At 33.8% G+C, this 72,089-nt stretch overlaps 2 protein-coding genes and 1 pseudogene across 9 annotated transcripts in view; 2 read left to right on the plus strand and 1 right to left on the minus strand.

Annotated features, from left to right (window-relative positions):
- Nucleotides 1-8,167, plus strand: part of LOC100792725 (solanesyl diphosphate synthase 3, chloroplastic/mitochondrial) — a 16,948-nt gene extending 8,781 nt beyond the window's left edge. For both annotated transcript variants that reach the window (XM_006579849.4, XM_006579850.4), the window contains 7 exons: nucleotides 3,810-3,896; nucleotides 4,026-4,097; nucleotides 4,223-4,308; nucleotides 4,549-4,681; nucleotides 4,977-5,066; nucleotides 6,668-6,766; nucleotides 7,685-8,167. In XM_006579849.4, coding sequence (XP_006579912.1) covers nucleotides 3,810-3,896; nucleotides 4,026-4,097; nucleotides 4,223-4,308; nucleotides 4,549-4,681; nucleotides 4,977-5,066; nucleotides 6,668-6,766; nucleotides 7,685-7,864 — 747 coding nt within the window. In that variant the 3' untranslated portion in view covers nucleotides 7,865-8,167. The remainder of the gene's footprint in view (nucleotides 1-3,809; nucleotides 3,897-4,025; nucleotides 4,098-4,222; nucleotides 4,309-4,548; nucleotides 4,682-4,976; nucleotides 5,067-6,667; nucleotides 6,767-7,684) is intronic.
- An 18,672-nt stretch (nucleotides 8,168-26,839) lies between these two features.
- Nucleotides 26,840-44,542, plus strand: LOC100810406 (WD40 repeat-containing protein HOS15). Of its 7 annotated transcripts, none has more exons than XR_005891446.1 (14): nucleotides 26,840-27,177; nucleotides 29,316-29,461; nucleotides 29,589-30,120; nucleotides 30,639-30,733; nucleotides 30,837-30,883; nucleotides 32,580-32,730; nucleotides 33,133-33,196; nucleotides 35,387-35,545; nucleotides 35,657-35,778; nucleotides 36,465-36,539; nucleotides 42,751-42,779; nucleotides 43,081-43,134; nucleotides 43,240-43,313; nucleotides 43,480-43,548. XR_005891446.1 is itself a non-coding variant. In XM_006579852.4 (14 exons), the coding sequence occupies exons 1-14, from the start codon at nucleotides 27,117-27,119 to the stop codon at nucleotides 44,268-44,270; spliced, it is 1,875 nt and encodes a 624-aa protein (XP_006579915.1). In that variant the 5' UTR covers nucleotides 26,840-27,116; the 3' UTR covers nucleotides 44,271-44,542. The 7 variants fall into 7 exon arrangements, 5 of the variants coding, with proteins under 5 accessions (XP_006579915.1, XP_006579914.1, XP_040871290.1 ...); XM_006579852.4 differs by lacking the exon at nucleotides 42,751-42,779 and adding an exon at nucleotides 44,051-44,542 and having other exon boundaries at nucleotides 43,480-43,554; XR_005891445.1 differs by lacking the exons at nucleotides 42,751-42,779; nucleotides 43,081-43,134; nucleotides 43,240-43,313; nucleotides 43,480-43,548 and adding exons at nucleotides 39,356-41,744; nucleotides 41,847-42,687.
- A 23,696-nt stretch (nucleotides 44,543-68,238) lies between these two features.
- The window catches only part of LOC100793787 (subtilisin-like protease 4), a 15,871-nt pseudogene continuing 12,020 nt past the window's right edge, over nucleotides 68,239-72,089 (minus strand).

A 72,089-nucleotide genomic window follows, 5' to 3' on the forward strand; every position in this document is an offset into this window, starting at 1 on the left:
TTGATTTTCAACGAGAGCGATAAAATTTTGAACATTCGAATGAACTTCCGCTTTTGATTTTAATAGAACAACCCAAGTGTATCTACTATAATCATCAACAATAGTTAGAAAATATTTGTGACCATGAATGGAAGCTTTAGAAAAGGGTCTCCAAATGTCCATGTGAATTAAATCAAATATTTTGGAGGCTCTACTATTACTAGGAGAGTAAGACAATTTTCTTTGTTTAGCCAAATGACAAACATCACAAGTTTCATTGAAATTTTTGGAAATAAAAGGAAATTGTTCATGTAAAACATGAAGACGTTTTCCAGATAAATGTCCTAATCTAAAATGCCAAATGTTGTTCATGGTTATAGGACTAGTGGTGGAGGAGTTGACAAAGGATGGAACAGTGGGTAGGGTTGAAGGTTCCTTGCTGATTACCAAGTGGTAGAGACCTTGTTGTAGTTTAGCCAAACCAATCCTCAAGGAGTTCATATCCTGTATTAGGCAAGAATCATGAGAAAAAATGAGTTTATAACAAAGACTAGAAAGCAATTTGGAAATAGATAAAAGGTTGAAATTAAATTCTGGGACATAAAGAGCATTATGTATGACAAAGGAAGGAGAAAATTGTATGGTTCCAGAAAAATTTGCCGTGACAGAGGCACCATTGGGTAAATTTATTTTAATGGGTTTGATTTTGGTATAGACTTGAAATAAAGCAAGAGAAGATGCAATATGGTCTGTAGCCCCTGAATCTACAATCCAGGGGGTGGAGTGTGAAGAAAAAGACATTGCATGTGTGTGAGAAAGGACGTGTGTGGTGGCGCAAAAAATAAAAGGATACCCAAATTGGAACCAGGTGAAGGGATTGGGCTTTTTAGAGAGAGATTGACACTTTTGGGCTGGTTGTTGTCTACTGAGCTCGAACTACCAGAAGGAGGAGTGTGCTGGAGAAGACTAATTAAATGTTGAAATTGGACTTTAGTGAGATTAAGCCCAGAATCTTGAGTGAAGCCCTCATTGGTCTCCTTCTCCTTAGCGTAAGAAGCATCACTGACGGCGCTGTTAGCTAAGGAACCAGTGTGAGGATTAAATTTTGGCCTTCCGGGGTAACAAGCATGACCCGGTGGATAACCATGCTTGCTATAGCAAACGTCCATTGTGTGGCCGAGACGATGACAATAGCCACACTTTTTGGAGGAGTTGGCTTTGTTCGTGGTACTTCGAGCTCTATCCATGGCAGCATTGGCAAATGAGTTAGGCTCATTAGTGGAAAAAACAGCATCAGGTTGTTGACATTCGTGTTGAATGACCATGGAGAAAATCCGATTCACGGAGGGTAAGGGGTCCATATGGAGCACTTGAGACCGAACCACTGAAAAATGATCATCAAGACCTTTAAGGAACCTGATGATGAAGTCTTGTGTATGATATGTTTTGGCAGAACATCCACAAGCAGTCATGGGTCGAAAATTATCCAGTTCTTCGCATAAGGCTTTTAAGCCAGTGATGTAATCGGTGACATTTCGAGTGCCTTGTTTGAAGGCATAGACTTCTTCTTGAAGTTCTGCGATACGGAGCAAATCGCTTTGGGAAAAATGTTCACGAAGATTAGTCCAGATGTCGATAGCTCTGTCAAGGTAGATCACACTTTGAGCTATGGAAGATGATAGAGAGTTTAATAACTAGGACATGATGATTGTGTTGCATCGTTCCCATTGAGGGAATAACGGGTCTGTGGCAGCAGGGGCTGGAATGGAACCATTGAGGAACCCCATTTTGTTTTCGGAGACAAGGGCCATGTGAAATGACCGCGACCATGAATGATAATTGTTGCCAACGAGGGCTGGAGCAATAATGACTGATGAGGGACTTTCACTAGGGTGGATGTGATATGGACTGGAAGGATTTTGGGTAGGGTCTGGTGGGGGATTTGAAGAATTTTCATCGGACCCTGGATTGGACGTATTAGAAGCTGAGCCTGACATCTCAGAGAAAAGCTCTGATACCATAAAAGGGAAAGACAGAAAGGAAAGAAAGAGAGGATATTGGAATGAATTTTCTTGTCTATTGATAAAAGAAATGTACATTATATATATACTGCTACAGCATGTGGATAAGAATGAATAAAAGTCAGAAAATAGTACAAGAGAATAACCACTACACAGCTCAACATATTCTAGAAGAATGCTAGCTATTTACAGCTATTATTCAGTTATTTCTGTAATGCAAAAATGAGGTAGCAGAGTGTGCATTGTGGCCCATTTCTACTGCTGCACAATGTTGTTTTTGGGATGGATTGGGCTCTTTATCTGTTAAAAATAAAATGAGTTTCTCCGTAAACTAAAATTAGTTATGCATAAGTTAAAAATCAACCTTTAAAGAAGCTGTATGAGAGAACTTCAAAAATTAACTTATACATAAGCTAAAATTAGCTTATTTTTAAGTTAATTTTAGCTTGTGGTATTAGCTTATGCAGAGGCCCATTTCATTTTTTCTTCTTATTTTCTTCTCTTAGAAGTGCTTCTAGAGAAGGTTTTGTCCAAATAGTGAAACAAGCACTTACTCAGTTTATTAACTGGTAGTCAGAGTTTGAAGAAAGGACTTTTACTAATCATAAATCTGAAGAAAGCGTGGGATGGTGATTGTGGTCTCTATCTATTTGTGATTATGCTTGCTGCAGTAGATGAGTGAGAGCAAGTGAATCATATGATAAAAAGAAAAGTCAAGAATGAATGTATTTGGAATAAAGTTGGAGTGACACCTGTTGAGAAGATGACAAAAACTTGCTTAGAGTGGCTCGGCCATGTGAGAAGAGCAACAGAGGCTCCAATGAGAAAATCAACAGAGGAAGACTGGAGAAGACTTAAGGAGAAACTGTTAAAAAAATCTTGCTCTTAATGTGTTTATTGTAAATTTGGTTTTCATAGAACCTAGTGGCGTTGTTTGACTTTGATCAATGTATTTTGGGGATAAGGCTTAGTTGTTTCTCTGGAAAGTGAATATCAATTTCAGACAGGCAAAAAGACTACTAAACAACTTTGTTGCAAATTTTAGCCTCTTTCTCTCTGTTTACTTTTTTTTTGCCTAATATCTTGTGCCTCCTTGTTTTATTTTCCTTTTATCCATTTGAAAAATATCACTTTGATAAACCCCTGGAGCCACTGTGCCTGACCTTTCGGATTGTTGGAAAATGATTTTACGACCAAATTTGTGTTTCCCTGTTCCTGATGCCTATGAGAAAGATTCTCTGAAGCAGAGATTGAACTATAGATATCTTAGTCTTTACCCTCCAGTTTTATGATATTAATATCTTCCAATTTACATTTAAATGTATAAAACTTGTAGTTGATCACTGAAGAGACAGTTATTTATTATTTATATTTAGTCATGTTAACAAACTGAAAAATACTGTACATGATAAATGAGAATCATGCTGGTGTAATCTTAAATTCAGTGTTCCATTTGTTCTGTCAATTAAGATTATCATTATTGTACACTTTTTAAGATTCCACATCAGAGTAGCATATGGGCAATGACTTGAACAATCTTTCTCTCTTGAGCTAGTTTTTGGGGTTGAGTTAGATCAAGTTTGTTCTCAGTTACAATATGGTAATAGAGCCTATCTCAGTCATTATTTTGGGTAACCGGCAAATGTCCAATCCTGAAAACTTCACACTTCAAATTTTTAGTCTTAGGCATGAGATTTGTGTATTAATATCCAATTGATGGGTATATGGTGAAAGTGCCTCTTTATACAATTTAAGAAAAAAAAATATTTATCACTATTACAAAATAATGTTGGCATAATGTTGTCACAGGTGGCAAGCCTTCTTCACGATGATGTACTGGATGATGCAGATTCTAGACGTGGTATTGGTTCATTGAATTTTGTAATGGGCAATAAGGTATATCTGAAGTTGTGTTTCGTTTGCCTATATGTCATCTGTTCATTTTTGTTTGGTTATATTTACTTAATACATACTGTCACATGGTGGGTGCACCTTGCTTGAGGTTTTTTTTATTCAAAAATGCAGTTGGCAGTGTTGGCTGGAGATTTTTTGCTTTCTCGGGCTTGTGTTGCTCTTGCCTCTTTGAAAAACACAGAGGTAAGGTAAATGGGTAATATGCTGTGTATACATATAAAATTGTAAAGATGTATAATGTATCTAGTTTCCTTGATGGTGCACACAATTTTGTTTCTGGCATCTGCCTAAGGACTTCATCTCTGTAGGTTGTATCTTTATTGGCAAAAGTTGTAGAGCATCTTGTAACTGGGGAGACCATGCAAATGACTACAACATCTGATCAACGGTGTAGGTATGCTCGAGTCTGTTTCTGTCATATATGTATGTGTTTACTTTGCTAGGAAATTAGTGTTTGCTTTATACAATTTGTATCGTATCAGTAATCGGTAATTAATGTTTTCTTTATAAAGATTCATTGATTTTCCTTTGCACAAACGCACAATTATAGATCAGTCCTAATTCTTAAAAATGTGGACATATAAGGCACCTATCTATGGTTAGATTGATTTCTCACAATTGTTTATATTTTCAGCATGGAATATTATATGCAAAAGACCTACTACAAGACTGCATCTTTAATATCAAATAGTTGCAAGGCAATAGCCATCCTTGCAGGGCAAACAGCAGAAGTTGCAATGCTTGCTTTTGAGTATGGAAAAAATCTGGTTTGTATATTCAATTATTCATAGATTTACTCTTTAAAGTATGATGTTTTCTATTGTAGATAGTGTGTTTAATGCTTAATAGTTGAATGCTTTGCATAAAGAGAATTAATGGAAAATGAAGTTAATATTTTTTTTCTTACTTTGTTTGCCCTCTTGCTAAGTGTTACGGATGTATCCACCATTTCATCTGGCAACATATAGTTAATATCTATTTTCCTGTCTGTACATGTTATGTACAGTATGTTTCTGTTTATGAATTTCCTTGAAATTTATTTCCCTCTCCACTGTTTTGCAGGGTTTGGCATTTCAATTGATAGATGATGTGCTTGATTTCACAGGCACATCAGCTTCCCTTGGAAAGGGTTCTTTATCAGACATTCGTCATGTAATTTCATAATTTATTCTTATTTTAAATTTCATCCACTCTTGATTTTGATGTTCAGTTATGATTTAAATATTTTGATGAAAGCCTATGAAACATGAATCCTTGTTGATGGTGAAATTTGTAAAAATGGTACACTGTATGTATAGAACCACAATCCCTCATTTTTTTAGGTTTGTCCACGCTTACATGATGCATATATGATTTTTGATGGACATTGTTTATGGTTAGGTTTGTCCATCCTTAGCCCCTACCTTTTTACCTTAATTCTGGATGTCCTCACGGAACAAATCCAAGAGATAGCGCCGAGATGCATGCTTTTTGCAGATGACATAGTCCTCCTTGGAGAGTCGAGGGAGGAGTTGAATGAGAGGTTGGAAACTTGGAGACGAGCTCTAGAAACACATGGCTTTCGCCTAAGCAGAAGCAAATCGGAGTATATGGAATGTAAGTTCAACAAAAGTAGGAGGGTATCTAACTCAGAGGTGAAAATAGGAGACCATATTATCCCTCAAGTCACACGGTTTAAATATCTTGGGTCGGTAATACAGGATGATGGAGAAATTGAAGGGGATGTGAATCATCGCATTCAAGCAGGATGGATGAAATGGAGAAAAGCATCGGGGGTGTTATGTGATGCAAAGGTACCGATCAAGCTAAAGGGAAAGTTTTATCAGACTGCGGTAAGACCGGCGATTTTGTACGGAACAGAATGTTGGGCGGTCAAGAGCCAACATGAGACTAAAGTAGGTGTAGCGGAGATGAGGATGTTGCGGTGGATGTGTGGTAAGACTCGACAGGATAAAATTAGAAACGGAGTTATTAGAGAGAGGGTTGGAGTAGCGCCTATTGTAGAGAAGATGGTGGAAAATAGACTTAGGTGGTTTGGGCATGTAGAGAGAAGACCGGTAGACTCTGTAGTGAGGAGAGTAGACCAGATGGAGAGAAGGCAAACAATTCGAGGCAGAGGAAGACCCAAAAAGACTATAAGAGAGGTTATCAAGAAGGATCTCGAACTTAATGATTTGGATAGAAGTATGGTACTTGATAGAACATTATGGCGGAAGTTGATCCATGTAGCCGACCCCACCTAGTGGGATAAGGCGTTGTTGTTGTTGTTGTTGTTGTTGTTGTATTGTTTATGGTTAGGTTTGAATAAATAACAATCTTTCTTGTAATTTACAATTTTGTAATTCAGTAATAAAAAAATATGTATTAACCTACAATTAAGTTAAATTCTATTACAAATAAGAATCTTCCAAAAAATCCTACCAAATTAGGGAAAATTAAAAAATAATAATAAAAGTCCAGTATAGTTCTGTCAGTTTTCATGTAATATCTGTAAATAAATGTGTAATTTATTTTGCTTCTTTCTTGATCCTGTTTTGGACAGCGTTTAGGAATTTATTTTTACCCTGATTAAATTTCTATCCTAACAGTTACAATCCTTTTTTGGGTTGGTTCCATTTGAAAGAAATTCTTTTCTTTTTAAATAAAAATTATGATTATATGGTTTGCCTTGCCTTTAATTCTTCATGAGATCTGTTGTTGTGCTTTGTATATACTATCCTGTGACTTGGGGTTGGTCCAAAAAATTATTGCAGGGAATTGTTACAGCTCCAATATTGTTTGCCATGGAGGAGTTCCCTCAGTTGCGTACAATTGTTGATGAGGGCTTCGAAAACCCTGCAAATGTTGATCTTGTAAGTTAATTTATGTTGCTTGGCTGCACTTATTCTACATAATTTGTTCTTATGCCTCTGAACAAAAGCAATAACTACGTTTAGATCTCTGATAGTGCTGAATCTATCACTTAAGGGGGTTGGAATTGGTTTTTGGTACATATCAACTTAAGATTTTAGTTCAAAAAGATCATTGATGGCCTCTCTATAAAGTGGTTCAGAATACTATCCCTGTAAAGTGAGGTCAATTTTTCCCTGATTTTCTTAAGGTGCATCTTTGATAATAAATTTAAAGCTTTACTCCACATGAATGCCGTTCTTCATGTATGTAGGATAACGAAACAAATAGAATTCAGATATGTTGCTTGAGCAGCTAAACGTCTAATTTGGCAATTAGGGTGTATAACATGATTGGTTGCAGTTGATTTTATATGTGTAAGTATGATGAGTTTTGTATTTATTTCATCTATATTTTTTTGAAGTCATATATACACTTTTAGTTCGTACCATAATCACTTCTAAGTTCAGGAATGCAAATATCAGGATCTTTCGCGGGGACCTACACTACTATTAAACCTGTATGATCTATTATTTAAATTAAACGTGTGCTGTACAAAAAGCCACATCATACGAACTTATATTTATTTGTTAGAATACATGTTTCAACCCTAAGGTATGGTTTGGTTGAGTGGAGTGGAGTGTAATGGAATGGATTAGAGAACAAATATTTGAATTAAAATAGAGTGAAGGAGGTGTGAGATTCACACTAAATAGTGAAATTTCCCTTCAATTTCTCTCCCCTTCTTAGTATAGACTATAGACAACAAACTAAGAACTCTCTACCTAACAAACTTCCTAACCAATTATCACTTTAATACTTTTGCTTATTACTTGTTAGCAAGATCACATATTTTTGTATTTGTAATTTTGCTTGTGTAGGCTCTGGAGTATCTAGGAAAAAGCCGAGGTATACAGAGGACACGGGAGCTAGCCGTGGAGCATGCTAACCTTGCAGCAGCAGCAATTGATTCCTTACCGGAGAGTGACGACGAGGATGTAAGAAAATCAAGGAAAGCCCTGATAGATCTAACTCACAGAGTCATTACACGAACAAAGTGAAAGGAAGACTCTCCCCTCCCTTTTTTTGTTTTTGTGGGTAGCTAAAGGATAAAAGATCTTAGTAAAATCAAGACTAAAAATTGTTTTGTTACCATCAATTTTTCTATAATGGTCCCCCCAAGCCCGAATGTGTGGGGGAAAATAAGCTGTTTCTAGGATTAATGTCGTCATTCGCTTTTCTTATTTATTTAGATTAAATCTCCTTCCCTCTGTTTGTTCTCCATTGTTGTAATAATGACTTTGGGCTAGTTTTGCCTCCCTTGATTTTCTTACTAGTTTATCTTGCTGCTGCTTGTATTTGGATTTTTGGAGCATTGAACAACTGTGGAGTTTTTATTCATAAATTTATCTTGTAAAACGTATGGTTATAATCAATTAATCCGTGAAACTAAAAGGATTTCTCAATTTTATGTGAGAAAAGCAATTTTATTCATTTAGTTCACAAACTACTCAAACAATAATTACGTATAAATTATACAGATGGAAGAAAAACAAAATAATTTTAATTCATTTTGCTATATTAGAACACTTTTTCTTTAATATAAAACATATAATTTGCAGTAGGTCTTATTTGTTTATATATAGCATCATTATATTCTTCCTGATACCTTATAATGTTTTATACTCGTTCTGATTTTTTAAATTATTATTTTTATACAGCGGTCAGATTGAGGCTTGAAGCTATAATCTTATGCATCTTATTTTAACTCCTACCACTAGATCAACTTTAGTAGGTTACTTCTGAATTTGAATATAAGAAAAAACACTAAGCATAAATATTTTTTAGTCTTATAATCAAATAAAAGGAATAGGGTGTTTTGATTACACATTTTTATATTTATTTTATCTCTATAAATATTTTTTTCAAACCATCCACTAATTTCTATTATTTTTTATTTTAAAACAAAAACATGGAAAGATAGTTAGGCAGTACCTATTTTTCCCTACTAAAGTAACGTGAAAATTCAACTGAGCTAGACTTATATGCATAAGTTCAAATAAATTTTATTTTTAATAATATTATAAATATAAATTTAGATATCTTTATTTTATGAAATTAAAAATTTAACGTGTTGTAATATTATTAATTTCAAAATTAAATGTTTGATTATACATTTTTATGCTTATTTTATCTCTATAATTATTATAAATTTGTGTTCATATTTTTCCTTATCTTTTATAATATATTTTTATTTATATTTATCTTTTATAACTTTTTCAATTATCTTTTATACCTATAAATAAGTTATTTCTATTGAAAATAATATACATAATTTTTGTACTCTCTAAATTCTTATATTCCTTCTTTTTTGTTTTGAGTTATATTTTATCAAAGACGCTATCAACACAATTATTTTTGTTCAATTGAACATATATATTTGCAATTGGTATTTCAACCCCAAGAAAAGGCATAGAAGAGAATTTCATCAAAGAAAGTCATGTTTTTTGAATTCACGTTTTAAAGTAAGATCCTTCCAATCTTCCTAACCACAATACTCATATTATGAGTTTAATTTGGTTTTTACATGTGTACAGTCATATTCTTTACATAATGCGGAATTTATTTAGATGTAATTTGTTTCAAAAATACTATCAAATAAAAAAATTCTAATAATATTTGAATGAGGTTCTGAAGATCTTATCAATCAAAAAACTTTTTAAGAATTTTTTTTTTTGTTTCTCATGAGAAGTAACAAAATTCTAAAAAAAATTATATAAGGTCCCAAAAATCTTATCAAAGAAAACAAAAAATGAAGATTTTTTTCCTCGTGGAAAAACAATACAAAGAAAAGATTGTTTCTTTCTCACTAAAAGTGAGCAAATAAGTAAAAGTGAGAAGAAAGAAATAATTTTTTGAACAGAATTGAGAAAATTATGTGAAAAATGAAAATAAAAGAATAGAGTATGAATACTTTATAAATATATGAGAAAAGAATAATTTTTTCATCAAAAGTGAAAAGTGAATTTAAAAAAAAAGAATAAAATGCATACCAGAAGTTAGAATAATTATGTGTTTTTTTTGTTTTTAAAAAGATTTTGTAAAAAAGTCCCGAAGACCGATTGATCAAAGAAAGAATTTAAAAAAAAAAATCAGTGAGAAAAATAAAACAAATTCAAAAATAAACAAATTTTCATTCTTAAAGAATGAGAATAGAAAAGATTAGTTTTTTCTCACAGTGAAAAAATAGTGTTGTAATGATTGAGGTCGTATGAGTTTTATAATAATTCGATCAAGCGCATATGATTATCTTGTTTTTCTATTTCAATTTGATTTATCTATTGCGGGTTATAAGTCAATATGGCATATGATTGAGTTTCGTGTACATATATATTACGAGACTTTCGATTTTATTTTGAAAACAATCAATTTCAGCTATTCACAATGGTTCGACGCTTTTTGTGTGGTTAATTTCTCAATAGCATTATATTTAACTTTAAAATCCTGTGGTCGATGTTTATAGTGAACATGTATTTTATAAAAGGATTATAAAAGCTACAAGACATATTTCTATTCTTTGGGTTCCAAATATACATGATAATAATCATCAAAAGCAAACCATATGCGTTCTAATTTTGTGTTGCAGCAACCATACTCTCTTTCACCTAAAGTGTTATTTCCTAATTGATATTATTAGTAGAGACTTTATATACCACACTCTAGTATTGTTACGTCTTTGGCTATATTTTTTTTTTCTTAATTTCAGAGTGTGATACACATATTAGCCAATTTTATGATTGATTATTGATTTTTATTTATATTCCTTCTATTTCTTTTTATTATAGCATCTTGATCTTTATCATAATTTAAAAAGATAATATATATATTATTGAAAATTGAATTGTGTAATAGATTATCTCTATATATATTATTTTGGTTACCTTTTCCCTGGAATATGAATAAGTACATTATCATTAGATATGGATATTATGATTGTTAATTTATATTGATTTGATATGTGAATAGGCATATTTTGAAATTAAATTCTTGTCTTTTATGGTTGAACAAAATAATGACTTTTTGATAAAATATCATGAGGATCACTCGATTGGTTATGTTTTATTTTCAAAAGTGAATACAACAATATCTAATTATTATGCTTATGGACAATCTCATAGCTGAGGTTGTGGTCGTAACACGATTGGGAAAGGAGGTTTAAGGATTTTTTCACCAAAAATGAAAAAGTAATATAAAAAAAATGATTATCTCATTGTAGATGAGAGTGTCAAGAAATAAATTCTCTCATACTATGTTCATGAATCTATGATTTGTTGAATGTTTTGTGTTACTTATGTTTTGATGTTATTGAATCTTATGTGAGTTTTTATAAGACAATAAATATTTTAATTATAAGATTGATACCCTTTAAATATATTTTTCTAACCAATTGTCACATTGATTATTTAAATGCATTGGTTATTCGTACTCCTCATTTCTTTGAAGAATAATAAAAAATTTCTCTTGTTTAGTAAACAATAAGTCCATGTTAGTATTGTTTTTTGTATTATAAATATAATTGAAGAGCTAATTATGTATTGTACCTAGAGAAACAAAGTTGCACATTATAATTAAATACAAATGTGTATTGAAAAAATTATGAGTTTTTTCTTATGGTTTGTACTACACATTAGTATAATAGAACCACATAATGTCGTAAACCAAAAGTTTATTAAGAAAAATATTGTTTGACATGACCAGTTAGGCCATCTCGTGTCAATTATGATACAAAAAATATTTGAAAATTCATGTGAACACCCATGGAAGAGTCAGAGGATTCTTTGGTCCAACGATTTTTCATGTATTATGTATTCCCAAGGGAAGTTGGTAATTAGACTATCACCAGAAAAAATTAGGAATGAGGCCATTTTAATTTTAGAACGAATACAATGTGATATTTGTGGATCAATACACCCACCATTTGGATCATTTAAATATTTCATGATGCATCAACTAAATGGTCTCATGTTTATTGTTGATAACTCGCAACCTGACATTTGAGAGATTGTTAGATCAATTAATCCAACTAAGAATTCATATCATAAACAATCCAATTAAGAAAATTTGTCTTGATAATGCTAGTGAATTTACATCTCATGTGTTTAATGAGTATTGTATATATATTAGAATTACTATTGAACATCTTGTGGTATATGCTCATGCACAAAGTGGACTTGCGAAATCACCTATTAAACATCTAAAGTTGATTGCAAGAACATTCTTCATGATAGATCAAAACTTCCATTGTTTTATTGGGGACATGCAATCATGCATACTGTAATATTAATTTGCATCACGCTAATAAGTTATAATTAGTTTTCCTCTTTGAAATTGATTTTTGGTGAGCAACCTAATATTTCCCATTTGAGAATTTGCGGATGTGTTATATATTCCATTTATTTCACCATAACACACTAAGATGAGTCCTGAACAAAGGTTGGGAGTATATATTAAGAATGAATATTTATCTATATGACTTAGTTTGTCAATTGTTATTTTGAATTAGTTGTCCAAACATTAGGAAGAGAGAATAAATAGTTGGAAAGGGGTATTAATTGAATGAATTATCATCTTGATCCTCGAACAAGACAATATGAACCAAAAGTTTAAAAACATAATTCATTTATAAAGTTTAGTCAAAAAAATGGTTAAATCATACGTATCAACCGCTAAGACTCCAATAAATTTTGATAACCATGTTGGACATAATATTGCAAAACGAGTCTTAGACAAGCATAAAGCGTGATAGACCTATTGGTTCCAAAGATAAAAATTCTCAATTAAGTAAAGGAGCTAGAAGTTTAATGGCCAAATTGAGGTTATGAAAATCTGAAAAGATTCCTTGGCATAATTAATGATTTAGTTCCAGAAGAACTCAGACACCTGAAGTTGTTGAAAATGAAGAGATCTCAATAAATTATGTCATGAATGGAATACAATGGAACCAAAATAAAGTCAATGTTGACAAAGTGTATTCATGTAATATAAACGATAAATGTTATCAATTATATTGAGGATCAAGAACTAAAGTTCATTAGTGATTGTCGACAAAAAAAATGATTGATCAAAATGGAAAGATGATATTGAAGCAAAATTAGACTCACTTGTTAAGCGAAGTTTTTTGGACCTGTAGTCCATACACGTGAAGGTGTAAAACCAATTAGATACAAATGGTTTTTTGTGCTAAAGCAAATGAAAATGGTGAAATTGTGAAATACAAAATATGACTAATTGCTCAAGGATTTTCATAAATACCCAATATTGATGTTAAGGAGACATGTTCACCTATAGTGGATGCATGAAGTTGTTGAAAATTAAGAGATCTCAATAAATTATGTCATGAATGGAATACAATGGAACCAAAATGAAGTCAACGCTGACAAAGTGTATGCATATAATATAAACGTTAAATGTTATTAATTATATTGAGGATCAAGAACCAAAGTTTATTAATGATTGTCGACAAAGAAATGATTGATCAAAATGGAAAGATGTTATTGAAGCAGAATTAGACTCACTTGTTAAGCGAAGTTTTTTGGACCTGTAGTCCATACACGTGAAGGTGTAAAACCAATTAGATACAAATGGTTTTTTGTGCTAAAGCAAATGAAAATGGTGAAATTGTGAAATACAAAATATGACTAGTTGCTCAAGGATTTTCATAAAGACCCAATATTGATGTTAAGGAGACATGTTCACCTGTAGCGGATGCAAGTATTTTTCAATATTTAGTTATTATGGTTGTTCATGAAGGACTCAATTTACATATAATAGATGTTGTTACAACCAATTTGTATGACTTTATGGAAAAATACATTTATATGAAAACTCGTCAAAGAATTTAATTTGCCCAATAGTGCAAGTTCTAGAGAAGATTACTCAACCAAATTGAATAAGTCTTTTTTATTGATTAAACCACCAGGATGCATGTAGCATAATAATTTTAATGAGTATTTCTTAAAAAAATGGTACAGAAAGGATATCACTTGTCCTTGAAAAATTCTGAAAATGGATTTTTCATAAATATCATTGGAACTCCTGAAGAGCTTCCAAAAAATTTATAGATTGCTTAGAGAAAAAAGTTTGAGATGAAATATCTATGAAGGACAAAATTTTGTTGAGGATTACAAAGATGCTTAAAAGGTTCTATATATAGAGAGAGGTTTATTTCCTCTTCTAAGATTATGATGCTAGGTTTATATATTGAGGTTCTTAAGATGAGAAGAATTACCCAACCTGAAGAGGGAGGTCACCACCCTAGGTGAGAAAGAGGGGTCATGTTGAGGAAAGGTTTACCAATTTGTCCAGCTTGTCCTAAAAATTTGTTGTGAAAAAATCGTGGATGTAAGAGTGAGGGCCCAAACCATGTTAAACAAACTTATGATTTTTTTTCTATTTCGTTTATGGTGTTATCTCTTGTTCTTGATTGTGTAATTTTTTAGTAAAAAAAATAAAAATCTGCCCCCCCCCCCCCCCCCCAACAATTGGTATCAGAGCTGAATAATCTTATGCCCCGATGACCAAGGAGAGAAGAGTATTGAAGAAGCTCAAAGCTGATGGTGAATCTATGTGGGTCCTTGTGTCGCAAGTTTATTTGACGATGTGATACTCAAGTGGCGTGTTCTAATGGAGCTAGTTGGCAAAGTCCAGAAGTGTCACCATTTAGTACTCATAGAGCATATTTGGAAACTTATCAGATTTTGTGCAAGCAAAGTGAAAGCGTGATGAGCATCCAAAAATATTGAAGATGAAATTAAATTTTAATTAAGGAAAGAATTGTTAGGAAACAATTCAAATTTGTAATTTCAAATCTCTAGGATATTGTTTAGATTTAAACAATAATATTATTTTATTTCTAGGATGTTGTTTAGAATTAAAGATATCTTATGTAAATTAGAGATTTGTTTCCTCTTCTAAGATTATGATGTTAAGTTTATATATAAAGGTTCTTAAGATGAGAAGAATTACTCAATTTGAAGAGGAGGTCACCACCCTAGGTGAGATAAGGGGGTCATGTTGAAGGAAGATTTATAAGTTTGTTCAACTTATCATGAAAAGTAGTTGTGTGGAGATTTTGGATGTAGGGGTGAGGGCTCAACCCACGTTAAACAAATTTTTGATTTTTTTTTTTATTTCGTTTACGATGCTATCTCTTGTTCTTTATTGTGTGATTTTTGAATATTAAAGATATGAATGCGTTTTTCTTCCAACACTTTTCTTATTTATATTTATCTTTTGTAACTTTTCCAATTATTTTTTGTACCTATAAATAGGTTACTCGTATTAGAAAGATTACACACATTTTTTATTCTCTCTAAACTCTTGTATTCTTTTTTTACTTATATATATATATATATATATATATATATATATATATATATATATATATATATATATATATATAACTTCAATTTTCCTGCTCTTTTAAGAATAAGAGATTAATTTTATATAGTTTGCCATCCTAAAAAGAAAATATTTTCCTGCTCATAATTTTAAGGCTAAAATAGTCATTTTAATTTTCCTATTCTTTTTAAAGATAAAAATGTAATTTAAGAAGTATTTTATATTTAAAAATGTTATATTTTGTATTTAAAAACATTTTATTTTTTTATTTAAAATGTCATATTAAATTGAAATAAATAATAAATTAAATAAATAAACATGATATGTAAAATTTATATTTTATATTTTACATTTCCGGTCTGTAATTAAATAGATAATAATTTATACTAAAAAACATTTTTTAAAATAAAAGTTTAATGCTTATTGTATTATTTTTTACAAATATCAGAAATTTTTTGTATTTAAAAATTGCATACCTTTGTTTTATCTTTCTATCAAAAAAATTAATTTAAAAACCAGACCAATCTTTATTTATATTAATAATTGATAATTAAATACTACTTTTATTTTTTATAAAAATGATATACTAATAATTTTAAATATCAGAGTTTAATAAAGGAAAGTAATAAATATATTTTCAATTATCAGTCATGCATAATTAATTAATAATATAAAAGGAAATTAAAAGCAAATATATTTTCAATTGTGTTTCTTAATCAAAATAAACAAATTAGCATTTATGTATTCAATCATAAATTTTAAAAACAAATTAAAAGCAAATTAATAAATATAATATTAATATATTATTTGAATCGGTGAATAATTTATTATGAATTACCCACCACTCATTTCAAGTTAGTTTTTCCCATTTATCATTTTCTCTCTAAATTTCAATATCTTCTACCTCCTTTCTCTTTGAACTTTCTTCATCTAAATCTGCACCTTCTTTTTTATCTCACTAAAGCATACTAATTTTATTTTCTTCTATGTGCATATACATATTTGAGTTGGGAAAGTGGATTCTAGGAAATTTAATGATATTTTTTTCTCCTTTCTCTTGATGGGTTTTCCTTACATGAATTTACTTTTATTTATCTCACAAAAGGATACTTTTTTTTGTGTGCGTAGATACATATTTAAATTGAGAAAGAAGATTCTTAGATGGTGAAAGAAATTGAATAACCACCTTTATTTTTGAAATTAAGTAACTACCCTTATATCTTAGATGTATTTTTTTCTTTTTCAGATAATCAATGTTACATATCCTTCTCCAGGGGAAGCAAGTTGGTTCCATGGTTCCCCCTTGAAAGTTGAATATTGTTTACTAACTTCAAAAAAGAAAAAGAAAGTGAAGAGAATATTTTGATGCTTTGATCTAAATAGAGAAGGAAAAAGGTAGACAAAGAGAAAAAACCTTTTTTTTTAAAATATGTTTCTTTTTCTTCTTCATGTTTTTTTAGATATTTTTATATATTTCTTCTTATGTGTTCTTGTATTGGTAAAAAAAGAGAAAACTTTCTTTTTTCTTACATGCTTTAAGTCTTTTAAAATTATTTTTTTATGTGTTTGTTTTGATGATAAGTGATAACCTGATTACAATATTGATAGTTACATGCACGTTCATGTTGTAATAATATTATACTCAAAATTATCTTATTTTTTACGTTTTTTTTTCTTCAGCTATTTTTTTATCTCATCAACACTCTATTTCTTTTTCTTCATATTAATCAAAGTTATTTTTTAATGTATTTTGTTATTATAAATCATAAAAATTGAATTTGATTTTCAATATGAAATTCCTTTATCATTTTTGTGTGTCAAAATCCCTTAATCTACACTCTTTGTGCTAATTTCAATTTGAAATCATTTTTTTTCACAAAAAATACATATGTCTTTTTCTATCTTTATTTTGCTTATTGAAGTACCTGAAATACGCTAGAAAATGGTTGAATAGTGTGAAAGATAAAAACTTAGTCTTTCAAAAATTATTAAAAGTTTTTTTGAAACACGTATCAATGAATGAATGATTTTGTCTAAAGGGTTTGAAATTACTTTGTGCTTAAAAAATCAATTCACAAAACTTGGATATGATAGTGTAGAAGTGAATTATAGAAAAGAATCAATTATATAGAAGTAGTAATGAAAATACAAAGGTTTTTTAATGGTTCACCCAAATTCTCGTTCAAACCTTAAAGGGTTCCACTCATCAAATCTTTGATTACAACTAAGTATTCTCTATGTTACTTCTAGTTATAGTGAGTACTCTCTAAGCCACTCCTAACACTATACTTAATCTCTCCCTGAGATTAATACCCAAGTATTCTTTGTCACTAAGTCACTCATGTTTTTCACAAACAATATATGTTTGATAGAAAATATATTTTAATCACTCAAAAAGTGTTTACCCGATAAGCTTAAATACAATGAAACTCATTTACTTAGCAAAGCTAAAATTCACTCAAATCGCTCAAGTTTCTTTTGCCAATATAGACTTCAAAGCTTTGATCCATTAAGAGATCCCAGCTAGCCGTTGTCTAATAGCTTTAGCACTTTACACAAGGTCACTACTGTGCAGGGAGAGTGGGGACCACAAATGCTTTTTGTAGTATATCTCCAAAGAAGTACAGCTTGTCATGCTTAGAGCTGACTTTCATTTTAAGAATTGAAGGAAACGTCAATACCATAAAACAAAATAAATTAAGAATGTTAAGACAAAATAATTCAAATCTTCCCTTCTGTGCGCTATGACATGAGTTTCTTGTTGAGCCTATAATCGTTACTTTCTTGTGATTGTTTTCCGTTGAGTAATTATTCCATTGTTTTTGTATTACAAGCCAAGTGCAAAAGCATTTGTCTTTTTAGGGATGGACGTAGAAGTAGTATAGTCCGTTGACTGATACTTTGTTTATTATCCAGAGTCTTTCTGTTTATATTTTTATATTTGTATTTCATAGATATAAATATGAACATGTAGCTTAAACATGGAAGGTTAATACATAAAATTTATATTTTATTAACATCACAACCTTAAGGATTTAATTATTTGGTATAATCTAATGTGATTTGGATGTAGTTAGTCTTAACAGTTATATTTTCAATGAAAAAGTTCTAGCAATTTTTGAATTAGTGGTAAATTAAAATTTAAAAGATCTTTCATGTAGTTATTTTTATTTTATTTTTTTAATGAGTCAGTTGGTTGAATAATTGACTTTTTTTTAATAATAATTGAATTTCCTTGAAGTAAAGTAATAATAGATATTTTTTATATTTTTAATGATAATTGAATTTTCTTGAAGTTGTTAAGTATACAGAGAAATCAATTAGAGGGACAATAGTGAATTTGAGATCATGAATAATTGATTTTGTTTATGAAATGAATAATGAAATCTATAGATTATTAAACTTGATTTATATATTTTAATTAATTTGTTTTTGAGAGACTAGGTAAGTATATATAAGGTGAAAAGGGAGAGCCAAGTAAAACTAACTTTGTTAGATGCAGATGTACCTTTTTTATAACATGAATTCCTCAATAAAATGTATTTTTAAAATTATTTTACAAAAGTTGAAATATCAATTGACAATTTACATTAAATTATTAATATTAATTGACAATATATATTTGAATGATTCTTTAACATGATTATATGTTTTTCTTTTATAAATTTCAATAAATTTAGTTTTTTAGTAATACATGTCCTTAGTTTTCTCCAAATTAATTTAAAATTAAAATTTTTCATTAATATGTACAAACAAAATCGTCATTTGTTTTCATAAATTGCAAGGAAATTAAGAATCAGCCTAAAATATAATTATTGTTTGATCTTACACTGTAGGATGATTTTTATGATTACAAAGTGATTATAACGGTAGGTAAATAGTATATTTTTTTTAACTTTTGTCAATTTATGTATGTTTACACTTGCATAATGTTTTTAACATATTTTTTTTAAGTGTATATAATAATCAGAGTTTTTTATATTATTGCAATACGACATTGTGTAATGTACAAAATTAATCATATTGAATTATCATATTACCATACATATGAACTAACCTTAATGACCTACTTTTTAATTTACAGATCCAATTAAAGAATATAGTTTACAAATTCATTTATAAATTTTCAAATGGTTGAAAAACTTACAAAAAGGAATTTAATTCATTTTTTTCTATATAAATTAAAAAAAATCTAACTTCGTCAATATATTTAAAGGAATTAAATTTCAATTTTTGTGCAAGTGAATTACATATTAATGATGAAAATTATGAAAAATAAATTGAGTAAGTTATGAGATATATTAATGATAAAGTAAAGTGTAACATAATGAAACCAAAAGAAACAAGTTATCAAGTGTAAAATATGAAAAGTCAATTATTATGATTGACAAAATAAAACGTAATTTAGCTTCTTGAGATATGAAATTATATAAACATTTTCTTAATAGGTGTGTCATATTTATATAAACAAGTTATCAAGCAAAAAGAACAATAATTAACTTTATATATATATATATATATATATATATATATATATATATATATATATATATATTTTGCTGCTTTGTTTTTATAATTACAGTTAATTATTTACTTTGATTTAAAATTAAAAATGGTTATAAAAAAAATCGAACGACTATTTTAACTGATTTTATAGCATATAAGTTGATTACTGTTTTTTTTTTTCAAAAAATAAGTTAAATTAAGAATTTATTAAAGATTATTATTGACTCTCTCTAATATTAGAAATCCTTTGAAAAATCAACATAAAAAATTTGTAATAACTCTTTTTTTTTTTTGGCAATGACAACACATAAGAGTATTATTCTCTTGAACATGATTTTTTAAGGGTATTCTCTTTAATATGTTTTTGACTATGACAAACTAAAGATTTATGTCTTCATGTCATATTATTTTTATTAAAATATATTCATTTCTTTTTATTCTTTTAAAGTTTTATTTTTTTAATATAATAAAAATATTACTCTCCTTAGTTTGTTCCGTGCATATCACAAGAACATGCACTAGATATTTATATTTAAGTTTAACATGTACACTTTTATATGAGTAATGTTTGTATTTTTTATACAAAAACATCCTTCGATTTATTTAATTTGAAAGTATAAAAAATATTTTTTTAAACATTATATAATGTATTTATGTTATGATGACTCATATTTGTATTTATGTATCAGATGAGTAATTATACTTTAACAAATCCGTTGAGATTATTACTTTTTTTATAATCATTTGTTTTTTTTATGTCAAGAGACTCTAAGATATTTAAATTTAATGTATACTACTTTTATATAAATGATATTTACATTTCTTTTTATATCAAAACATACTTCATTTTTTAAATTTGAAAGTATAAAAAATTATAGGTTAAATTACTCATTTGGTCCTTATAGTTTCACTATTTTTTACCTTTTTGGTGCTTATAGTTTGAAAGTGATTTTTTGAGTTCCTATAGTTTATATTTTAATTCTCTTTTAGTCCTTATAGTTTTGAAAGTGATTTTTTTAGTCTTATAATTTGTATTTTAATTTTCTTTTATTCCCTATCATTTGAAAGTGGTCTTTTTAGTCTTTATACTTTATATTTTAATTCTTTTTTAGTCATTACCATCAAAATATGAGTAATATTATCAATTACAATTAACTACAAAAATATTAGCAAATAATTCATAACTAATTTATCGTAAGATAATTTGTAATAAAAAATAATTGATAATTTATAACTAATTTGTAGCTAATTATTTTTATATATATTTTTTCTAATAAGGACTAAAAGGTAATTAAACTACAAATTATATGGACTAAAAATATCACTTTCAAACTATAAGGACTAAAAGAGAATTAAAATACAAACTATAAGGACTAAAAAGAACACTTTTAAACTACTAGGACTATAAGAGAATTAAAATGTAAATTATAAGGACTAAAAAATCATTTTTAAACTATAATGACTAAAAATATAAGAATTATGAAACTATAAGAACCAAATGAATAATTTAACCAAAAATATATATTTTAAACAATTATATAATCTATTTATGTTGCACTAATCTGTATTTATATCTATCTTTTACACAAGTAATCATACTAGAGTAAATCCTTTGGGATGATTAATTTTTAATTTATAATCATCGATTTTTTATGTTTAGAAACTCTTGGATATTTATATTTAAATTTAATGCATATAACTTTTATATTAATGATGTTTACATTTCTTTTATATCAAAATATCCTTCACTTTTTTAATTTGAATATATAAAAATATATTTTAAACTATTATATATTCTATTTATGTTGTGTTAACAAATATTTATATTTATTTTTTGTACGGGTATTCATACAAGAGAAAATTCATTTGGGTGATTTTTTTATAATCATGAATTTTTTTTATATCAAGAGACTCTTAAATATTTATATTTAATTTTAGTCCATACAACTTTTATATTGATGATGTTTAAATTTGTTTTTATATCAAAACATTCTTTATTTTTTAAAATTTGAAAGTATAAAAAAACTCTACATTTTAAACAATTATATATTCCATTTATGTTTCACTAATCCATATTTATATTCGTGCACGGGTAATCATACTAGAGCAAATTTATTGAGATGATTATTTTTTTTATGATTATCATTTTTCTATGTTAAGAGACTCTTAAATATTTATATTTAAATTTAATGTATATAAATTTTATATTAATGATGTTTAATTTTATTTTATATGAAAATATCATTCATTTTAAAATTTGAAAGGATAAAACTTATAATGTTTAAACTATTATATATTCTATTTATGCTACGTTAATCCATATTTATATTTATTTAATTTACAAGTATTTATACTAGAGAAAATTCATTTAGGTAATCTTCTTTTATAATCATTGATTTTTTTTATGCCAATAGACTCTTAGATATTTATATTTATTTTAATGTATACAACTTTTATATAATGATGTTTAAATTTATTTTTATATCAAATATTTTTTTTTAATTTGATAGTATAAAAATTATATTTTTTAAATTATTCTAGATTCTATTTATATCACACTAATCCCCATTTATATTCATGCATTGCACACTAACCATATTAGAGCTAATTGATTGATTTGGGTGATCATTCTTTTCTTATAATCCTAAGTTTTTTGAAGTCAAGAAAGTATTATATTATATCCATGGATAGAAAAATCCTAAAAAATGTGGCAAAATTTTAGGTGTGCTCATGAAGTTTTGCTTTCAAGCATATAAATTTAAACATTAAATCATAGTGATAAAAACAAGTAAAAATTGTTATAGTTTTTAGCATATGTCTAAGCTCGGTCTTATAATTAAATAATTAATTAAAATTTAAATAAAAACACTCAAATTCTATTTTTAATCCGTGCGGGTAAAAGAAACTAGTTTTATTTAACAATAATTATCTTTTCAAATCAATTACTAACTTTTAATATCTTTTTTTTTATTTAAAAAAAACATCGAAAGATAGTTAATGTGTGTTTTTCCCTAGTAAATACTATGAAAGTAACGTGAAAATCCAACTGAGTTAGACTTATATGTATAAGTTTAAATAAATTTTTGTTTTTAATAATATATTTTAAAAAATTAAATATCTTTATTTTAAAATATATTTAAAGTGGCAATACATATCATAACACAATACAAGAATAAAATTGAAATTTAATAGAGTAGTATTTGTTCTACTCATATTTTCTATCTTCTTTCTACTCTTCGTCATCTTCTTGTTTTCTAGCCACTCTCTTGTCACTCTCCTCTTCTTTCTTCTATCCATGTTTCTCACCATGTCCTTGCTTTCTCGTTATTCTCTTCTCTTTACAAGTGATATTTCCTTATTCTTTCTTAATTATTTTTTTAGCTAAAGAAATAAAACTTGTTATTTTTAGCAAAGGTGATTGAACATGGTAGAGAGTTATGGTAGAGACTATTTTTAAGCGAAAAAAAATGTTGTATCCAATACATCCTTAATTTACCAACTATATCTATCTCAGTTTATTGAACATGGTAGAAAGCTATGGTAAACTCTTAGTACTTATCTCCGATTCCAAATATAATAGATAAAAAATATATATCTTAATTTTATAATAAGATAAAATAATAAAAAAACTCAATAACTTGTTTTTTAAAAATTAAAAAAGAAATTAATCTTCATCTAACTAGAAAATTGAGGAGGTGGTGTGATTAGTGTCAATGAAAAAAAGGAGGGTAAATACCCAAATTCATCTCTAAAGTATAATTCACTAACATGAGTCCTTGAAAGATGAAAAATTAATTTTTTATTCCTAAATGTGTAAAAATATCGACATATTAGTCCTACCGTTACTTTGGTATGTGAAGTCTAACATCTTTGTTGATGTGGCTACTGAGGACTAAATTGTAATAAGAAAAGAGTGTCACATGGGATGTTGACTTAATAAGAATAATTCTTCATCAAATTTTCGATGGGCTAATTTGTCATTTTCAAGCCACAAATCATATTCAAGTAAAATTCCTAAAATTTAGCACATTAGGTTGATTTTATCGTCTTCTTCAACTCACCCCACCATCTTCTTCAAATAGAACACCATCATGGACACCACTGTCCATTGTTGTTGGAGACATTTCTGATGACAACATTTCATTATTTTTTTTCTTCCTTGCCACCTCCACTCTCTTTGATGTTTGTCCCCTTTCAACGCCATTATTTTCTCCCTCTCTTGCATTGCCACCAGGTCCACCACCACCACCTCTCTCTCTCTCTTTCTCTTTTTCTCTCTCTCTTCTTTCTTCACCAACAATAAAAGCATAAACAAAAACAAACAAATACAAACATGAAATGCCCAAAAACATAAAACATAAAACACATCGCTTAGTTCTAGAGTTACAAATTACAAATCCAGGATCAAGGAGAATCGGAAAACCTAGATCTATTGCAAATCAACATAAAAACATAAAATCAAATATGTTTCAAATCAACATAAAAATCTAAAAAAACAAAACTCTTATATGTTGCAATAGTGGCACTTTGTAAATTGCCGCACCAGAGCTCCACCACTGTTGGAGTCATAGATCCATACTCAACACACATTTTCTCACCAATCTCAGATCTAAAAGAAACTCAGATCTATGGAAAAAAACTCAGCTCTGGAACCATGCAAGCATTGACGAACCCAAAATCCGACGAAGGCTTTGGCGCTAGAAGCAACATGTTGTAATTCTACACCGACAATGCCCTCAGCCTCAAGATCCCGCCTACGACTTGGTCCAGTGCTCTAAAAGAATAGGGATCAAAGCAAGTTCGGAAGAGCATGTGTAGAGGAACCTCATTGTCGTATGTGCTCATGAAGTCGAGATGCGAAGAGAGCTCGCTCTAGAACTTATGCTTTCCCTAGAACTCAAGCTCGCCTTACAGGGAGGCGGAGTCCATGAGCTTCACCACCATGGGCTCGCGCGACGAGGGTGCTGGAAAAAAAGTGTCATTGTATTCGATGATAGGGATAAGGAATAGGACAATAGTGTCATTGTATTCGACGACTTAGGAGAAGAGGTTTGAGGTTTATGAGAGGTGGGGTTGGTCCTATAGTTGAAAAACCTGGTTCACACTCGACCGATCGGGTCAGTCCAATCGGGACTTGGTGGCATAATCAGGCCAATTTGGCTATTGGACCGGCCATGCATTTGGCCCGAGATGACCTGATCAAACCTGACCATTTTTTAGTAAACCCAACGACCCAACTGGTTTTTAAAACCCATACTAGGCTTTTCATGTTAAAAAAAGCTCAAAAACAACATTGTTTTGAATCAACCCTAAAAAAAAACCTTAGTCTCAATCACTTCTCTTCTTCACACTCGACCCTTCTCTTCATCTTCATGCTCGTTGTCATGCCACCGCACCTCAAGTTGTCACGCCATCCACCACAAGCTCATCGCACGAAGCTCGTTGCGCCACTGCACCAGGTCTACGACTTGCCAGCTGCCGTCACACCTGAGTCCCATTTCTGGTGAGTTTTTTTTGCTTATGCACTTGGAATTTTAGGAAATTGAATTTAGGGAAGATCGTCGTGCCACTGCATTCAGGATTTTTTTTATTGCATCTTAGAGGCCGATTCTTTTGCCGCTTCTCTCTTTCCTTGTGGTTAGCTTCTCTTCTTCCTATTCTTTCAAATCTATCATCTTTCAACCATGCTCCATCTCGTACTACATGCATTAACCATCGTGCCTATCCCATTCTTCTTTTTGTAATTCTGGATTTTGCTGCATTTCATTGCTTAGGTCACGATTCTTTGATTTTGTATATTTTATGCATATGCATGTGATTCATATATGTCGTGATTCTGTGAATGCATAACATATCGCAAAAGCGCATTGATATTTTTTCAATATGCTTGAGGAATGAATACTCATTGCTATGGTTTTGGAAGTTGAGCATTTTAAGCTTGATCTTTGTTCTATATAATTTATTTTTTTTAAAATATGGATTTCAATGAAAATTAAATAGATCTATGAATAAAGTGTTGTTTTTGGTCAAGGTGTTGTTTCCTTTTCCACAGTCTTGCTTGCATACCAAGTATTTGATTTAAAGTGGAAAATAATTTCTTGTGTATTGTGCTTCTTAAATTTACTAGGAAAGGAATTGAGAGGGTGGCTTGGTTTCATTTTTTTTTGGCTATTGGAAAGTTGTAAATGATACATGTGTGTGCTGTGTGATTGTAAAGCTATGACATTATATTCGATTTGGGGAAAATTAAGCAAGAAACAACTAAGGTTTTGGTTCTTCATTTCTTTTTAGTTTTTTGATTTTTCAAATTTTCTCTACATTGTTTGAAGACTTTGGTTGACAAAGTATTAAGTTGGTTGAAGTTGTAATTATTGAAATGCTCTCTGCATGATCTGTTTTGTCACTTTTCTGTCATGTTGAATTTCTAACAATTTCTTTAGGAATTATATTGATTTTGTTAGCATATAATATACTTAATCAAATAATGTTAGTTATATATTTATATATAATAGATACATATATAATTTTAAATTTTTTAATATATATCGGGCCAATTACTGACCCATCGGTTAGACCAGTGACCCACTACCTAGACCGGATCAATGATCAGATTGGGTTTCATAACTTTGGTTGGTCCAATGAGATGTGTCTTTTTGCCTTTAGGAGGTACCCTCCATGTATGTTGATGTCGAAGGATGGGGTTATAATATCTTTAGGGTTATTTTTTTAATATGTACCTATGATGGATTTACCATGGAAGACAAAGATATTAAGAATGTATTGAAGAAGCCTTTAGTGCACATTCCCTCCACATGGTGGTTCCCACTGGTCTAAGAAAAGGAAAAAGAGAAGGGAAGAAAGAGCATATAGAAAAAAAAAATGAGGAAATAAGTTTGTGTTTTGAAAATGAAAAATTGATCCATTCAAATTAACACTTCATGTGTCACTCTTTTTTCATAATAATTTAATTTTCAGTAATCATGTCAATAAAAATATTAAACTTCACATACCAAAATAATAACAAGACTAATTTATCAACATTTTTTATGCATTCAAGGACAAAAAATAGTTTTCCATATTTCAGCAACCCATATGTCAACAAATTATATTGCGAGGAACGTATTTATCCAAAAAAGGAGGCAATGGCATGAACATTATTTTAGGTTTAAAAAAAAAATCATCAACATGTTAAAAAGAAAACGGAGGCGAAGCATAAACGGGAAAGAAGAAACGGAAGCGGTGTAAAAGTAACAGAGGCGGATAGAACCGAAAAACCCAACCCGACCGGGTGAGCGTGACTGTGGCAGTTTCTAATTGCCTGGTTCACCTTCACCTTCACCTTCACCTTCTCTTCTTCTTCTCTCTCTCATGGTCTTGTAGCGGAACCGTTCTCGCTTCTCGGAGAACATGGCCTCCATCTCCTCCGCTGAACTCAATTACCTCGTTTATCGCTACCTTCAAGAATCAGGTTTCTTTGCTTCTCCTTTCCTTCTCACTCTCTCTCTCTCTCTCTCTCTCTCTCTCTCTCTCTCTCTCTCTTTTCGAGTTTCAAAACCCATCGATATGTTTATATACTTGTCTCCTTTTTTTTTTTTTTGTATGTGTATGCGTCTGTAAGATGTCGTCAATTACCTAGTTTTTCCTCACCTTCAAGAATCAGGTTTCTTTGCGCTTCATTTTTTCTTTCTCTCTCTGTTCATGTTTCAAAACCTATCGATATGTTGTATACTTCTCTCTCTCTCTCTCTCTCGTGTGTGTGTGTCTGTAAGATGTTAAGGTTCTAGATGTTTCGAGGAGTATGATTTTTTTTTAATTTCTTTTGAATTTGACATTTTCGAGCTGGTTTGGGCGTTTCAATGTTGCTTCAGCGGATTAGGGTTTGATTAATGAGAAAAGAAAAAATTAGTCACGCGGGAAAAAATTGGTCCTTAACCTTTTTTTTTTTTCCCGGTTGAAGATATAAGGAGGACTGGAATTTGTTAGATCTGCTACTGAAAAAAATAATAAATGTGGTGTTAAGTTGATGTTTGCTGTTCTGAAATTCTCTGCTTATTTTATGAGTTATGATTTTTAGTTAAGACACATTGAGACTGCTGTTGTATGTTGATAATGAGGTGGTGCTGCTGGTTTTTGGAATTGGTTGCTGTTCATTTTATACTGATTGAGATGCGTATACTGTATAGTCAATGAAAATGAGGCCTATGACGAGCTTAACTGTTTCTGCTCGCCTTCTCCTACTTAAATATGTTTTGATTGTGGTTGATATAAGTTCAGATTATATTTGCAAAAGGATGGTTGAATTATTATTGATTGAAAGGAAGCTTGATGGAGCTTTGAGCTATATGGAACTGAGCGCTTGAGACAACTTAGAAAATGATTCTCATGGTTTGAAGAATAAGTGTTTGCTTGGTCTTTTTGGACTAACTGTCGTTCTGAACTGCATAACATACGATATAATATGATAGATATAAAACCATTCTGTGCCTATTCAACATGATATTAGAATATTAGATCTCCTATGACTAAGTGGTTTTGTGTTTGATCTTTGCTGTCTGCATTCTGTTAAATGAAAGTTAAATTTAGCTCATGGTATGAGTGAGCATTGCATTTTACACACTACAAGCTTATGTGGAGATGACCTATAGAAGTATTAGTAAGGCGAGTAGACCTGGTGGAGTGTAAACCTGATACAGGCCCAAATAAGCCTGTTATTTTCGAAGTGTATCTGAGAAGGGCCAAAGGGAGAAAGGAGTGACTAACTATGTAGTAGTAGTGTGCGGAAATAGGGGGGATAAGTGGGAAAAGTGTGATAACACAATAGCGGTATAAGTGGAGAGAGGTGGGAGGAGGTGGTTTAGGATCCTTGGTAGAGTTTATGCCTCTCAAAGTGCCTAAGGAAAGTTTCTCTTATTGTTGTCTTCCCCGTTTATTTATACTGTAAACAGTAATATGTCTCAGGATCTGGTCCTTAATTCCAGACCTGAATATGTAAATAATACAGATACTTTCAGCCCTTTTTCCTATCTTTACTTGATACCTATCAAACCCAACCGCTAGGGGTAGAGGAGACAAAGAAAGGAGATGTAGGCGAAATATCAAGAAGGATTTAGAGGTCAAAGTTTGTCTATAGATATGATTTATGACAAAACATTATCGCATTGTTTGATCCTTGTAGCTTCCCTCATCTAGTGGGAAAAGACTTGGTTGTTGCTGTTGTTGTTACTTGTAGATAACAACTTAAGCTTTTGGGAGAGTTGGTCCTTCAAAATATCTGTTTGAAATTGAAGAATGTTATACGATTGTTTGTGATTTACACTTTGTTTTAATGTAATTGCTGATGTTGATTTCACTTTTTTTAAAATTTGATGTCTGAAGTTATTTTATGATGATATATGTTGGTGCTGTTGTCTTAGAGGAGTCATATAGACTAGGGCATTCATCAGAATTTGGAAAACTTCATGAGGTTGAGTTTATAACATAATTTGTTTACTGGAAAATAAAAAGTCATGCTTTCCATATATATGAAGCTTTTGATATTTAAGAAATCACTCTACAGTCTGCATCTGAATTGCTTTACTGGTTACTTGTGCTACGTCACTACTGCAGGTTTCACGCATGCTGCTTTTACTTTTGGTTATGAAGCTGGTATTAACAAATGCTCCATTGATGGAAATTTGGTGCCGTCAGGTGCTCTTGTTACATTTGTTCAGAAGGGTCTACAGTACTTTGAGATGGAAGCCAACTTGAGTAATGTTAGCATTTTCTACTTTTTGCATTCTTGATTTACCATCAACTTAACATTCATCCATTTGAGTAGACCTTTGTAAGCTTTTATGCCCTAGGTTTCATGTTGATCAATGTTTCTTTTAAGCCTGCCAGTGTGATGCAGACCTGGAAGAAGATTTTTCATTCTTACAACCTTTGGATCTTATCACGAAAGATGTGCATGAACTTAGGCAAATGATAAGTGAAAGAAGAAAAAAACTACAGAAGGAAAGAAAGAAGGAATTTGAAAAGGAGCATGAAGGTGAACGTGTACGGGTAAGAGAAAAGGATAGACGTGAAAGGGAAAAAGAAGTTGAAAAGGAAAGACGTGAAAGGGAGAAAGAAGTTGAAAAAGATAGACGTGAAAGAGAGAAAGAAGTTGAAAAGGATAGACGTGAAAGGGAGAAAGAAGTTGAAAAGGATAGACGCGAAAAGGAGAAAGAAGTTGAAAAGGATAGACGCGAAAAGGAGAAAGAAGTTGAAAAGGATAGACGTGAAAGAGAGAAAGAAGTTGTAAAGGATAGGAAGAAGATAGAAAATGATAAAGAGCGAGAACAACAGCATGGTGATCAGACTGTCAGAGAAATGTTCGTGGATCATGAAGATAGGGTTCCTGTAAAGCTTGAAGAGAATGGAGCAGTTGGAGGTAATTTTCTGTTCAGGGGAAATGGCTTATGATGTCTTATGTAGAATATGTTCTTTTTTGCATGTTTGGTACTTAGCTGCATTTTTTTTTATTAAAATTTGTCCTAAATTTCGTCAAATAGTTTCATTAGCCATTTTCCTTTGTTATCCCTTATTTGCTGTTCATCTTTACATGTTTCTATCATTGTTTGCTCCTTCTAAAATTTATAATATATTTGCTTGGATATTATGGTTGGGTTATGAAGTAGGAGTGGTTTACTGACTAATGGCAAATGACTAAAAAATAACCCCTTGATATTGTAGTTTGCTTGCAAATATGATTCTTTTAAAATAATTTTATCCAGTTTTATGTAATTGCTTATCATAGTTGCAAGTGTTCACACTATAGTCCCTTGCCCCAAAATGCTGTTAATAGGGGTATTTCAGGGTATGTGTCAGTGTTACACAAAAATACAGGCTAGTGGTTTGTTTCAGTTATAATATTCTTCCTTCATAGTAATTTTCTATTTGCTTTAATAGGGCCAGAACCAATGGACATCTCTACAACATCAACATCTCAGCTATGTGGAATTCCTAGTTCAGATGTGACAATTTTGGAAGGTCATACTTCAGAGGTGAAGTATATCTTCAATGCTGCTTTTGTTTCCTAAATTTTCTTTTCATCTAGTGATTCTTCTGTTAAACTCTGTAATTGGACTGTTCACCATCTGTTTTTAGGTGTGTGCTTGTGCATGGAGCCCTACAGGATCTCTTCTTGCATCCGGGTAGGCATCTACATGAATGATTTATTTTGGCATAAAAATATGTATTAAAATATGCGTAACTTAATGGATAATGCACATAATATTAAAAATTGTGCATATTGGGTTTCCATTTGTAATGTTTCCATTTTTGTTTGATTTCCTTTTTAATTGAGGACAACTAAATGCATTCAGTTATTATTATTTTTTTTTACTTAATTATTCCTGTTTGGAAACAATGCTTTTGTTATTCAATTTCTGAAATTGTAATTTGTAACTTGTTTTTCTTTATAAAATGGAAAATAAAATCCATGTGAAATGTTTTAAAAAACTGGTGTTTCTGGAATCAGGGTTTTAAATAATGTGCTTTAGTGCTGCTATAGCGGCGTAGTGTCCCCTGGCCTCTACAGGGGCTGCTGTAGCAGAGTAGCTAAGTGTAGTTGCTGTAGTGGACCAAATAGCAGGCGGAATAGCAACCATAGTGGATGGGATTGCGGTGCTATGTGTTGATTCCAAAATGCCCTTTGAACAGAGACACTAGGGCCTTTTGGGGGGCTATTTTTGGGATTTCAATTTCGAAAAATGAAATCTACCATTGTATTAGTAGTGAGAGTGATAAAGAATTCTTCTATAAGATGATGATTGGGTGATTAATGATTCTTATCTAGGAAACTTGTATTTGACTTTTCTTTGTATTTACTTGTATATGTTGTTTAAGACACCTATATCTTTTTTTGTTAATTTGAATGTCATTGTCATGAATTTTGAGTAATTTTTATTATTTTTGAGAATTTATTACTATACATTATATAAACTATATAATTTTTTTCAGAATAGCGGTTATCCTGCTATCCGCTTTCCTGCACTATAGTGTGTTTTGGGCTGACTGCTATGCACTGCTATCTGGGATTTTAAACAGTCTGGAATTAACTGCTTTCATAGTGTACTTTGGTAATTATAATTCTTAAATAGCAATTTTCATTAATTGTTGTCAATGGCTTCTGCTAAATCCTTTTCATTTGTTCATGGATTTCATGAAGAACTTTCAAATGATTTAAATTATTTAATGATATCCAATTATTTACATTTCATCAATTTTCATCGGCATCCCATACCCGTGCATTGTTGAAATAAAAGGCCTAGGGGATGCATGTTTCTTTAGTTCTTTTTTTTATTTTTTTGGCTATTTGAGCCTTCTTTTTCAAGTTATTGATTCAAAAGTTGGCCTGAATTTTCTGTCTTTCTCAACCATATTTTGCATATGGGTTATGTAAGGTATGTAATGTAATGTCTGTGGTTGAGAAATTGGTTAAACTGTGACAGACATTTGGGTATCAAGAGTAATATGAATCTTGCAATTTATTCATTATGAATCTAATCAAAATTTACAAAATTTTAATAACTTCTGGAATTTAAAATTGTTAGGAGACAAATTAGCTTGAGCAGGATCAAAAGGCCTCAAATTTTATAATAAAGCTCTGGAGATGTGTGTTTATGTTAATGGACATGATAGTTTGTGTTTAGATGATGAATTCTGACTTTACTTTTCCTTGTTATCCTATTTTTTTTTATCATTGTTGCACTGCCATGCAGTTGGTTTAACTTCTTTTTTTTGTTGGGTTTCTGAAACACTTTTAAAGATTACTTTAATGATTATACCTTTCAATTTTGGGCTTCATAGAATATTCTTTCACTCTACCATGATCATTTCAACTTTTAGATCTGGAGATTCGACAGCTCGTATCTGGACAATAGCAGAAGGGAGATGTAAGCCTGGTTCAGAGAATGGCCCTTTGAATGTGTTGGTGTTGAAGCATGTTAGGGGTAAAACAAATGAAAAGAGTAAAGATGTTACTACACTTGACTGGAATGTGAGTTCAGTTGCATATAATGATTTCAAGTTAAATTTAAATCCAAGACAATTACTTGTATTTCTATGTTTAATACCGAAGCTTTATTTTGTGTTCACTGTTATTGTGTAAAGCCCTTGCCCCTCCAATAAAGCAAGGGGGATATATTATAAGATACTATACAATTTTTTCTTACCATATAATAATAAGATTTACTTTCAAATGAAGAATCCTTCAGAGCTAGACTTAAGAGTTGCTGTTAGTTAAGCTAAAGTTGTAGGGACCACTAAATTTTTTTTTTGGCTTTGCTTATGTATTATTCGTGTGACAAGATATTTTATCTTGAAGGTTATTTTCTGTAATATTTGCTAGTAATGATTTACACCATATGATGGAGAGTTCACTTTGGGGGCTGTTGTACAGGGGGAAGGGACACTTCTCGCAACTGGTTCATATGATGGGCAAGCAAGAATTTGGACCACCAATGGTAGGTCATTCTTTTGTAACCTTAGATTCTGTAGTAGTAGCCTTTTAGGATGAGACGAACTAAAAAATGCCTTTGGAATCATATTTTTGTTGCCTATTATGTTATTGGGGTGGGTGAGAATGTTTAGCTATCTTCGAAGCCTTGGGAGAGTGACCTGGGGAGGTGAGCAATTGCTTCCTGTTTATGTATGCATTTACTTCTACAATCATGATAACAAAGGAAGAATCTGAATTGTTATTTGCATAGTGTAAGTTGCTATAAGTTTTAGTGCTTGGGAGACTTATATTTGTTATTTGTTTGAGGGAATATGTTTAGGAACAACAAAAGATTCACATTTACATTGAACTTAATGTTAATCCATTCATTTTGCTTAACTGCTGATAAATATTGAGTTACGCGAATGATCGTTACAACTTACTAGAGACAAATATATTGAGAGAACTTGTGTTAGGCTACACTCATGCTCTGGTCATTAACGCATTATTGATTGCTTTACATTCAATTAGAGAGTAATCTCAGCTGAGAGCTGACAAAACATATCTCTTGCGTAGTAATTGGCAATTGATTATTCTAATATAATCTAACTAAAATGTAGTTGCCTATATATATATACATATATTCTAAAATGATGTTTAAAAACAAACCCTATATATTCTAACATTACTACTAATGTAATAATGTTAATATTCTAACACTCCCATCTAGCTAAGGCTATTAAGCTCTCAGCTTGTTGTAAATAAAATAAACCCTGCCAAATAGTGGCAAGCACAGGCAAACCTATCCAAATGACCCCAGCAACTCAGCAACCTGTGTAGGAATAAGATTGAATAGAGCAAAAACAAGCCAGACAGCAGCAAAATGTGGTGAACACATACCCTATCGGTGGCAGCAGCTTTACACGGGATAAGTTGCAGAGGATACACTGCCAACCAGCCCCTTAGAGTGGTGGAATCAAGCCTTAAGGGGTGAAATGCTTAGTCTGAATATCCGGTGCAGGTCCAACAACTGAGCCATGATGGCAAGGCTTGGCTAGAAAGGCAATGATATGTTCTGTGGGGTCCCTAGCAAATTGGATCAGAGAAGCACCCTTTTCGTGAGAAGCGGCCTATATAATTTAGGTGTTGATGTTTGTATTTGTTAGTCTTTGTGGCTCTCACATTGTATGGTACTATGACTATGGTAGTATGGTTGAAGACTTAAAGTAAAACAAAAAAAAAGGTAAAGGGGACAGGAAGGTAGTGAATACTTATATTTATGTTCTTCAGAGATGGGGAATGGAAACATTGAATTATTTTGCCTCCAAATTTAAGGGAGACAGAAGAGTTTTTCTATGCTCATTTTTAGAAAAAAAAATTTCATTTTCAATTTCTAAACTTTTTGAAAACATGTTTATTTTGTTATTTTCATTTCTGGATTCTATTTCCAAAATGAACGTTTCTTGTGTTGTGAACCACTGAGTTTCCATGCCTCGACATACAGTGAAGTATAGACCAAAAGGTAAACTTGTGCAGAGGGTGGTAGTTGTGAATACAGGACCATCATTTGACCTATCATATGTCATCTTGCGGTAAAAGGGAGTTTAAACTCCAAAATCTCCAAGGATGATATTCAGACCCACTACCCAAACAAGGGTAAATTGACAAGGTGGTAACTGAGAAAGGGCCAGGAAAGGCTGACGAGGCTTCTGGTGGGCTAAGAGTTGTTCGTTGGCTATAGTTTTAAATTATAAATAATGACTCTCGATAGTCACAATCATTTTTGTTATAAGTCATGATTATTTCAGTAGTGAGCTGTGGACATGGTAAACCATTAATCATATAGTAGCTTGGTGACACAGTTGTGAATTTCTCTATCCAAAATGATAGGGGAGCAACATTACTCTTCTCCTGTAATGTTTTTCAGCCACGGAGTTGATTTAATGAAACATCACTGATTGATTTGAGGGCTAAAAATATTATTTTTTTGTCTTACAATTAGTAGTTTATGGCTGCCTGCATGTGCACTTTTTTTTAATGTGTCTATCTGTCTAGTCAGAGTATCCTCAATGGGTATATTAATGTCTGATATTTGTAGTTGCATTATTGAACAATACTGTTGATTTCTTTAAGTTGACTCTGGGTGTATTTTGAATCTTCTTTGGGACTTCTATTATGATAGTTGTTTTGACCGTTTTGTGCTATCTATGACTAGGTGAACTGAAGAGTACATTAAGCAAACACAAGGGACCAATATTCTCTCTGAAGTGGAATAAGAAAGGAGATTATCTTCTGACTGGAAGTTGTGATCAAACTGCAATTGTGTGGGATGTGAAGGCAGAAGAATGGAAACAACAATTTGAATTTCATTCAGGTGCAAAATTTGAATATAGAATCTAGGGAGAATTCTATAAAAAGAGCTCTTGGTGAGAATTTTCTCAAATGTTATGAATGATTTTTTAATTTGGGTTGATATATTGTTTAGGTCCAACACTTGATGTTGATTGGCGCAACAATGTGTCTTTTGCCACAAGTTCCACAGACAATATGATACATGTTTGCAAAATTGGAGAAACCCACCCTATAAAAACTTTTACTGGGCACCAGGTTTGTTCATGAGTCCTTATTTTGTGGAACTAACTATATTCTGATATTTTTCAATGCTGAAATTACACACTATTGTGAGGAAGGGTTCATCCCCTAAAGTTAAAAATGTCAGGCAAGGTTAACTATGGGCTAGGTTGTTTAAGCTTATTTTCTAAAATATGTACTTTTGAAAATAAAATAAACAGTTTTATGGTTTTCTGATGTGTTTGCCTAAACTGCTTTTACTTGAAATAAGCAGTTTTCTGCTTTTTTAAAGAAGCAAATCCTTTTTTCTTATTAAAAAAACACTTATATAAAAAGCGTTTATTTTGAAGTTGCTTTTTTAAGTTTGAACAAACCCACCCTATATAGGTAAGTGGATAACTGTGGGCAGCTGCTTTCAAGATGAATCCTGACTTCCTGAGTTGCTCTACTATTTAGTTGTATTTCAAATGACCAGCACTATATGAATTAATTGGGTAGCAAATTCAGTTTGTAATTTGGTTTGATCAGTTAAAATCTCACTTAACCAGATTATAGGGTCTACTTGTTTGCATTTTATGTAGTTGACTTAGGTTAAAGGATCAAAGATCTGAATATTTTCTGTTGGGTGTCCATATAGCAAATAGTTTGAGATATTCTATTGGAACACAATATAGTTATTGGACAAGACTTTTCATCGCTAATGACTTTACTTCATTTTACAGGGTGAAGTTAATTGTGTCAAATGGGATCCCACAGGTTCATTGCTGGCCTCCTGTTCTGATGATATCACAGCAAAGGTAATAGTTGACCTCTTAATAATTAACTTTGTGATCTTATCAATGTTATACTTCCATATTTAGTGTTATCAGTATATGTCAATGTATAACTGTGAAAACAGTTTTGTATTTTGTCTGTAAGGGCTTTTAGCCTTTGCTAACTGCACTGCACCCATTCTTTAATGAATATCTATTGTAAGGGCTGTCAGCTTTTGCTAACAGCACCCATTTTGTGTTAGTTAGTAATTCAGGGAGTACAAGCTAGGATGCACCAAAACGGGAACGGGGACGGTAAACGGTAAATCTAGAAATCTCAAGATATGGGTACAGTTAGGAAATGGAATTTTTTTTAATATTTTTTATTATTTAAAAAAAACATGAGAAATAAGTAGCAACACTAACATATTATAAACTTAAAGATAATCCAATGGTCTATCAAAATAAAACAAAGTGTGATATTAACATTAAAAAGTATTCCATACAACTTAGTTCAATATCTAGAACAACATATAAAATAAAACATCAAAAATAGTGTTTCATATGCATTTTAAGCAAGTTGTAGATCAATCTATGTGTACCAAATAAAATTATTGAGGGTAACTCCTTTTTTATATTAAAAAAATGGTAACCGTCCATTTTAGTTACCAATTTTTTTTAACATGTGAGACAATTATTTTTTTATTAAAAGCGAAAAGAAAAAGCCTAGTGATTATCTTTTTCCGCCACTCCAAACACAGCGCCTCCACTCTTCCTCTTCCTCATTATCGTCTTCCTCTGCCACTCCGAACAACAACCTCCACAACCATTCCTATGGCATCCTTGCCGCTCTCCCCGAGAACAAAACCTTGCACAACCTCTGAAACGTTTTGCAGCACAAGGCATCAATGTCCTCTGCCTCCTCTTCATCCTCCTCCTCTGCGTCATCCCCACCATCCTGCGGCCTCCTCCGTTGGCGCAACCTTCGTCCGTCATGTTCTACCAGTCTGCGCCGGTGAAAGTCCCGATTTTGTTGATTCTTCTTTAGCTTCTTTCCTCTTTTTTACGTTTTTCCTTTTTTTTTTTTTTAAAAACATTGGACTGTGGGGACGTGCGTGTAGACCACCGTCGTCCCCATGCCATCCCCGTCTTGGTCAGCCGTACCTAGTAAGTTAACGTCATCCCATGCCGTACCCGTCCCGTCCCCGTCCGTGTCTCTGTGCAGTATTGGAAACAGGGAACGCCACCTAGCAGGCATCCCTGTGCTTCATAGAGTACAAGGGCTTTTCTAACTACACCTCAATAGGATCAGTTAGTTAGCTTTCTGTTAGAGTTAGTTATATAGTTAGTTTTGTTGTATAGAGGTCTATAAATACCTGGATTGTAACTACCTCTAACTAACTTTTCAGATCAATAGAATCAACTTTGTTCTCCTCCTTTTTCTTCTCTGTTTTCTTTATTTTTCTCTCGGTTTATCGAAAATGGTATCTAGGGCCATTTTTTCGTAATCACTGTTTCTTCAAGGTCCTGTTCTATGCTTTCATGGCTTCCGTTCCGTCAAATCTCATTTCTCAGTCATTCCCTAACTCTATTGCAGAGAAGCTTAATGATTCGAATTATCTCCACTGGCAACAATACGTCCAACCGGTGCTCAAATTGCACAAGTTGCAGCGGTTTTTCGTTAATCCGGTCGTTCTGCCTCGTTATCTCACTGAGGATGATTGTATTGCTGATCGCATCAATCCAGAGTATGAAACCTGGGAAGTTCAAGATCAAACGCTTCTTGTTTGGCTGCAATCTACACTTTCGAAGTCTGTGTTGTCAAGAGTTCTAGGTTCCAACCATTCCTATCAGGTTTGGGACGAAATCCATGAATATTTCAGTCTCCACACTAAGTCTCTGCGTGTCAACTCTGCACTGCGATGCATGCCATCACTTTTGATGGAAAATTGATTGATGAATATCAAAGGATACATAGACGAACTAGCTGGTGTAGGTGTTCCTGTTCATCATGAAGAGTGTGTTGATGCGCTCCTTGAAGGATTATCATCTGATTATGCACTAGTAATCTCTGTCAATTAGAGTAAGAAGCACACTCTGTCAATTGCAGAAATAGATGCTCTTCTCCATGGTCATGAAACCATGCTCACTATGCGCAGCCAAACACTTACAAAAACAGTGATTCCGGTGGCTCTCGAGGCTTGTATGACTGTGGCAGTGGTCGCGGTACCTTTTCTGATTGAAATTCTAGACGTGGTAGCGGTGGTTCTGGCAGAGGCCGTGGAGGTGGCCGATTTGCCAATTTTCAGTGCCAAATCTGTCTTAAGTATGGGCACAATGCTAATGTCGGTCATTTCATAACTGATATTGGTTTTCAGCCACATGAGTCCCTAACATTTTTTTATCCCACCACGCTGCAACGTATCCCCTATTCTATTGGTTCAACCAGATCCTCCAATACTTGGGTCAATCCCAATGCTAAGTCCACTGTTCTTGGTCGCAGTCAGCCTAGTGCCATGCTCACAAACTCCTCCTCTCATGGTAATGATGCATCTGGCTCCACTTGGATACCAGATTCTGGAGCCAGTTTTCATGTTACTGGTGATTCTCAAAATATTAAACAATTTACTCATTTTGATGGACCTGAGCAGATTTTGATAGGCAATGGTGAAGGTTTAAGTATCTCCAACTCTGGTTCCTCAGTTTTTGTTTCTCCTAATGATACTACCATAACCTTTAAGGTTCATAAGTTGTTACATGTTCCTTCAATTTTGAATAATGTGTTAAGTGTGAGTCAATTTGCTAAAGACAACTCTGTTTTCTTTGAGTTTCACCCTCATTTGTGTCTTGTGAAATCTCAGGAGGCCAATAAAATTCTCCTACAAGGAGTGGTTGGTGTTGATGGACTCTCTTTTCACAACCTCAAGCTTCAAGGCAATCCTTCTCTGCTGATGTCCACTTCTGCATCTGTTCCAAATGCTGAGTTTTCTACTTCAGCTGCTACTATCAATAATACCTCTAATATTGTTTCAAATTCTGATGTTACCTCTTCCAGTAGTGCTAATCTTTGGCATGCTAGGTTAGGACATCCTAATGGTCATTTAATGAAAATTGTTCTCAAACAGTGTAATATTTCTCAACTGAATAAAAACATCACAGAGTTTTGTTCTTCTTGTTGTATGGGTAAATCTCATAGGTTACCCTCTCATAGTTCAACTTCTGTTTATTCACCTTTAGAACTCATTTTCACTAACCTATGGGGACCCTCCCATGTTACCTCTTATGCTAGCTATACATATTATGTTTCCTTCATTGATGCTTTCTCTAGGTATACATGGATATTTCCTATAAAGTCCTAGGCTGAAACCATTTCTGTTTTTCAAAACTTCAAGTCAATGGTTGAGTTACAACTTAACACCAAAGTCAAAAGTATTCAATCGGATTGGGGAGGTAAATACAGACCTTTCTCTAGTCTTCTAGTCTCTTTTGGTATTTCTCATAGACTTATTTGTCGCTACACTCATCACCAAAATGGTGTGGTTGAGAGAAAACATAGACACATAGTTGATTTGGGTTTTTAACCTTGATGCATCATGCTTCTTTACCCTTGCAATTTTGGGATTATGCCTTTACTACAACTATTTATCTAATTAACAGGCTTCCCACTACTTCTCTCAAGTTTGCTGTTCCATTTGTTACTTTGTTTAATAAAGAGCCTGATTATCATTTTCTTAGAACTTTTGGGTGTCCCTGATTTCCTTTACTAAGGCCATATCATACACACAAGCTCAATTTTCGGTCTCTAGAGTGTTTGTTTTTGGGTTATTCCTTATCTCACAAGGGTTACAAGTGCTTGTCATCCTCTGGTAGAATTTACATATCTAAGGATGTTTTGTTTGATGAGTTGAGATTTTCCTATGCTAATCTTTTTCCTTCTTCCTCTAATTCCACGAAAAATCTTGATTCTTATTTTAGCCTAAGTCCTAACCTTTCTCCACCTTTTGTTGCCTATATTCCTCAGACATCTCAAGCATAACCTCTTAATTCAAGCTCTGCTCCTCTTGTTCCTCCAGGTTTTTCACCCTTACATGCTCATTCCCCATCACTACTGTTTCTGTACCTTGACCCTCCACTTCTGCATCCATCTCTGTTCAGCCTCAACATTCTGAGTCTACTAACCCTTCTTCATCTGCTTCAGAGTCTGTGTCTATACCTAACTCTATCCCAGTCAATACCCACCCTATGCAAACAAGGTCTAAATCTGATATTCACAATCCTAGACTACATCCTTCACTTTTTCTCACTCATTCTGAGCCTAAAACTGTGAAACAAGCTCTAGCAAACAAAGATTGGCTCACTGCTATGCAACAGGAGTATGATGCCTTGCTGAAAAATCATACCTGGGACTTAGTATCATTACCTCCTAACAGACAGGCCATTGGCTGTAAATGGGTTTACAGGGTCAAGGAAAATGCTGATGGGTCAATTAATAGGTTCAAAGCAAGATTGGTAGCTAAGGGGTTTCATCCAGTTCATGGTTTTGGTTTTCATGAAACTTTCTCTCCTGTGATCAAGCTTGTAACTATTCAAATTATTCTTACTCTTGCTCTATCCTATGAATGGAAACTGTTCCAACTTGATGTGAATAATGCCTTTTTAAATGGTACTCTTGAAGAAACTGTTTTTATGATACAACCTCCTGGTTTTGAAGTTGCAGACAAATTACTGGTCTGCAGGCTAAATAAATCTATCTATGGGTTAAAACAAGCTCCAAGGCAATGGTTTGACAGACTCAAGTCTACTCTGTTACAGTTTGGCTTTATTGGCAGCAAGAGTGATTCTTCCTTATTTATCTATGGACATCAAGTGGATGTTGTTTATCTGTTGGTATATGTGGATGATATAATTCTCACAGGTAGCTCAGCCACTCTGATTCAGCAGCTCACAAACAGATTAAATATTGCTTTTTCTCTTAAACAACTTGGTCATCTGGATTACTTCTTGGGTTTGAAAATCAAATATTTGTTTAACAGTGCTATCTTAATGACTCAGAGTAAATACATTTGTGATTTGCTTCACAAAACTCACGTGACTGAAGCTCATTCAATCTCTTCTCCCATGGTTTCTAACTGCAATTTGTCCAAACATGGTGCTGATGTTTTTCATGATCCTTCTCTCTATAGGTCTGTAGTTGGTGCATTACAATATGCTACTCTTACTAGACCAGAAATCAGTTTTGCTGTCAATAAGGTTTGCCAATTTATGGCTTCTCCTTTGGATTCTCATTGGACAGTGGTGAAAGGGATTCTAAGATATCTTAAAGGTACATTGTTTCATGGTCTGCTCCTGCAGCCTGCTTCTGTTAAAAATCCCTTGGCTATTCGAGCATTCTGTGATGCTGATTGTGCATCTGATGTGGATGACAAGCGCTCCACCTCAGGGACTGCCATTTTTCTTGGTCCAAACTTAGTCTCTTGGTGGTCTCGCAAACAAAAGGTTACTGCCAGATCTAGTATTGAAGCTGAATATCGCAATATTGCTCAAACTTTCACTGAATTGACTTGGATTTATACTCTGCTGACAGAGTTACAAGTTTCTTTCACTACTCCAGTATTTTTTTATGATAATCAGAGTGCTGTTTCTATTGCTCACAATCCAGCTTTTAACAGTCGAACAAAACACATGGAGATTGATGTGTTTTTTGTGAGAGAGAAGATTTTGGTCAAACAGCTCTCAATTGTTAATGTTGCAGCTCTGGATCAGTGGGCTGATATTCTAACTAAATCCCTGTCTCATCAAGATTTGAGGCTCTAAGAGGCAAACTCAATGTGAAGAGTGTTTCCAATGAAAGCTCTCCCTCTTGAGTTTGAGAGGGGGTATCAGTATATGCCAATGTATAATTGTGAAAACAGTTTTCTATTTTGTCTGTAAGGGCCGTTAGCCTTTGTTAACAGCACCCATTCTGTAATGAATAACTACTGTAAGGGCTGTTAGCTTTTGCTAACAGCACCCATTTCGTGTTAGTTAGTAATTCAGGGAGTACAAGGGCTTTTCTAACTGCACCTCAATAGGATTAGTTAGTTAGCTTTCTGTTATAGTTAGTTCTGTTGTAGAGTTCTATAAATACCTGGATTGTAACTACCTCTAACTAACTTTTCAGATGAATAGAATCAGCTTTGTTCTCTTCCTTTTTCTTCTCTGTTTTCTCTCTATTTTTTCTCAGTTTATCGAAAAAGTGTTATTTTGGCTGGTACAGGTTTTTGCGATTCATACTGTTGAGAATCGGTATGGATATTTTGCATTCATTGTAATAAATATAGTTTATAGGTACATAATCACTGATTTAGAGGAAACCAAATATCCTTCATTTATTTGTAATAATTGCAATAAGCCTATGTAAACTTATAACCGTGTTGTATTCGGACACATGGTTTCAGTCTCAATATGCCTCTGTTCTTTCTCTTCAAGACTTCAATACATTCTTTTATATAATAATTTAGTCTGAGAAATATGCAGTAATTTATGAAATTACTGTATGTTTGTTTGACGTTTCTTGTTTGGATTGAATATGTGATTTGTTTTGTAGATATGGAGTATGAAGCAGGATACTTATCTTCATGACTTAAGGGAGCATTCCAAGGTGCACTGAGTTTTGGATGTTTTCTATTTGTGTCTGCATTTAAATTTTTTTAATTCTTTATGCATTCTGCATATTGTTGGGAAAACTAAATAATTTGTTTTGTAGGAGATATATACCATCAGATGGAGCCCCACTGGTCCTGGTACAAATAACCCTAATCATAAACTGGTGTTGGCTAGGTAAGTTAATTTTATGGTGAAATTAGGTTCATTATTCACGATTTACATCCATCTTGACAGTTTGATTATGATGATGGGTGTCTGTTAGCTATTTTTTCTTTTTTGTTGGGTACTATTTAGAAGTTAGTTTTCATTTTAAAAACTGTGTACTCATCTTCTTGTGCAGTGCTTCATTTGACTCAACTGTAAAGCTATGGGATGTGGAACTTGGGAAACTCATCTACAGCTTGGATGGACACAGGTACTGTATTTATAGCTTGAGTGTATTTATTTGATGGTCTTCTTAGCTTTGGGTTTATTCATATGGGAGGGTAGTATTCTGTTTCAAAGTTTTAGACAGAGGAGTCTGATCAACATGTAAACTGTAATCCTAACCTTCAATTTTTTGTTTAAAAAATGCTATAGATCTTTATATAACTGTTTTATTTGTGTATAAAATCAGGAATGGTGAAAAGAGACACTTATGGCATGTTTGATTCCCATCTCACTGTTTTGTTTTAAAAAATGATTCCACACTACTCAACAGACAATTACCCATCCGAAATCTATTAATTGTTTTAAAAACCAATAAACAGAAAAATTGTTAGAATTTTCTCCTTTTGGATTTTCTTCGAGTGCTCGGACAAATTTTTAGAATACAGAAATGTGCTTAGGGGATGAACACTTTCAAATTAGGAAACACTAAACAAACAAGGCCTTAGTTTTTTTTTTCCTGACATGTTTATTTGGTTCTACAGGCATCCTGTATATTCTGTTGCTTTCAGTCCCAATGGCGATTATCTAGTTAGTGGGTCTCTTGACAGATCCATGCACATATGGTCATTGAGGGACGGCAAGATTGTCAAAACATACACAGGCAATGGGGGCATTTTTGAGGTCTGCTGGAATAAGGAGGGTGACAAGATTGCTGCATGTTTTGCTAATAATACAGTTTGCGTTTTGGATTTTAGAATGTAATATCTGTGAAGCGCCAATTTCTCCTCACCAGTACATTAAATTCTTTCTTTCCCCCCCTTGAGATGAGATCGGTGGAAATGTATTTTGGGTGGGTGGATAGGTTACCCATTTTAACCATAGTTGTAGTGGACCCTGTTGTAATTTGCTAGAACATTATTAAAAAGTAGTTTGTAGGAGTGCATTCTTAATAAGCAAAAGTGTATAGATTTAGTTGGACAAAATCCTGTACAAGGATCGCTAGACTTTTTGTATCTACTTGCCTTTCTCTTGCACGATGGCTGCAAATGGCATGCATTTTCGGTCCCTTTGATCCATTAAGGCTTGTTAATGAAAGGGAAAGGGGGGCGGGGGGTTGATAAATAATCTCGTGTTCAACAGCTCGATAAAAGGAATGGGTTTAATTTGATTTTCACGCGGTCTTCTAAAACGCTTTAATGTCGGCATAAATTTTAATTTTTGGGGATGGTGCATTTTTAGACCAGGGGGTGAAAATTCATTGTAATAAGCACGCCGTCTCTAATTACACGCTTTCAGTCGTAGAACTAATAAATAATCACTATAACCGTCAGAAAGGAGTAGATAATATTAGCTGAGGTTTTGATTGGGCAATGAGATGTGAAAGATTGAACATCGGGAAACATGTCACACGGTACACACTAATCAGATACACTATTGTTTGTTAGATTAGATGAAAGTTCTGACAATTGAGTGGTGAATAGTAATGATTGGCTGGGATTTAAGCAACAGATGTAAGTATAAAATTATAAATGACATATTATGATATTAATATAATCTTCGATCTTAAATTTTCTTATGAATTTTAATACGTTAGCTGCGGTTACATACAAAGCTGCTGTCAACAATGCCAGCGAATCTGGTGCTTCTCTTTTTAGAAGAAAGGAATTTTATGGACAAAAAATGAGTTATGTTCGCCAGTAATCCCCACATGAACCGTTCTCAAAGTGGTGAAACCGGTTCCGGTCTCATAATTATTTTCCGGCCAGAGATCTTAGACATCATCTTCATCACGGCATGACAATCTAAACACACTCGAAGGTTCTTTACAATCTTGATTGCAGCTCCTGGACTGGTACTGATAAGTCCAAACGCTAAGGCAAGTTTCTCACTATGAACTTCCAACGATTGCTCTTTTTCTCGTTCCCCTATGTCATGTAACACCACATCTGTTTTCGGTGTATAACCGCGTGCCTTGAGCCAGGCATTCATCTTCTTCAGCATCGAATATATATCCTTGCTCCTCGGGTGTCTTAAATCACCAGCAAGAAACTCATGCACTCTGTTGTTAACTTCAATTGAACTACAACCAGGTTCCTTCTCAACCCCACTCCCTTTCATCATTGATCTCACCTTAGCCACACCAACCCAGTTTCCAGCAGCAGCATACATGTTAGAAAGAAGGACATAAGTCCCTGAACTAGCCAAACCATTGCTCACAAGAAACTCTGCAATCTCCTCTCCAAAAGAAACATTGCTATGGATTCTACAAGCCCAAAGTAAAGTCCCCCACTGATGCAATCCAAGCCATGGACACTTGGCTCATATCGTTTTGGATGAAAATTCAAGAACCACCATTGTTGACCTTCCAAGAACTCAGGAACAGAAAAACAAAAAATATGGATAAGATGAAGAAGATGAACAACACGACGACACAATCCATGGAGAATCGATAAGTCGAAAGAGGATTTGCCATAAAGGAATATCTTCCTTGATAAGAATCAATTTGATTTTCAAAAAAAAAATCAAAGAAGAGGCTAAACTCTCTCTAAGCACAAGCTTAATTTTAATTATATCAAAAGTTTCTACAATTAAGAGTTTCTGAGTATTTATAGAACTAGACTTAAGAAGATAACTAAGCCTCTAGTAAGACTTATTTACATTAAGCTCAAGCTCATTACCCAAATAAACAAAAAATAGGAATTTTCGTAAATTCACGTTGAAGGTGTGCGCTAAGAGCCCAATTTCTCCTCTGGTTGGAATTGGGCTAAGCCAGATAGCTCGCACTAAGCTTGACGGCGCGCGCTAAGCCCAGACGTGTTGTTCAGTAATCTTAACGTGCTTCAATTCAATTCCTTGTGATTTTCTCCTTCCTTTCCTTTGATGAGTAGTTCATCTTTGATCCTCTTGGCTATCTCTTCTTGTAGAAGCTTGATCTAGACCTTGTCATTGGTCTTTTCAATGAAGTGTTTCTAGGTCCTTATGCTCTTTGGATAACCCTCTATCATCCTCTCCTTCTTGAAAAGAATCCGTCCTCGGATGTGCATCCAAAACACCTACATCACAAGAAGAAAGATCAGCGACATTGAAAGTAGAACCCACCCCATACTCACTTGGCAAGTCAATCTTGTAGGCATTGTCATTAATCCTCTCAAGGACCTTGAAAGGTCCATCACCCCTAGGTTGGAGTTTAGATTTCCTTTGTGAAGGAAACCTTTCCTTCCTTAGATGTACCCAAACCCAATCTTCGGGTCCAAATACCATGGACTTTCTCCTTTTGTTTGCTTGACGTGCATATTGCTCCATCTTCTTCTCAATTTGATTTCTCACCCTTTCATGAAGATCCTTAAAAAAAGTGGCTCTAGAAAGCCCATCCATGCTCAAAATAGAAGAATCATTAGGTAAAGGAATTAAATCAAGAGGAGATAAAAGATTAAAACCATAAACAACCTCAAAAGGAGAAAAAGAAGTGGTAGAGTAGGTTACCCTATTATAAGTAAATTAAACATGAGGTAACCACTCTTCCCAAGTTTTCAAATTACCTTTGATGAAACACCTTAGGAGTTGTGAGTGTTCGATTCACTACCTCGACTTGCCCATTGGTTTAAGGATGGCAAGTGGTGGAGAAAAGAAGCTTGGTTCTAAATTTTCTCCATAATGTTTTCCAAAAATGACTCAACAACTTGGAATTCCCATCCGATACAATGCTCTTAGGCAATCCATGAAGACGCACTACCTCTTTGAAGAAAAGATCCACCACATGACAAGCATCCTCCACCTTGTGACATGGAATGAAGTGTGTCATCTTGGAAAACCTATCAACAATCACAAAAATTGAATCCTTGCCTCTGTTGGACCTTGGAAGACCAAGCACAAAATCCATGGAAATGTTGGTCCAAGGGGAGGTAGGAATTGGCAATGGAGTATACAAACCATGATGCATGATTTTGGACTTTGCCTTATCACACACAATGCAATTAGACCAAAACTTGATAACATGATGTTTCATTTTAGGCCAAAAGAAATGTTCATGCAAAATGTTCAAAGTCTTTTCAACTCCAAAATGTCCCATTAACCCCCCTTTATGAGCTTCACAAATCATGAGTTCACGCAAGGAACTTTGATGCAAACACAATCTATTATTTTTAAACAAGTATCCTTGATGCCTAAAGAAACCTTGATGAGACCCCTTTTCACACAACTCAAACAATTTAGAGAAGTCATGGTCTTGAGAATACAAATCTTTTATGTGATCAAATCCAAACATCTTTGATTCAAGCATGGAGATTAGAGCATATCTCCTTGAAAGTGCATCAGCCACAACATTAGCCTTGCCTTGCTTGTGTTTAATCACATAAGGGAATTGTTCCAAGAACTCTACCCATTTGACATGCCTCTTATTAAGCTTTCCTTGGCTTTTCAAATGTTTGAGTGACTCATGGTCACTATGAATCACAAACTCCTTAGGAAGGAGGTAGTGTTGCCAAGTTTGCAAAGCTCTAATAAGTGCATATAGAGTTCCTTATCGTAGGTGGAATGGTTCAAGATGGCACTCTAAGTTTTTCACTAAAATAAGCAATTGGGTAACCTTCTTGTAACAATACAACACCTATGCCAACATTGGATGCATCACATTCAAGTTCAAAAGATTTTGAAAAATTTGGTAAAGCAAGAATAGGTGCATTTGTCAACTTTTCCTTCAATGTATTGAAGGCTTTCTCTTGCTCACTTTCCCACTTAAATTCCACATTTTTTCTTAGCAATGTCATTCAATGGAGATGTTATGTGTTATGGTGCTAAAATCTTTGACAAATCTCCTATAGAAACTAGCCAACCCATGAAAACTCCTCACATCACTCACATTTTTGGGTATGTGCCAATCTCTAATAGCTTTAATTTTCTCATCATCCACTTGGACTCCCTTAGCACTCACAACAAATCCTAGAAACACTACTTGATTAGTGCAAAATGTGCATTTATCCCTATTAGCAAACAACTTTTCATGTCTAAGAACTTCCAAGACACTCCTAACATGTTATAAGTGGCCATCCATTGTTAAGCTATAAATTAAGATATCATCAAAGTAATCAACCACAAATTTGCCAATAAAGTGCCTCAAAACATGGTTCATGAGTCGCATGAAAATGCTTGTTGCATTGGTTAAGCCAAAAGGCATGACCAACCACTCATAAAGTCCAAACTTAGTTTTGAAAGTGGTTTTCCATTCATTAGCTTCTCTCATTCTAATTTGATGGTAACCACTTTTCAAATCTATTTTGGAGAAAACACAAAAACCATGAAGTTCATCCTACATATCATCAAGTCTAGGGATAGGATGTCTATACCTCACGGTGATGTTGTTGATAGGTCTACAATCCGTGCACATCCTCCACGTGCTATCTTTCTTGGGGACTAGGATGACCGGCATTGCACATGGGCTCAAGCTTTCTTTCACCCATCCTATTTGCATCAATCCTTCAACTTGCTTTTGGATGTCCTTTGTCTCTTCTGGATTACTCCTATAGGCAGCCCTATTAGGAAGTAAAGCTCCTGGAACAAGATCTATTTGATGCTCAATTCCTCTTAAAGGAGGTAGGCATGGGGAATGTCTTATGGGAAGACATCCTCAAACTCCTTTAAGAGTGTATCAAAACCTCGAGGCAACTCAAGGGCACTAGAAGACAAACACATGTAATTTTGGAATGAGTAAATACATTGGTTGTCTAGCTAGCGTCACTCGTTTTACCTCCTTAGGTTAGATGAACAATCTCTCTTTTATCACTAATTGCTTTTCACTCTTTTTTTCTCTTTTCTTTTGTTCTTTCTTGTCACTCTTTTTCCTTTTTTTTTCTTTTTGGCTTTTCTCTCTCGAAGGAATTTTTTCTTCTTTGATTTTTTTCTTTCTCTTTTCAATCTCATTTTTATTTGATCCTCACACACCTCACTTGGAGACAAAGGTGAGAGAATTACCTTTTTACCTTTATGCAAGAAAGAATATCGATTGATGACCCCATTGTGGACAACATCTCTATCATATTGCCGAGGTCTCCCAAGCAACACATGTCCGACTTCCATGGGAACCATATCACAAAGCACTTCATCAACATACTTTCCAATGGAGAATGTAAGTAACACTTGCTTATTCACAACCAACTCACCATTGTCACTCAACCATTGCAACTTATAAGGCTTAGGGTGAGGGGTGGTTTTTAAACCAAGCTTCTCCATTAATCTAGTGCTTGCAACATTGGCACAACTTCCACCATCAATGATTAGAGAACAAACCTTTCCATTCACCAAAACATCTAGAATGAAAAAGATTTTCCCTTTATGTATCATCCTCTTTGTACAAGCTTCCCATGAGTCTCCTTACCATCAAAAGATCTCCTTCTTCCGGTGGAAGAAAACCATCATCCTCTGCTTCACTAGAGGAATTATGAAAACTCTTAGATGACTCACTATCCACCTCTCCATTCTCCAACACAATCATCATCCTTTTCCTTTTGCACTTTGGCCCCTCATATTTTTCTCTTTTAGGACTAGAAACTTTTTATATTTGCAAAAACGCCCCAACACTCTCCAACAAATTTTTTTTGGATCAAACTCACAATTTTTCCAGCAGTGCTATGAATGTCATGAAGAACATGAAGAACATAAAGAACAACCCAAACTCAGATTATGACCAAATCAACTCCAAATTCAACAAAAAGATAGGGGAATCGAAGGCACATGCAAAATTAACTCAAAAACACACAAGCAAACAATAATCAAATGAGAATCAGTTTCTCATTTTTCCGGAAAACTCAAAAATGAAAATATAGAACTGCACCTAATTGATTGATATAATTTTGAAATGCCCTCCGGATTCAAGCTCCGATACCATGTGATGCAATCCAAGCCATGAACACTTGGTTCAGATCATTCCGGATGCAAATTCAAGAACCACTATTGTTGACCTTCCAAGAACTCAAGGACAGAAAAACATAAAATACAAATAAGATGAAGGAAATGAATAGAATGATGCCACAATCCAAGAAGAATCAATAAGCCGAAAGAGGATTTTCCATAAAGGAATAACTTCCTTGATAAAAATCAATTTGGTTTTCAGTCAAAAACCAAAGAAGAGGCTAAGTTCTCTCTAAGCACAAGCTTAATTTCAATTATATCAAAAGTTTCTACAATTAAGAGTTTATGAGTATTTATAGAACTAGACTTAAGAAGATAACTAAGTCTCTAATAAGGCTTATTTACATCAAGCTCAAGCCCATTACACAAATAAACAAAAACTATGAATTTTCATAAATTCACGCTGAAGGTGTGCGCTAAGCCAGATAGCTTGTGCTAAGCCCAATTTCTCCTCGGGTTGAAATTGGGCTAAGCCAAACAGCTCGCGCTAAGCTTGACAACGCGCACTAATCCCATACGTGTTGTTCAACAATCTTCAACATGCTCCAATTCAGCTCCTTGTGATTTTCTCCTTCCTTTCCTTTGACGAGTAGTCCATCCTTGATCCTCTTAGCCATCTCTTCTTGTAGAAGCTTGGAATTAGACCTTGTCATTGGCCCCTTCAACTCATGAAGTGTTTCTAGGTCCTTATGCTCTTTGGATAGCCGTCTATCACCCACAACACAGGATCAGGCTTAACCTCCATGCTCCTCACAAGGTCGTAAGCTTCTTACACGCGCCCAGCTCAGCCAAGAAGATTCACCATACACCTATAATGCTTAACCTTTGGTTCCATCCCAGACACATTCTTCATCGAATAAAAAACCTCCCATCATTTGCTCACCAAACCAGCATGCACACATGTAGTCAAGGCTGCAACAAAGGTAATATCAGAGGGTTTAACCTCAACATAACACATATCATGAAACAACTGCAAGGCCTCATCTCCAAACCCATGTATGCCATACCCTATAATCATAGAGTTCCAAGCCACCACATCCTTTCCCTCCATTACATCAAACACCTTGCGCGCATTATCCAAACTCCCACATTTACAATACATATCAGCCAATGCAGTACCCACTCGAACGTTAACCCCAACGCCATTATTCTCAACATACGAATGAACCCACCTACTACACTCCAATGCACTAACAAAACAACCTCAATAGTTATCTCATTTGGCCTAACCTTCCCATTCCCATTCCCATGCATCATCATCATTTTTCTAAAAGGCACTAAAGCCCCATAGGGACACCCATGCTGGGCATACCCATCAATCATCACGTTCCAACACACCACATCCTTCACCCCCATCCTTTCAAACAACACCCTCACCTCCGGGAGCATCCCGTGTTTCGTGTAGCATGTAAGCATGGTGGTATAAGACACCAAACTCCTATCAAGCATTGTGTCAAACAGTTTCTATGCGGACGTAACATCACCGTTACGAGCATAGGCATCAACGAGGCCCATGGAGATGTAAAGATGGGAGCTTAGGCCGAACTTGATGGCATGAGAGTGAACGACTTTGATGGGGTGGAGGGTGCAAGCTTTTAAGAGGGAAGAAGGTGTGAAGGCGTTGGGTTGAATGGGGTGGACTAGCATCTGGGAGTAGTAAGAGAGCGTGTGGTGGTAGAGGCCGAAGTGTGTGTCGGCGTGGATGATGGGGGTCCATAAGAAGACATTAGGGTTTGAGGTGCTGTGGAAGAGGGTGACAGAGTGGTGGAGGTGGCCGAGGGAGGAGTAGGAGCGTTGGAGCTTGAACATGAGGATGGGGTGGTGGTGGAGGCCGCGACAGAGGAGTGTGGCGTGGATTTGGAGAAGGTGGTGCGTGGATTTGGAGTTGTCAATTAGGAGGGCAATGATGTCTTTGTCCACCTAAGCTGCTGAAGTTATCGACGGTGGCAGAGTCGTGAATAGAGTGGCTGATCGAGGCCGTACCCGAATCAAATAAACATTAAAATGCAGTAACTAGGAAGTGATCTTAGGTCGTTTTCCAACGAGTAATGACTGACCAAATGTTCATAATATGCTTCATTATAACAATAACAATTGGGGGAGGGGGTGTGTGTGTGTTTGTTTTATGAATTTAAGAACAAGCAAATTGGAATACGAAATTAATAGTATTAAAAACGTGTTGTTTCCCCTGATTCAAAATCCATTCTCTTATCCTAGGTTATGAGGATTTCACCCCTGGCAGTTAACCACTTAATCCAACCCTAATTTAATTTACTAAGAGAAAATCAATTTAAGGTTGTCAATATGTGATTAAGCAACACATACACCAAATTAACCCCTTGTTCATTAAGCACGAATGTAATTTAAGCACAGTGGCAATTAATCGAACACGAAGCCTGCACAGATTAACATAACGCATGTGAGTTAATTGGTGAAGGGAAAACCGATAGGAGAACAACAATAAAAACAAAACCTCAAAGAGAATTATGCTTCATCCTCAGAGGGAAACAACACTAGAAATTTAGCCTTCCATAAGTTCAACAAAAGTAGAAAACATAAATGAAGCTAAAGGCAGAAAACGAAAATGAAGCTAAAGGCAGAAAACGAAAATGAAACTAAAGGCAGAATAAGGAACAAAAACGAAATTGCAATTAGAAGCAGAAAATGGAAAAATGCATTCACGTGAACAGTAATACAAAGCTCAAAACGTAAAACCCTAACACTCCTCAACAATAGAATAGCCTCTTCACGAATTCCAAGGCTACTATTTATAAGGGTCACTCAAAGTCACTGGGCCTGATTACATTATTTTGGCCTAAAACGAAAATAAAAACTGAACGCAATAAAATGAAATTAGACGAAATCTAATAAAATTATCTTCTCTCTTCAAGTCCAATCTGGCTCAGCCCAATTGCTTATAATTATCCTAAAATTGAATTAAAAACACTAAATTAGTCAAGTGGACCCAATTGATAAAACTGAATAATAAATTCAACAATTTGAGTTAATCAGTAATTAAATTGGTGACAAAAAAGGGTTAAGAAATAGGAGAAAATAATGACACATTAAAATCGTCCGCACTTAGCTTTTTGCACTCCTGGGCAAAATTAAAAACAAAGCAAAGAACAAATCCAGAGACATTAAAGAGAGATAAACAAACACCAAAGCAATTACATATTTCTCACTGAGTCTCAGGGAATGAAAGGAATAGGTAATATCCAATGTGTAATGAGTTAAAGAATCAAGACAGTCATGAAAATCATCCAAGCATCTCAAACATGGTCAGGTAGTCAATCCGCTCAAATATAAGTGATATAGCCTCACAAGATATTCACTCTATCTCTCAAGTGTCTAGGCTACTATTTACTCTCAAAGCACCCATGAAAACAAACACCACATAGACTTGGCAAAATTCTAAAATTGACAAACAAACTTGACAAACACATGCACATGAGGATCAAAAGGTCTTTAAAGGTTGTAATGGGGCCAAGGACAAGGTAGAGGGAAGTATGGGATACGTAGCTAAAACCTTAAATGAATAGAGGAGCGATGGGGAATAAGTGGAAATTAAGCACAAGTAGCAAACCCAAACCCTCTAATATCAACAAAATCAACCAAGGCTTCAACCCAAATCAAGTCCTCAAAACAAGACCTCATTTATTCAACTTCACTTTTTTTTTTCCTTTTTTTTGAACAGTACGAATTTGCAGCAATTGAAAGTATTTTGAATTTTTGAAGATTAAAGCAAGAACTAGGCAAAATATATATACATCAAGCATGGCCAAAATAAAACATTAAGCATGGCCAAAAATCATATCTTCCAATGAAACATACCCCCCCCCCCCCCCACACTTATTCCCAATACAATTCCAAAGCTCCAAAATTCCTTAAGGGTAAGGTGATATCATGGTTTTTCACTTAAGGCTTGTAGTGAGCTTCAAAACAAGGAAAGCGAAACAAGGCTTAAAAGGGCTATCAAAGGAATTAATTCAAGGTAGACTCATTTGGCTAGAGGCATATAAGAAAAAAATGCCTAAATCATCTCCCCACATGTATGTGAACCAAGAAGTATCAAGCCAAGGCTATTGTGCAAGTAATCAATGGGGCAAAGCACACCGGATAAAATAAACAATGATGGCTCAAAATCCCACCAATGGTAAATTTATCACTTTCAATTCGACCTTTCATAACTAACTTGACATGTAGAGAAGGAAAGGATTTCAATTCCAAAAATGCCAAGAAACTCCTATTTCGAAAACAATTACCCATTTCCTGTACATAACCCAAAATTCAAAGAGAAACATGCAATGCTGTACACAAAACATAAAACCAACATAACAAATTTAACACAATTTAACCTAGAAAAACCCAAACAAAGAACAATCTCCCCCCCACACTTAAACAACACATTGTTCTCAGTGTGGCACTATCACAAGATTCAAAACAATCAGATCAATCAATAAAATTGGACAAGTGCGTCAAAAGTAAAGAAGGAGACAGAAAAAGAAAACTCCCTAAGTCATGGCGGAAGAGAAGTCGGGTGCAGTAAGGAGGTCTCTTCCACTACGACATCCACTAAAGAAGGATTTGTGAGGAATGGTTTCAGCCGTTGTCCATTGACCTTGAAGCTCTTATCTGTGGATTCACTTTTGATCTCAACTGTACCATAAGGAAAAACATTAGTTACCACAAAATGACCAATCCACTTAGACCTCAACTTACCACTCATGAGTTCATGCCTAGAATTATACAATAACACTTTTTGCCCAACCATGAAGTCCTTCTTAATTATCATGCTATCATGGAACTTCTTGGTCTTTTCTTTGTAGAACTTGGCATTCTCATACGCTTCTAGGCGGATCTCATCTAACTCACTCAGTTGCAACTTTCTTTCCTCACCAGCTTGATCCATAGAGAAGTTGCAGGTCTTCACTGCCCAGTATGTTTTGTGCTCAATCTCCACTGGAAGATGACATGCCTTTCCAAAGACAACCCGATAAGGAGACATTCCTATGGGTGCTTTGTAGGCAGTCCTATGTGCCCAAAGAGCATCATCAAGCTTGGTACTCCAATCTTTCCTGCTTGGCTACACAATCTTCTTTAAAATTCTCTTGATCTCCCTGTTAGAAATTTCTGCCTGTCCATTGGTTTGGGGGTGGTATGGTGTGGATACCCTGTGTACAACCCCGTACTTTTTAAGCAAGACATGCATTGATTTGTTGCAAAAATGAGTTCCTTGATCACTAACGATTGCTTTAGGTACTCTAAACCTGCAAAACAGATTAGATCTGACAAAATCTACGACAACCTTAGCATCATTGGTTCTAGTGGGCTTGACTTCCACCCATTTTGAAACATAATCAACTGCAAGGAGAATATAAACACAACCAAAATAGATAGGAAAAGGGCCCATGAAATCTATGCCCCAGACATCAAACACCTCACAGAATAGCATGGGTTGCTGAGGCATTTGTTGTCGCCATGTAAGTGCACTTCCTGCTCTCTGACACTGCTCACAAGTGCTACAAGTCTTCCACGCATCTTTAAAGATGGTGGGCCAATAAAAGCCACAGTCAAGCACTTTGGGAGCTGTCCTTTGAACACCTAGATGACCTCCCGGTGCGGAAGAATGACAGAACTACAGGACTGAGTCAGTCTCATGATCTGGAATGCATCGTCCAATGACTTGATAACTGCACAATTTCCACAAGTAGGGGTCATCCCAAATAAAATGCTTAGCATCACTTTTAATTTTATCTTTTTGAGCCTTAGATGCTAAGGGAGGAAAAACAAAAGCAACTAAATAATTTACAATGTTAGCAAACCAGGGAGTAGAAAAAGAATCATAAATACTATACAATATATACAAATGATCATCCGAGAAATCATCCCGAATGGGTGAGTCCTCATCAGACACACGTTCGATTCGACTCAAATGATCAGTAACTAAATTTTGTGCTCCGCTCCTATCACGGATCTCCAAGTCAAACTCTTGGAGCCAGAGCATCCATCGGATCAACCTAGGCTTTGAATCAGCCTTCTTCAACAAGTACTTTAGAGTTGCATGGTCAGTATAAACAATAATGTGAGTACCAAGCAAATAAGAACGAAATTTTTCAAGAGCAAAAACTATGGCTAGTAGCTCTTTCTCAGTAGTCGTATAATTCGCTTGGGCGACATCTAAAGTCCTAGAAGCATAATATATCACCCTAGGCAATTATCAATTTTCTGAGCAAGGACAACCCCCAATGCATAATTTGATGCATCACACATAAGCTCAAAAGGGGCTGTCCAGTCGGGTGCCTGGATGATGGGGGTGGTAGTCAGTGTTCTTTTGAGGCAATCAAAAGCCTCTTTGCATTTATCATTAAAGTCAAACTCCACCTCCTTTTGCAACAAGTTGGATAGTGGAAGGGCTACTTTGCTAAAATCTCTTATAAAGCGCCTGTAGAATCCTGCATGACCAAGAAAAGATCGCACCTCTTGCACGCAAGAGGGGTAAGGCAATTGTGAAATAACATAAATTTTTGCAATCAATGCCCTTATTGGAAATAATGTGGCCCAAAACTATACCTTGCTCAACCATAAAATGACATTTTTCAAAATTTAGAACAAGGTTAGTTTCAATGCATCTATTGAAAACCTTTTCCAGACTATCCAAACAAACATAAAAAAGGATCCATATACAGTGAAATCATCCATAAACACCTCTATGCAATTTTCTAAAAAATCACTGAAAATACTGATCATGCACAGCTGGAAGGTACCAGGGGCATTGCACAGGCCGAAAGGCATCCTCTTATAGGAAAAAGTGCCAAAGGGGCAGGTGAATGTGGTCTTTTCCTGATCCTCAGGAGCAATAGTGATTTGCATATAACCAGAAAAACCATCAAGGAAACAATAGTGATATTTACCTGCCAGGCGTTCAAGCATCTGGTCAATGAATGGCAAGGGAAAATTGTCCTTTTTGGTAACTTGGTTCAGCCTCCTATAGTCGATGCAGACTCTCCAACTGTTCTGCACCCGAGTAGGAATCAACTCCTCCTTCTCATTTTTTTATCACGGTGAGGCCGGTTTTCTTCGGGACTACCTGGACAGGACTCACCCATTGGCTGTCGGAGATAGGATAAATGATTCCAGCTTGTAAAAGCTTGGTTACCTCCTTCTTCACTACATCAAGAATCATCGGGTTGAGTCTTCTCTATGGCTGTCTTACTGGTTTAGCCCCATCCTCTAAATTTATTCGATGCATACATGTGGATGGGCTAATACCAGGAATGTTCGCCAGGGTCCAGCCTATAGCCTTCTTATGCTTCTTGAGAATTGATAACAACTTCTCCTCTTGCTCATCAGCAAGGGAGGCAGATATAATTATTGGAAAACTTTTGCTATCATCCAAGTAAGCAAATTTTAAATTTGATGGCAGAGGCTTGAATTCTGGTGTGGGTGGTTGGATAGTGGTATAAAGAGATTGTTTCTCAGCTTGTACCTCATAAAGAAAGTAAGAGGTATATGAACTTCCTGAAGCATGGTTAGTTCTATTTGACTCTAGAAAATCAATCTCAAGAGGTAAAACATCAAAGACATGTAATCAATATCAAATTCAGATTCACTCTCAGCATCAAATTTAGACATATAATCAAATACAAATTCAGATTCAATGCATGAAGAATGACAGACATGCAGATTAGAATGAAGATCAGTCATGTATTCATCAACAATATGGTCAATTATTTCAGCACGGAATACAGAAAGATCTTCAGATGGGTGTTTCATAGCATCGAGAATATTAAAATGAACAGTTATATCACCAAACTCCATAGATAGTGTGCTTGCATATACATCTATCTTAGTTCTAGAAGTTTTCATAAAAGGTCCGCCTAGAATGATGGGGACTGATCCTTGAGAAAATCCTTCCTCCATATTCACAATATAAAAATCAACAGGGAAAATTAGTTCACCAACTCTAACTAAGACATCCTCTATGAATCCAGCAGGATAGGCAACACTTCTATTAGCTAAATGAATCACCACATCAGTTGACTGCAAAGGACCAAGAGATATAGAATTAAAAATAGACAGGCATAACACTAACAGAAGCTCCTAAATCTAGCATGGCATTGTCAAACTTACTGTTCCCTATAATACAAGGTATGCAGAATGTACCTGGATCCTTACATTTTTCAGGGATTTGGGGAACATATTTACTAATCAATGCGGAGACATTTCTGCCCATGCTAATTCTTTCACTTCCTTTAAGCTTCCGCTTATGAGTGCACAACTCTTTCAAGAATTTAGCATATCTTGGAATTTGCTTTATTGCATCCAGCAGAGGTATGTTTACCTCTACTCTTCTAAATGTTTCCAAGATCTCCTTCTCTGCCTCTTCCATTTTTTTGTTGGAAATTGCTCTTGGAGGGAATGGAAGAGGGATATGCTGTTGTTGTAAGTCAGAATTACTAGTAGAAGATTCACCTGCATAGAAATTGTTAGGCAACTTACTCTTTAAATTTTTGTCATCATCTTTTTCTGGAGTAGAGTGAAGTTGTGCAGGTTCATTTACGGATGAGGAAGATGCTACTGGTTGAGGTCCTTGATACTGCTTTCCCGATCTCAATGTAATGGCACTCACATTTTTGGGATTCTAGACAGATTGGGAAGGCAACTTGTCAGAGTTTTGTGATTGAGCTTGGTTCAGCTGGGTGGCCATTTGCCCCATCTGATTTGTTAAACTCTAAATTGAGGCTCTAGTCTCTTGTTGAAACTGCATGTTCTGTATTGTCATTTGCCTCACTAATTCTTCCAATGAAGGTTGAGGAGGGGCCTTTGTAGTGGATTGCTGTCTCTATTGATGCTGCTTTTGCTGTTGTTGTTGTTGCATTGGAGGAGGAACGTATGGTCTACTTGGACCAGCAACATTTTGGAAGGAAGGAGCAGACTGCTGTTGTTGTTGTTGAGGGCTAGACCATCTGAGATTAGGGTGATTCCTCCATCTGGGATTGTATCTGTTGCTGGAGAGGTCATAATTGTTCTGCTGTGGTTGATTTTGCTGCTGAGGTTGAGGAGGTCTATTGTAGATTTTTGCAGCATAAGCTTCAGGCTGCTCAATTGCTCCAGATTGCTGCACAGAAGGGCAAAGGTTTGTATGGTGGTCGGCAGAAGAGCATAAACCACAGAGTCTTGCGACAGGTAGAGATTTCTGATTCAAGGCCAGCTGGGTTACCAGGTTAACCAAGGCATCTAGTTTACCCTCAAGCTTCTTAGTTTCAGCTAATGAAGATGAATTCGTGGCTACTTCATGCACTCCTCTAATGACAATAACATCATTTCTGGCACTAAACTGTTGGGAGTTGGAAACCATCTTCTCAATTAAATTCCTGGCTTCAGCAGGGGTCATGTCTCCAAGGACTCCACCACTGGCAGCATCTATCATACTTCTCTCCATGTTACTGAGTCCTTCATAAAAATATTGGAGAAGAAGCTGCTCAGAAATCTGGGGGTAGGGCAACTGACGCATAGTCTTTTAAATCTCTCCCAGTATTCATATAGGCTTTCTCCACTGAGTTGCCTAATGCCTGAAATATCCTTTCTGATGGTCGTGGTCCTGGAAGTAGGGAAATTTTTTTCTAAGAATACTCTCTTGAGGTCATCCCAGCTCGTGATGGACCTTGGAGCAAGGTAATATAGCCAGTCCTTTGCCACTCCCTCTAAAGAATGAGGAAAGGCCTTCAGAAAGATGTGATCTTCTTGGACATCTGGAGGTTTCATGGTGGAGCAGACAATATGGAATTCTTTCAGATGTTTACGAGGGTCTTCACTTGCAAGACCATGAAACTTGGGCAACAAGTGGATCAGTCCAGTTTTAAGAACATATGGGACATCCTCATCAGGGTATTGAATGCACAAGCTTTCATAAGTGAAATCAGGTGTAGCCATTTCCCTTAGAGTCCTCTCACGAGGTGGATGTTGATCCATATTTTATGAATGTTCGAAATCAGAATGCTCAAAATCAAAATGCTCAAAATCAGGATGTTCAAAATTACCAACCACAGAATGCTCAGACTCACCAATAACATAATGCTCAGGATGCTCAAAAGGTACAAAATGTTCAAGGTAATGATGCACACTATGCCTAACTAATCTATGAAATGTCCTATCTATTTCAGGGTCAAAGGGTTGTAAGTCACCTGGATTGCCTCTAGTCATGCACTATATGCAGTAGTTCATGTGTTTCTCAAACAAGGCAAAAGAGGTGGGTTAAAACTACAGCTATACTCAAACAATATCCAAATGAGCTAACATTTTGTGAGCAACACCCTAAAATCTTGAAAAGATAGCGCAAAAATTTTCAGACAAAAAATTCAAAGTCTAACTATGGAAACTACCTAAGGAAAGTTTAGAAAAATAAAACAATAAAACTTGAAAAATAAAAAAAATAGTAAACAAGAGATTTTGGCTAGTTAGAGACCTCAATCAGCCTGCAGCAAGCTGCCACAATATGTGAAATTTTTTTCTACCCCAAATACATATATAATAATAGTCATTCTGATACCCGTAGCGAAAGTTATGGTTGTTTGAAGTTTTGCTAAACACAAGTTCCCAAATTTTTTTGAATCTCTCAAATCTAGCCACAACAAGTGTTCCTGGTATTTTTCACACAAAATATGAGTCAAAAGAACCTACCACACCAAAATTCAGCCAAAAATAACAACCCTAACTATCAAAACAAAAATCACCAATTAAATTGTCAGCAACAGTCACTAATTCAATCACTAATTCAGTCACTAATGTAATGCTGTGTGAACAGTAACACATAATTAGTCTCTAATTCCGTCACTAAGCATTATCCACAGCAAGACATAAAACTGAAACAGGGGAGGCACTGAACAAGGGATACTACTAAATTGCAAAACATAACATCAAATAAAACAGAACAACGCACTAACACAATACACTAACACAACACTAACACACTAAACAAAAGAATTAAACGTAAAACAACTAAACACAAAGCACGAATCACTAGCTATTATGAACTTTTGGACCATCGCTCCTCGGCAACGGTGCCAAATTTGATCGAGGTTGTACTCGAATCAAATAAACATTTAAATGCAGCAACTAGAAAGTGATCCTAGGTCGTTTTCCAACGAGCAATGACTGACCAAATGTTCATAATATGCTTCGTTATAACATTAACAATTAGGGGGGGGTGTTTGTTTTGTGAATTTAAGAACAAGAAGATTGGAATACGAAATTAATAGTATTAAAAACCTGTTGTTTCCTCTGATTCAAAAGCCATTCTCTTATCGTAGGTTATGAGGATTTCACTCCTGACAGTTAACCACTTAATCCAACCCTAATTTAATTTGCTAAGCGAAAATCAATTTAAGGTTGTCAATATGTGATTAAGCAACACATACACCAATTAACCCCTTGTTCATTAAGCACGAACATAATTTAAGCACAGTGGCAATTAATCGAACACGAAGCGTGCACAAATTAACAGAACGCATGTGGGTTAATTGGTGAAGGGAAAACCGATAGGAGAGCAACAATAAAAACAGAACCTCAAAGAGAATTATGCTTCATCCTCAGAGGGAAACAACACTAGAAATTTAGCCTTCCATAAGTTCAACAAAAGCAGAAAACATAAATGAAGCTAAAGGCAGAAAACGAAAATGAAGCTAAAGGCAGAAAACGAAAATGAAACTAAAGGCAGAATAAGGAACAAAAACGAAATTGCAATTAGAAGCAGAAAATGGAAAAATGCATTCACATGAACAGTAATAGAAAGCTCAAAACGTAAAACCCTAACACTCCTCAATAATAGAATAGCCTCTACACGAATCCCAAGGCTGCTATTTATAAGGGTCACTCAAAGTCACTGGGCCTGATTACATTATTTTGGCCTAAAACAAAAATAAAAATACTAAATAAAAACTAAACGCAATAAAATGAAATTAGACGAAATCTAATAAAATTGTCTTCTCTCTTCAAGTCCAATCTGGCTCAGCCCAATTGCTTATAATTATCCTGAAATTGAATTAAAAACACCAAATTAGTCAAGTGGGCCCAATTGATAAAACTGAATAATAAATTCGACAATTAGAGTTAATCAGTAATTAAATTGGTGACAAAAAGGGTTAAGAAATAGGAGAAAATAATGACATATCAGTGGCTATGGTGGCTGACGTCATCATTGTTTGACCAATTTTGCAAATATCTGATGAGATGACGCCATAGTTTATACACGTGCAGGGACATTGAGCCACAACCTGCAAATTTGAATGTATGCCCCATGCTATACTATGTCTAGTTTTTTCACCACAAGTAGATCCTAGATATTAGTACCATATACCAACCTTGCGAAGCAAAATCCAATTCTACCTTCCTTTATGCTCTCTTTATCTTGTCAGAAATTATGACATGCAGTGAGGATTTAAAATAATATTATTATATTAAATTTGTTAACTTTTATAATAATAAATATTTAAGAGTATTTTTTGATTAATTCACTATGTAAAATTATTTTATACTATTAATATATAAACATTAAATTCTTATTTTATTTTATTTCTTGTGTCTGTGTAATTTAATTGAAAAAGTGTTGGTAAAATTCATGAATGAGATTAATTAAAAATAAACTTGAACATGAAATAAATTTTAAAGGGTTTTTTTTATCACCATAATATTTGAAATCAAATGATAAGAAACATACGATAGTTTAACACTATTATATCAAAACCTTATTGAAAGATGATTTTAATAGAAATTAAAATTTAAGGTGAGATATATAAATTGATAAGGGAAAAGATTAAAATACCTATTTATACTGTTCGTCTCATTCATCAATACTACATCTAGTTCTTGACAACTTCATCAAATTTCATTATCTTTCATAAATATATAAGTGTTCTTTTCTGGATCCACTTTTGACTTTACTCAAGTAATATTTACGATAGTTTCTTGAAGCTAGTTCTTAAGTATTTTTTACAATAAAGTCATTTCCGACCTCAACAAATCAATATGATTTGTTTAAGGTTCATGTGCACATTGATTACCAGGGACTAAGCTACTTGGTAGCTTGGGGTCTTGACCCCTTGACTTTTTTTAAAATTATAAAAATAATATATAATTTTTGGTTTATTGAATAAGGCTTAAATAATTTTTTCATACATAGAAAATATGCCATTTTTATATTATTATTTAACATTAATTTTTTTTAACTAAGTACTTGAAATTTTTTTGTTTCAATTTACTACTTGCCATTAGACCCCTTCCGTTAAGCGATGACGTGACAGACAGAGTGTCATGTCATCATGCCTTATCATTGATGCCTCATTACAACGTCATCACCTTCAAGCAAACTACAAGCCGTTCTTTTATTGAAATATGTTTTTTCAACTTTTTGCATCGGTTACAATAATCGATGTAGCAAGCATTATTCTACATCCGTTATATTATAACCAATGTCTAATTTCTCATTACACGACACTCTCTCTTCTCATTTTTTTCTCATTGTTACCACTCTTCCGTCCCCCATGTAAACGCTTATCAAAAGACGTCCCCACCTGCAGTGTCACGACGACACAATGACTTTGATGGCTTCACTAATTGTCTTCGTTGATGTTGGAAACATAATAAGAGAAGCTGGTGCAACAACACCTTCTTTCGAGCTTGGGAAGAGAAAATGAGGCATTAACTAAACCAAGAGAAGGGATTCTAATATTTTGAGTAATAGATATGGACAAGACAAAAACAAAGGTGAAGTTGAAAGGTATTAAGAATAATAGTGAAGAAAATTTTCCCAATCTTTACTCACTTTTCCCTTTACTTATCTCTTTATTTAATTCAATTCACACTTTTCCCAATCTTCATCTTCCTTTTGCTTCTTTGCATTCGCAGAAATGAGACACTTCCATATGATTGGAATGAATTTAGGGTCAATTCCACTTTTCTCGAATTTCCTTCCTAGCTCGTCGCCATCGAACACTGATCGGATTCCTATGCCTTTTCCTCTCCAATAATTAATCTTCACTCACGTTTTCCTTTACTTATTCTTAATTCCTTTTACAGAATCACTTCACTCACAATCAATTGCGCTTCAGATTTGCTTCAGTTTTACAACCATAAATTTTGCAATCACTTTTCACACTGCAGCCGAGGCGTTTCTTGATGTTTTCACAGTCCTCCTCCTTTCACCCTTTGAGAAGACTATTATGCTGAAGATTAATCAAATCTACAATTGGTAAATCCATCAAAGTGAGTCTCACAATTAGCACTTGGGAATTATAAGTGAGAGATAAGACAACATAGAGACAAGGTTGAAGAAGCATCACAATGGTGATGATAGTGGTGATGATGATTAGTGTCTTTTGTTTCAGCTTGTGTGCCTATATTTTGTGTTTCCTTTGGTGTCTTGTTGTGTTATGCTTATGGTGCTCCCTTGTTTCTATTGATTGTCTTTGTTTGATGAACTTGTTATGTTTGAGTATTTTGATTAAGATTTTGTAAGCCAAGCATCACTCTTATCTTAATGGCTTTATATTAACGAATGAAGAACTTTTGTTATCATATCTTGTGTTCAAATTACTTTATTATATACTATGCTAGATTCTTTTTTATATGCCCAAAGAGGGAGAAGGTATATGATGTTTGCAATAGGAACAAAGATTGGTATATGATGTAAGCCAAGTTATGTGCGTCACTCTTATCTTAGTGGCTTCATATTAACGAATGAAGAACTTTTGTTATCGTATCTTGTGTTCAAATTACTTTATTATATACTATGCTTGACTCTTTTTTATATGCCCAAAAAGGGAGAAGGTATATGATGTTTGCAACAGGAACAAAGAGCCACTGACATTGAAACTTGGAGTTACACAATTCATGATTCAACCATTCAAGCAATTGAGAATACTTAAAAAGGAACATCATATGGAGCTTGGTCATCATAAAAAAGGGGAATAATATAGAACATGGAAGCATGTGAAGACCCTTTGTGTTATGTCTTTAATATTTTGATGATGAGTTATCTTGTAGTGTGTAATAAGCTCCTCATTAGTGTGAACACTAGTCTAACTTAGGATGTATGTTCTAGCTTTATATTCTTGAATGTGTGTGAATCATGCAGCTTAGGCTAGTATATGCATTTCAATTTTCCTATATTGATATCATAGTAAAGATCCATGGCTAAGTTTAATTAAGGATTGAATATGGTCCAAATATGTTTTAAAAATTGAATAAGTTTTCAATCCTAGAACAAATTAATTGATTATGGAACATATTGATTGATTAACTCAAGGCCCTTATTTCTTAGAAATAGCAAAGGCTCAAACTTAATCGATTATCTTAAGCACTTAATCAATTATTTCATCCCGAAGAAAATAATTGTTGTGCAATTAATTGATTAAATCAGGTGTATAATTGATTATATGTTCTTCAAGAAACCTAGGTAATGGAAAATCAATCGATTATCTCTACCATATAATTGATAATTTATGTTCTGAGTCTATATAAATGAACCTTTCGAAGACTCTCGTGTGTGACACCCATTTTTCATATCTCAATTCGATTTTTCACTAAGAGAGTCCCAAAACCTTAGTGTTATCACCCTTTTGATTCATTATTTTGCAAATCCTTTTCTATCTTATGAATCATTGGATCTTTACCATGAAATCATGAACAAAAGCTAAAAAAGGATTTAGGAAGTTCACCATTGTTACATCTTTCACCAATCAGGTGAATTATTTCCATCAATTCTACATTAAATGAATCTTGAGTAGGTTTCTCATGATTTTGTGATAGTTACATAGCAGTGTTCCCAACACTTGTAGCGAAAAATTATGATCTATTTTGAATTTAAAAATATACAACAATAATAAATAGAGAAAAATATGTTTGTGTTCTCAAATGTGCGTTCTTGAAACAACAAATTTTTTCTTCAATAATGTGAAGACTCTATGTGTATCCATACCAAAACCAATCTCCATTATCAACTCTTTGATGAGTGAAACTCATTCTCTTTCTACTTTTCAGGTCTAAAACTAGGCTTGAACTTTTCTAGTTTGTGTCTGGTGCACTTTGCCTCAGGTAAATACTTCTATTTATCATGTTAAAGAGAAAAAAAATGAAAGATTTTACTTAAAATAATTTCATATCTCTATCTTTATAAAAATAAAATTATCCTATATCTTTTATTTTAAGAAGCTTCTTGATATAAGACAAAAATAATTTACAATTAATCACATGGCTAATTACGATAATTAATCACATGATTTGATCCTGATATATACAATAAAATATTATTCTTATCTTATGGACAACTTCCACATTTATAAAATAATACTTCTTATTTATATTAATTATATTCTTGGTGCTAGCAAAAAATATAATAATATTCCACTAAAATATTTATTTGAATAAATTAAAATTCTCTAAATTATTTTCTTTTGCAAAGATTGAAATATTCGTTTGTGTGTGACCATGTAGGTTCAATACTAAATCGATAGTAAATTAATCATAATTAATTTACTAATCAAGGTAGGTATTTAGCAATACTCCTTAACATTCGGATAACATGAAGTAACATCTTTTACCTTTAAGAACCGGTAGAAGAATAATGTAATATTTTCTTCCAATCATTTATAGCTCAATGTTAACTCTAGAGTGTAGTACTATTGTCAAATTCTAATAAGCTAACACATTGAATCAATGAATGACTTAAGAAAATCTTTTCTTCTTTCATTCAATTGCTCTAACCAAGGTCTTAATTTTATTATAGAGCTCAAACTCATTGCCTAGAGTTGATGGATTCCTTCTTGATTAATCATTAATTCTACAAGTATTTAATGATATCTAATATTCATTCAACTAGTGCCCTAAGGCATTAGGTGCCTGAAATTAAAATATAACAAATAACTTGTTAATTACTATGATAATCTCATATCAAAGGAAACTATTATATTTCTTCTTGAGAACTTCCTATTGACATATCAATGTAATATTAACTATTAGGAATTCTCAATTAAATCAATTCAATGATGACATCCATATATACATCATCTATACATGCAATTTAATAAATGAGATCTATTAATCTTTATCCAATAAAGGCCATTACATATATATTGATCTATCCGGATTACTGATGTTCTATTCACAATAATCCTATGATAAAAAATAATTTAGATTAAAATTATAAAGGACTTATTTCTCATTATCATAATCTCTATCATGATAACAAGTCTCTAATTTTAATCAAGGACTTGTCAAATTAAAAATTTAATAAAACAATAAATATGATAATAAAATAAAGAATAATTTTTTACTAAAATTGATAACATGATGGATTGGATCTTAGACATACATATTTATCCCTAACATTTTGTGCATGTAGTAGATTTCTACATATGATTAGTTTCTTCTTGATAGGTTTTCAAGAAGGTGTGCATGTGTGGTTTCATATGCATGTAAGTGGAAGATCCAAGCTCAGGTTGCTTTGGATAACATTGGATGTAGGTTGTGTTTGAAACTGAACCAATATCTCTTGAGTAAATTTTTCTTAATCCTTCATCTCTTTTCTTTCTTGCATTTGCTTCTTTGTGTTTAATAGTGAAATTTGATTATAATCTTTTAATCAAACTTAATATTGCATGTAAGGGAATATGGCAATTTGATAAAACATTTCAACCTTTAAATCAACAAGGGATTAAGATTGAAGGGGATTTTGCAAAAAATGTAATCACATTTAGTGGATAAGTTTTGGAAATCCAATTCTCCCCCTCTTGGTTCTTTTCACCCTAAGTCATTATATCTAATAGTTGTCTTATGCAAAGTTGACCAAGATAGGGCTCCTTACAGTGTGTTTGGCAGAGACCCATTGTAAAAACCCTTGAACATATGTTGAAGTTTCATTACCTATTTCTATACAGCTGAATGTCACTGAATATGTCTCTTTCTGGTTTGCTTTTGAAAAGTAAAGTTTATTTGGTTGGACCTTGATATCAACCCCTTCTGGTAGATTAACCATGACAGCATAAGATGAGTTAGCCTCACCCACATTTTTCACAGTCCTTGTGAATGTTTGTGGGGAACCAAGCACAACAGAAAATGAGGGATAGTTGAGCTCTCCTTTGGGAATGATTGAAATCTTAGAGCACTTAATTGTTTTGTGTGCAATGATCCCAACTTGGGTATCGCTGTAGCCTAGACCACACAGATAAGGTATATAATCATCAGGTTCAGTATCATAAACTAATGTACCCAGGGTCATTTGCTCTTAATGGATTCACGTGACCAGAACCTATTGTAAAGATATCTACAGGGTGAAGTGTTTCATCAACAATGAGTTTTTGTTCAAGATTGATTAAGTCTACAAAAGTCATTATGGAAGATTTTATAGCGGCTGGTGACCAATGACGATGAGAGCTTTTGAGCAAAGCAGCTACGCCACTAAGATGTGAGCATGACATTGATGTGCCAGACATAATTTTGAAAGTGGATTTTGAATCGGTACTGTTATTCAGGTGGAATGGCCAAGTAGCTAGGATGTTCACACCTGGTTGTATGATGTCTGGTTTCAATATAGCAGGACTTGGCAAGTTGGGAACTCTTGAAGAGAAGGATGTAACAACAGGAGCTAAGAATTTTCAATTATAGTTCCCTTGAAAAAAATGGTAGCTGTAGGTGTTATAGAAAGGTTTAAAGAATAAGTCTGATGTATTTTATTCATAGAATAGTGTTGTATATATATATATATATATACAAGGGTCCTATAATTTCTCATCTATTAAAGGAATGACAGCTATACAAATCTGCACAAATTACCTCAGCCGTAATAAAGCCTAATTTACAGCTAACATAATATTTGATTGCCTAATATTAGCTAACAGAATATTTGACATATCTTAACACCCCCACTCAAGTTGGTGCATGGATATCACACATTCCCAACTTGAGTAGAGACTCATTAAACACTCTACTTGACACTCCTTTGGTGAGAACATTAGCCAACTACAATTCAGATCTTACAAAGGGAAAGGAAATTATTCCAGCTTCAAGCTTCTCTTTGATGAAATGTCTATCAATCTCCACATGCTTTGTTCTATCATGTTGGACAGTATTGTGAGCAATTGCTATAGCCGATGTATTGTCACAGTACAAACTCATAATTTCATTTGGTTTAAAACCTAAATTTGATAGTACATTTTTAACCCACAAAAAGTTCACATACACCAAGTGCTATGCCTTTGAATTCTGCTTCAGCACTAGATCTTGCTACTATGGGCTGTTTTTTACTCCTCCAAGTTACAAGATTCCCTCCTACAAAAGTAAAGTATCCAGAGGTAGATCTTCTATCATCTTTTGAACCTGCCCAATCTGCATCAATGTACCTTTCTACCTTTAAGTTTCCATGATTTGAGAACAAAATTCCTTTTCCAGGAATGGACTTCAAATATCTCAAAATCCTCTCGACAACATCCATATGAAGCTTTCATGGGTCATGCATAAATTGACTAATGACATTCACTGCATAGGTAATATCTGGACGTGTATGGGACAAATAAATTAGTTGTGTAGAAGCAAAGATTTTGACTTTGATATTTTGATGATTCCATATGATCATGATGTTTTGATGCCATATGAACATGCGCTTCTCAAGTTAAGATCAAGACAAAAATCCAAGAATACAGGATACAACATCAAGAAGATCTCTAGTGATTTAGGAAAGGAATTCCAAATTGAAACAGCAAAAGGTTGGGCCAAGAAATTTAAGCTAACATGTCTTTTTCAAGAGATTTACTCTCTGGTAATCGATTACCAGAGAATGTAATCGATTACCAGTGGCCAACATGATTTATAACAGTCATTAGAAAATTTGAATACAAATTTTACACTGTGTAATCGATTACACATGGCTGGTAATCAATTGCCAGCAATTATTGAACATTTTGATTCAAATTTTAAAGCCTGTAATCGATTACACAAATCTTGTAATCAATTACCAAAGGAGAATTTCAGAAAATAATTTCTAAGAGTCACATTTGTCCAAAAGGTTTTTGAATGACCATAAAAGGTCTATTTATATGTGACTTGGAACACGAATTTGCTTAGAGTTTTTCAGAACAAAAAGGTCTTATCATCTCAAAAAGCAAAATCATCGTATCCTCTTAAAAATTCCTTGGCCAATACACTTGCAATTCAATAAGGAATTATTTGAGTGCTCAATTGTTCAATCTATCTCTTTCAAGATAGATTTCTTCTTTTTCTCTTCATCTTATTTCTGAAAAGGGATTAAGAGACCGAGAGTCTCTTGTTGTAAAGAAATCTAAACACAAAGGAAGGGTTGTCCTTTTGTGGTTCAGATCTTGTAAAGGGCTTTTGCAAGATAGTGGAACTCTCAAGCGGGTTGCTTGGGGATTGGACGTAGGCACAAGGGTGTGGCCAAACCAATATAAATTTGAGTTTGCAATCTCTCTTACCTTAAACTCTTTTATTGATTATTGCTTATTGCCTCTATTTAGTAAGATTAATTTGCATTATTATTTAGGGGTTCATTTTGAAAGGAATCTTAGGATTTGGGTTAAAATCAAAATATATTTTTTAATTAGGAAAAGTATGTGATATCTTAATTCAATCCCCCCTTCTTTAGATATCTAAGGCCACTTGTCTAACAAGTGGTATCAGAGCTTCATTCTTCTATAAAGTTTAGAAGCTTTAAGAATAATGGCCTCAGCAAACTTCTTATTCCCAGAAGGAAATTCAATAAATAGGCCTCCTATTTTTAATGGAGAGGGTTACCACTACTGGAAAACCCGAATGCAAATTTTCATTGAGGCAATAGACTTAAACATTTGGGAAGCCATAGAAGTTGGACCTTATATACCCACCATGGTGGCTGGAAATACAGCAATAGAGAAACCTAGAGAAGAGTGGTCTGAAGATGAAAGAAGATTAGTGAAGTACAATTTAAAGGCTAAAAACATCATTACTTCTGCCCTAGGAATGAATGAATATTTTAGGGTTTCAAATTGTAAGAGTGCTAAGGATATATGGGACACTCTACAAGTTACACATGAGGGAACAACTGATGTCAAACGATCTAGGATAAATACTTTAACTCATGAGTATGAATTATTTAGGATGAAGACAAATGAAAGTATACAAGACATGTAGAAAAGATTCACACGTATAGTTAATCATCTTGCATCATTAGGAAGAAATTTTCCAAACGAAGATCTCATAAATAAAGTGTTAAGATGTCTAAGCAGAGAGTGGCAACCAAAAGTAACAACCATCATAGAATCTAGAGATTTGTCTATTATGTCTCTTGCTACATTATTTGGAAAATTACAGGAACATGAGATGGAGTTGCATAGACTAAATCAACATGAAGAAAATGATAAGAAGAAGAAGGGAATTGCTCTTAAAGCCTCATCTTCAATCCAAGAGGAAAGTGACATAGAAGATTTAATTGACTTAGATGAAGATGAAGATCTTAGCCTCTTTGTCAAAAGATTCAACAAATTTATTAGAATGAGAGGAAGTCAAAGAAGGAAAAATTTCAAACCTAAAAGAAGAACTAAAGAGTCATCTCAAATCCCAAAATGCTTTGAGTGCAATCAACTTGGTCATCTGAGGGCTGATTGTCCAATCTTTAAGAGAAAGATAGAGAAG

This window comes from Glycine max, chromosome 5 (assembly GCF_000004515.6).
Source record: "Glycine max cultivar Williams 82 chromosome 5, Glycine_max_v4.0, whole genome shotgun sequence".
Classification (NCBI taxonomy): Eukaryota; Viridiplantae; Streptophyta; class Magnoliopsida; order Fabales; family Fabaceae; genus Glycine; species Glycine max.

Bases quoted from the DNA above. Each gene is read 5' to 3' on its own strand.
- LOC100810406 (XM_006579851.4), top strand. From the start codon at position 27,117: ATGGCCTCCATCTCCTCCGCTGAACTCAATTACCTCGTTTATCGCTAC. The intron at 30,734-30,836 runs GTGAAGTATATC...ATCTGTTTTTAG, and splicing joins TGGAAGGTCATACTTCAGAG to GTGTGTGCTTGTGCATGGAG. The intron at 33,197-35,386 runs GTAGGTCATTCT...ATCTATGACTAG, and splicing joins AAGAATTTGGACCACCAATG to GTGAACTGAAGAGTACATTA.